The sequence below is a fragment of the Microcebus murinus genome, chromosome 11, assembly GCF_040939455.1.
Source record: "Microcebus murinus isolate Inina chromosome 11, M.murinus_Inina_mat1.0, whole genome shotgun sequence".
NCBI classification, from domain to species: Eukaryota; Metazoa; Chordata; class Mammalia; order Primates; family Cheirogaleidae; genus Microcebus; species Microcebus murinus.
The window spans coordinates 57,810,815-57,882,903 of record NC_134114.1 but is presented as its reverse complement, the minus strand read 5'-3'; the positions used below and the strand labels follow the sequence as shown (position 1 = coordinate 57,882,903).

The following is a 72,089-nucleotide window of genomic DNA, read 5'->3' as shown; positions in this document are numbered from 1 at the left end:
GACCCTTGGCCTTTCCTGGTCCACAAATACAGGCTTTATTAAGGGGGGGAAGGTGGGGTCGTGAGATGACTGTGGCATGGTCCTCAACCTCTGGGAGCTCACCCGCAGGGACGAAGGGACTTCTGAGATGTTAGTTCTTAAACCCTTATCCTCAGAGTTCTAGTGGGAGAGGCTGGGAGTGGGGTGGAATGGTTATGAGGATAACTCCTTAAAAATACACTCATTGAGACAATTTTCCATTAAAATCTTCCTTCAAGCCAGGCGCGGTGGCTCACGCCTGTAATCCTAGCACTCTGGGAGGCTGAGGTGGGCGATTGCTCAAGGTCAGGAGTTTGAAACCAGCCTGAGCAAGAACGAGACCCCATCTCTATTAAATAGAAAGAAATTAATTTGGTCAACTAAAAATATATAGAAAAAATTAGCCAGGCATGGTGGCCCATGCCTGTAGTCCCTCCCAGCTACTCAGGAGGCTGAGGCAGAAGGATTGTTTGAGCCCAGGAGTTTGAGGTTGCTGTGAGCTAGGCTGATGCCATGGCACTCTAGCCTGGGCAACAGAGCGAGACTCTGTATCAAAAAAAAAAAAAAAAATCTTCCTTCCAGAAATTTTTCTTAGACAGTAGATGTCTGCTTCTGTTTACTCTAGTGGATATTAGTGATCAATTAATTGATGACTATTTAGAAAAATACCCCAAATGTGGCAACAGATGTTCACACTTAGTTGGACATCTTTTCTTTTGTGAACACGTGCTCTCAACAGTGAATTCCTATAGTGTTTTGTGGTGTATAAATTTAATGTGACTTGGCAACTTAAACTTGATGACGGCGACACCTGTGTGTTGGATCACAGCTCGGGTAATGGATTGACACAAATCCTTTCTCCAGAGTCCTCTGGTCCCAAGCTGTGGTTTCCCTGAGGCTGCTCCTCCAGGGCAGGACGGGCCCTAGACTCAGCCACTGTCTGCTGCAGCGCTCAGCTCATGGGCTATTTGTGGAATTTCTAGGGTGAATGACGTGGCCTGGTCTACAGACAGGCATCTCTTACTTTTAAGAACAAATCGAAACAGGAACTGAGTAATCCAGGTCCAAATCGTAGTGGCTTGAGAAACTAAACTTAGAGTGAGTTGGGGTCCAGCCTTGTTGGTGTGAATTGGAAGGTAAAACCAAGGGCATTTGTTTTATTTTGATTTTAGTTTTTCCCATTTATATTAATATCACTTAACCACCCAACTTCTCTTAGCCAATGTTCTGCTGAACCAATTAAAGCTGCTTATTAGTTTCTTTTTGTTTTTTTTTTGAGGCAGAGTCTCACTCTGTTGCCCCGGCTACAGTGAGTGCAGTGGCGTCAGCCTAGCTCACAGCAACCTCAAACTCCTGGGCTCTAGTGATCCTTCTGCCTCAGCCTCCTGAGTAGCTGGGACTACAGGCACGGACCACCATGTCTGGATAAATTTTCTATATATTTTTAGTTGGCCAATTAATTTCTTTCTATTTTTAGTAGAGACGGGGTCTCGCTCTTACTCAGGCTAGTTTTGAACTCCTGACCTTGAGTGATCCACCTGCCTTGGCCTCCCAGTGCTAGGATTACAGGCGTGAGCCACCGCACCAGGCCTGCTTATTAGGTTTTTTTTTTTAGCCCTTTTTGACTTTTAAGCTATTCTCATTCTTGTAGAAGCTACACGTGCAGAGTTTTATTTTAGGGTGGTGTGTGTGCCTTGCAGGCTCCTCATCTCTGCATGTGGGCTGGGCTGCAGGCTGCCGGCCTCTGCCAGTGGTGATTAGGGGGTGAGTGGGCAATGTCATCAGAAACACGTTTTGGTGTTGGGAGCACAGGGCGCCGGTCCTGGCTCTCCTGTGGCCACTTCCATCCCCCGAGCACAGGCCCCTGTGGGGCTGCCCTCACGTCCTCCCTTCCTCTACTTTTCTTTCCTCTGCTCCCCTCTCTTGGGGCTGAGCGGAGCCCAGCTCCCTGCTCTCATTCTGTACCCAGTCCTCGCACCCAGTGACCTCTGATGCCAGCTCTCTTCGGGGCTGCTTCCTCAGCCCCATCTCCCCATTCAGGAATCCCAGGGCTTGTCAGGCTTCAGAAGATGAAGCCTTATCTTTGGTGGCTGTTGCTGCCACTAACCATTGCTCTATGGTTACTGGATGTTCCTGGGAGATCTGGTCCTCCACCACATGGGGGCGCTATTCTAGATGGCTACAGTGGTGCTCCTCACACCACTGCAGACTCGGCTCTCGGGAGCCCTGGCCTCTGCTCTCAGGATGTGGGCTAAGTGTCCAGTCCACGGTCACTCACAGGTGCCCCATCAGAGGCTCCTACCACTTTCTCATGCCATGTGGGAGTGGGGCAGATATGGCCACTCCAGACCCTGCCACCCTCTGCTCTCCCAGCCTTGGGGTGTCCCTTTCTCTGGCCACCCACCTCTGCCTCTTGAACAACTCCAGTTTAATTCCTGGATGAGTCTGGTTTTTCCAAACAGTATCCTGGGTGGCTGTTTAATTTTTTCAGGTAGGGTCTAGAAACCCAAATATGAGCCTACACTTCAGACCGTCAATATCAGAAGTCGGTCAGAATATGTTGGGGTAGTGACTCACCTTGAGACAGTGATTTGTTTCCCTCTCATATTTCCCTTTGCCCTAGTCCAGTCCTCCCATTCAGGCAGAGGGAGCCTGTTATCTCGGTGAGGCTGTGTCCAAAACTAAGCCCATGGACATTTGGAGTTTGGTGGTGGGGGTGGTGGTGGGGGTAATGGTGGTGTCTTAGTCCATTTTGTGTTGTTATAGCAGAATACCACAGACTGGGTAATTTATAAAGAAAAATTTATTTTGCACAGTTCTAGAGGCTGGGAAGTTCAAGATCAAGGTGCTGGCATCTGGTGAGGGCCTTTGTGCTGTGTCATCCCCTGGTGATGGCAAAAGGGCAAGAGGGCACAAGAGAGCCAGAGATGGAACTCACAGCCTCGAGCCCTTTTATAGTTGACATTAATCCATTCATGAGGGCTGCAGCCTCATGAATTAAACACCTCTCAGTAGGCCTCACTTTTCAACAGTGCTGCATTGGGGATGAAGTTCCCAACACGTAAACTTTGGGGGACACTTTCAAATCATGGCAGGGAGTAAGTAAAGGAATATTGGGAACAGACAGAATTTCTTGAGCAAAAGCAGGAGGGAGAATGAGGCTTCCCTCCTTATGCTAGAGCAAGATTCTCCTACCCTGAGAGAGGGGAGGGAGGGCTGTAGGGGCTCCTGGCAGCTCCACAGGTGAGGGCCAATAAAGAAATGGCTCATAGTCGTGAACAGATTTGGGGGCCCCACTTGCCCCAGAGCATGGGGCTGGGTGCTGACTATGGTCACGTCAGGAGGAATCTGTGGATAGATGTGCCTGTCCCCGACACTTTGGTACTGAAAAAGACATCCTAGAGTCTTGATTCTGGAGGAAGGCTGGGTGCTCCGGGAAAGACTCAGGTTATGTTTCTCTTGAGTCTGGCACAGTAAGTTCTCAAAAACAAGTTGAAATTTGGGCAATAAAGTTTTTCTTAAAAATCTGAGTTCAAGGCCTATTGCATGTCCACTACATAGCTGAGGAGGTAGACCACGTGAGGAAAATATTTTTCATTCTTGTATGATAAGTCAAGGAAATGTACTAAAGTTACTTTTTGGTCAAGTTATCCACCCAAAGGAGGAGAGCTTCTGTTCTGTAGGCTTCCTGCACCTCCAGCGCTGCAGAGGAGTAGAGATGTGTAGTATCCTTATAATTTTTAACATAGTGGGGAGAGGAGAGAGTGGTGCTTCTTGCCACATTCCCAGACCAGGGACCCAAGTCGGGGCTAGTGTATTCCTCAGGCCGTGTGTCTTGGCAAATGAGGGGTTGGAGAGCTGACAGCAGAATTGTTCGGGTCACTCGGTGATGCTGCGGCCAGCTGCGTGGCGACGCCCTGGAGGCAGGGTGACACTGCACCAACGTCCTTTACCCTCTGTGCAGTGACAGTTACCAACGTAGAAATGGGCTGTGCTCTAGAATAATTGTCAGCCACTATTGCCAGCCATTATTTAGAATTGAGAATACATTTCTCTAGATCTCCCTCACCCCCAAATAAAAAAATCCCATCACATTGACTCTCATGGTGGTGCTGTTTTTGGTTGGTTTTGGTTTTTGCTTATGAGGGTAGCTTTTGTACACAGAAAACACAATTTATGGTGACTCTGGTTTTTAAAATTAATATTTAATTAAAGTTACAAACTGTAAAACCTTAAGTTCAAAAGTTTGACTTAAAAATCTTATTACTTTACTATACTCTATAAATATGCAAATCTACTTATTACCCTAGCAAAATTTATAATCACTTTTAAGCTTTTGATTGTTTTGTGCCATTCACAAACTTAATTAAATTTCTTTAAACATTTAAAACTCCATTTATAAATATGTCAATTTATAACAGTACATAATATAATACTATAATAATTGCTAACATAAACTTAATATGTTTTTATTTATTTTTCAGCATATTATGGGGGTACAAATGTTAAGGTTACATATATTGCCCTTGCCCCCTACCCCAATATGTTTTAATATATTTAAATTTCATTTATATGTTTAATGTTTTTCTGTCATTTGATAAAATCTACCTACATGCTTAAATAACTTATAAAAAATTTATAAATATGATAGGTCATATATTATCTTAATTATCTCAATATTATTTACATATTCAAAATTTTCTCTATTTTTCAATTTAAAATCATAAGTCTAAAATCAAATATTCAATTACAGATAATCCCCAACTTACATGGTTCAACTTATAATATTTTAACTTTATGGTGGGTTTATGAGAACCTTACCCATCATAAATTGAGGAACATTTGGACTTAAGATGGTTAACATAATTTTTTGACTTTATGATGGGTTTATCAGGGTTCTAAATGCACTTTCAGCTTATGATATTTCTGACTTAGGATTGGTCTATCAAGAAATAAGTTGAGCATCTGCATACATTTTAAATTGGAATCACAAGGTCAGTTTGTTGGATTCTCTAATATACCAAATTCTCTTAGATATTTCAAGTGGTTTACCACATATTCAAAGATAATTACCAAATATCACACACAAAAATTAGGATGATAGGTCTACTTTATTCAGGCATCTCTATGCTTAATTCTACGTTTTCTTGGGAATAAAAGACCCCTACCCACTAAGGAAACTATACTGTCTCAAGAACTTTGGGGTGAACTTCTCAGTTGGCTGAGGTGATTTATTGCCAGTTTAAGTGAGGGTAGAAGATCCTGTGGACACTGAAACGGTTTTTTCTCATGACTCTGAAGAAAAGGTTGAGCCCTTTTTTGTCCCAGTGTTACCAGGGACCCTGAGTATGTGCCCCGAGCAGGGGCACTGTGCCCACGTCTCTTTCCCCAGATTTGTGTTATAAATTATCTAGTTCTTAAGTTGCCTGATCTCTTTTTTGCTGCTCAAATATATTCTCAGTTATCTTTCTAGTCTAGGCCATAAAAAAATGCCTGCAGATATTTAAATAGTAGGTGATTGACTTCTGTGTCTTCCTCATTCTCTTCGACTCTGTAGCCTGTCTCCAAAACTATGTGCACTCTTTTAGTTATTTGAAAGTATACCTTAACTTATTGTTGATAATAGGCACTTTGTTGTGCTATCAAATATTGTTCATTTTATCTAACTATATTTTTGTACTCATTAAACAACCCCACTTTATTCCCCCCTTCCTACTACCCTTTCCCAGTCTCTGGTAACCATCATTGTACTCTGACTCCAGGAGATCAATTATTTTAATATTTAGCTCCCACATATGAGTAAGAACATGTAAGATTTGTCTTTCTGTGCTTGGTTATTTCACTTAACATAATGTTCTCTAGTTCCATCCATGTTGTTGCAAATGGCAGGATTTCATTCATTTTTATGGCTGTATAATATTCCATTGTGTACATGTACCACAGTTTCGTTATCCATTCATCTGTTGATGGACACTTAGGTTGATTCCAAATCTTGGCTATTTTGTATAGTGCTGCAATGAACATTGGAGTGCACATATCTTTTTGATATACTGATTTCATTTCTTTTGGATATATAAATAGCAGTGGTATTGCTGGGTCATATGTTCCATTTTTAGGTTTTTGAGGAACCTCCATACTGTCTTCCACAGTGGTTGCACTAATTTACATTCCCACCAACAGTGTAGGAGGACTCCCCTTTCTCCAAAGCCTTACCAGCATTGTTATTGTCTATCTTTTTGATAAAAGCCATTTTAACTGGGGTGAGATGATATCTCATTGTAGTTGATTTGTATTTCTCTGATGATTAATGATGTTGAGCATTTTTCACATTCCTATTGGCCATTTGTATGATTTTTTTTGAGAAATGTATATTCAGATCTATTGCTCATTTTAAAACCAGATTATTTGATTATTTGATTATTAGTTGTTTCCTTATATAGTCTAGGTATTAATCCCTTGTCAGATGCGTAGTTTACAAATATTTTCTCCCATTTTTTAGGTTGTCTCTTTCCTTTGTTGATCGTTTCCTTCACTGTGCAGAAGCTTTTTAACTTGATGTGATCCCATTTGTCCAATTTTGCTTTGGTTGCCTGTCCTTTGGGGGTATTACTTAAGAAGTCCTTGCCCAGACCAATGTCTTGAGCATATCCCAATGTTTTCTTTTAGCAGTTTCAATAATTTCAGGTCTTAGATTTAAGTCTTTAATCTATTTTGATTTAATTTTTGTATATAATGAGAGATAAGTGTCTAGTTTCATTCTTCTGCATATGGATATCCAATTTTCCCAGCACCATTTATTAAAGAGACTGTTCTTTCTCCACTGTATGTTCTTGGCAACTTTGTCAAATATAAGTTCATTTTAGGTGTGTAGATTTATTTTTGGATTCTCTATTCTGCTCTGTAGTATAATTTGAAGTCAGGTAATAATTCCTCCAGTTTTGTTCTTTTTGCCTAGGATGGCTTTGGCTATTCTGGGTCTTTTGTGATTCCATATAAATTTTAGAATTATTTTTTCTATTTCTATGAAGAATTCCATTGGTATTTTGATGGGAAATTGCATGGAATCTGTAGATTGCTTTGGGTAGTACAGAAATTTTAACAATATTGATTCTTCCAATCCATTAGCATGGAATGGCTTTCCATTTTTCTTTCACTTCAGTTTCTTTCATTAATATCTTACGGTTTCCATTGTAGAGATCTTTCATTTCTTTAGTTAAGTTTATTCCTAGGTATTTAATTTTATTTATAGTTACTGTAAATAGGACTGCTTTCTTGGTTTCTTTTTCAGATTGTTTGCTGTTGGCATGTAGAAATGCTACTGATTTTTATATGTTGAATTTGTATGCAACAAATTTTTGTATGTCGAATATGTATGTCGATTTTTGTAGTCGAATTGTACTGCAACTTTACTGAATTTATTTATCAATTCTAATAGTTTTTTTTTGTGTGTGTGTATGTGGTCTTTAGGTTTCTCTAGATATAACATCAGATCATCTGCAAACAAGGATAATATGACTTCTTCCTTTCTAATTTGGATGCCCTTTCTTTCTTTCTCTTGTTTGATTGCTTTAGCCAGAACTTCCAGTACTATGTTGAGTAACAGTGGTGAAAGTGGGCATCCTTGTCTTGTTCCAGATCTTAGAGGAAAGGCATTCAGTTTTTCTCAATTCAGTATGATACTAGCCGTGGGTCTATCACATATGGCTTTTATTGTGTTGAGGCATGTTCCTTCTATAGCCATTTTTTTAGGGTTTTTATCATGAAGGAATGTTAAATTTTATCAAATGCTTTTTTTGGCATCAATTAAAATGATCATATGCTTTTTGTCCTTCATTCTGTTAATATGCTATGTCACACTGATTTATTTGCATATGTTGAACCATCCTTGCATCCCTAGGATGAATCCCACTTGATCATGATGAATAATCTTCTTAATGTGTTGTTGAATTTGGTTTGCTAGTATTTTTTGAGGATTTTTGTATTTATGTTCATCAGAGATATTGGCCTATAGTTTTCTTTTGTTGTTGTGTCTTTATCTGGTTTTGGTGCCAGGGTGATACAGGCTTTATAGAATCAGTTTGGGAATATCCCCTCCTAGATTTTTTTGGGAGTAATTTAAGTATGATTGGTATTAGTTGTTCTTTGAATGCTTGGTAGAATTCACAGTGAAGCCATCTGGTCCTGGCCTTTTTCTTTGATGGGAGACTTTTCATTACTGCTTCTATCTCATTACTTGCTATTGGTTTATTCAGGTTTTGGATTTCTTCCTGGTTCAATCTTGATTTGTTGCATCTGTCTAGGAATTTATCCATTTCTTCTTGGTTTTGCAATTTATTGGCATATGGTTGCTCATAATAGTCTTTAATGATCCTATGAATTTCTGCAGTATCAGTTGTAATGTCTCCTTTTTCATCCCTGATTTTATTTATTTGGGTCTTCTCTCTTTTTTTTTAAATCTGGCTAAAAGTTTATCAATTTTGTTTATATTTTCAAAACCAAATTTTCATTTCATTGATTTTTTATTTTTTTGGTTTCAATTTCATTTATTTCTGCTCTAATCTTTATTATTTCTTCTATTTTTGGGTTTGGTTTGCTTTGTTTTTTTTAATTCTTTGAGATGTATCATTAGGTTTTTTATTTGAAGGTTTTCTACTGTTTTGGTGTAGGCATTTGTTGCTATCAACTTCCCTCTGTTTTTGCTATATCCTATAGGTTTTTATATGTTGTGTTTTCATTTTTATTTGTTTTGAGAAATTTTTAAATTTCCTTCCTAACCTCTTCATTGATCCACTTGTCATTCAGGAACATATTGTTTAATTTCCGTGTGTTTGTATAGTTTCCAATATTCCTCATGTTATTGATTTCTAGTTTTATTCTATTCTGGTCAGAGAAAATACTTGATATGATTTCACTTTTTTGAAGTTTTTAAGACTTGTTTTGTGGCCTTACATATAGTCTATCCTTGAGAATGATCCATGAACTAAGGATAAGAACATGTATTCTGCAGCTGTTAGATGAAACATTCTGCAAATATCTGTTAGGTCCATTTGGTCTATAGTGAGGTTAAGCCCAATGTTTCATTGTTGATTTTCTGTCTGGATGATTAGTCTAATGCTGAAAGTGGTTGAGGTCTCCAACTATTATGGTATTGGGGTTTATCTCTCTCTTTAGCTCTGATAATATTTGCTTTATATATCTGGGTGCTCCAGTGTTGGGTGCATATATATTTAGAATTGTTATATCTTCTTGCTGAATTGATCCCTTTATAATTATATAATGACTTTGTCTCTTTTTACAGTTTTTGTCTTGAAATATATTTTATCTGATAGAAGTATAGCTACTCCTGTTCTGTTTTTGGTTTCCATTTGCATGGAATATCTTTTCCATCCCTTTATGTTCAGTCTACCTGTGTCTTTATAGGTGAAGTGTGTTTCTTGCAGACAACATATAGTTGGCTCTTGCTTTTTGAAAATCCATTCAGCTACTTTTTGTCTTTTGATTGAAGAGCTTAGTCTATTCACATACAGTGTTATTATTGATTAGGTAAGGACCTACTACTGCCATGTTATTTGATTTCTGGTTGTTTTGTGGTCCTTTCTTCCTTCTTATTTTTCTTTGTTAAAAATGATTTCCTCTGGTAGTGTGTTTTAATTTCTTTTCATATGTTTTGTGTCTGTTGTAGGTTTTAACATTTTTTAAAATTTTATCTTTTGTTGTAGGTTTTTTGATTCGAGGTTACCATGAGGCTTGCAAAAAACATTTTATAACCAATTTTAAACATATGACCACTCTGCTTACAAAGAAAGAAAGAAAGAAATAAGCAAAGAGAAATCTAACAGAAATTCTACCTTTTAACTCCATCTACTCCCACCCCCTACTTTTTAGCATTTTGCTGTTTCCATCCATATCTTTTTATACTATCTCTCAAAAAGTTATTTTTGATAAATGTGTCTTTTAGTATTCCTACTCAATATATAAGTGGTTTATATACTACAATTACAGAAATAAGAGTATTCTGCATTTGTGTTCTTACTGTTACCAGTGAGTTATATGTCTTCAGAAGATTTCTCCTTGTTCATTAACATCCTTTTCTTTCAGATTAAAGAATTCCTTTTCACACTTGTAGGGCAGGTCTGATGTTGATCAAATCCCTCAGCTTTTTTTTGTCTGGGAAGGTGTTTATTTCTCCTTCATGTTTGAAGGATATCTTTGTAGGATATATATTCTAGGGTTAAAGTTTTTTTCCCTCCAGCATCTTGAATATGTCATGCCACTCTCTCCTGGCCTGTAAGGTTTCCACTGAGAAATCTGCCAGACATATCAGAGCTCCTTTATATGTTATTTTTAAATTTTTTCTTACTTAGGACCTTTCTTTATCCATGACCTTTGGGAGATTATTAAATGCCTTGAGGTAGTCTTGTTTGGGTTAAATCTGCTTGGTGTTCTATGACCTTCCTATATCTGAATGTTGACATCTTTCTCTGGGTTTGGAAAGTTCTCTGTTGTTGTTTCTTTGAATAAACTTTCTATCTATACCAATCTCTCTCTCTACCTCCCCCTTTTTTTTTTTTTTTTTTTTGAGACAAAGTCTCACTCTGTTGCCCAGGCTAGAGTGCTGTGGCGTCAGCCTAGCTCACAGCAACCTCAAATTCCTGGGCTCAAGTAATCCTTCTGCCTCAGCCTCCCAAGTAGCTGGGACTACAGGCATTCGCCACCATGCCTGGCTAATTTTTTCTGTATATTTTTAGTTGGCCAATTAATTTCTTTCTATTTTTAGTAGAGACAGGGTCTCACTGTTGTTCAGGCTGGTTTCAAACTCCTGACCTTGAATGATCCACCTGCCTCGGCCTCCCAGAGTGCTAGGATTATAGGAGTGAGCCACCGCGTTCGGCCTCTACCTCCTCTTTATAGCCAATAACTCGTAGGTTTGCTCTTTTAAGGCTATTTTCTAGATATTGTAGACAAGAGATTTATTCTTTTTTTTCTCTTCTGACTGTGCATTTTCAAATAGTCTATGTTCAAGCTCACTAACCCTTTCTTCTACTTGGTTAGTTCTGGTGTTGAGAGACTCTGATGCATTTCTCAGTTTGTCAGTTGAATTCTTAAGCTCTGAAATTTTTGCTTGATTTTTTAAAAAATTTCAATCTTTGTTAAATTTCTCTAATAGGCTTCTGAATTCCTTCTCTGTGTTGTCTTGAAGTTCACTGAGCTTCTTCAGGACACCTATTTTGAATTCTTTGTTTGAAAGGTCACCTACCTCCATCACTCCAGGGTTGGTCACTGGTAACTAACTTTGTTTGGTGAAGTCATGTCTTCCTGGATGTTCTTGATGTTTGTGGATCTTCATTGATGTCTAGGCATTGACGAGTTAGTTAGATTAAAATAACTAACTTGGATTAGGTGCTTCCTTGTGTTGATAGTTGGTGAATTTGGCATTTATGCGGAGGCACTATTGCTGGAGGTTTCTATCTCTTAAGTACTTTTGTTAAAAAAGAGATAAGGTCTTGCCATGGTGCCCAGGATGGACACAAACTCCTGGGCTCATGTGATCCTCCTGCTTCAGCCTCCCAAGTAGCTGGCATGATAGGCATGTGCTACTCTTCCCAGTTCCTCAGTGAGAAGTCGGGGTGAATGGGTATTAGAAAGGATTCATACTAGCTGGTGAGTGAGTGACAGCTGTTCAGACTCCTAAAGGTGTAAGATTCAAATGAGGCTCCTGCTAACCTAGCAGAACTCTAATAGGAATTTGAATCACTGAGCTAAGGTTGAGTATAAAAAACATTTCATTAACAGAAGCCCACAGAGCTACTTGTGGGGAGTGTACCACAACTGCCAGCCCATTCCCTGATCTGTTACTGGCCAGCTTCTCTTGGGTGCTTCCTGATTTTCACTGTTTCCACTTTACTTCTTAACACAAGTTGTTTTCTGAATGCCTTAAGATTTCTACATCAGCCTCAAAAGTATAGAGGAGGGACAACTAGGACTAGGACAAGGCAGTGCAGGACTTGTGTGCTGATACATGTTCAACAACCAGCTCTCTGGAGCCCTGATTTGCAGTGTTTGATAGTTTCTGTGCACACATTCCCACCATGGCCAATTTTTTTTTATTTTAGCGTATTATGGGGGTACAAGTGTTAAGGTTACTTATATTGCTCATGTCCCCCTCCCCCCTCAAGTAAGAGCTTCAAGCATGTCCATCCCCCAAACGTTGTACTTCTTACTCACTGTGGTTGTATATACTTATCCCCGCCTTCCCCCTCTTACCCTCCTGACACCTGATAAATGTTACTCCTTTTTTTTTTTTTTTTTGAGACAGAGTCTCGCTTTGTTGCCCAGGCTAGAGTGAGTGCCATGGTGTCAGCCTAGCTCACAGCAACCTCAAACTCCTGGGCTCAAGCGATCCTCCTGCCTCAGCCTCCCGAGTAGCTGGGACTACAGGCATGCGCCACCATGCCCGGCTAATTTTTTCTATATATATTAGTTGGCCAATTAATTTGTTTCTATTTATAGTAGAGACGGGGTCTCGCTCTTGCTCAGGTTGGTTTCGAATTCCTGACCTTGAGCAATCCGCCCGCCTCGGCCTCCCAGAGTGCTAGGATTACAGGCGTGAGCCACCGTGCCCGGCCAATGTTACTCCTATATGTCCACTTAGGTGTTGATCTGTTAATACCAATTTGCTGGTGAGTACATGTGATGCTGGCTTTTCCATTCTTGAGATACTTCACTTAGCAGAATGGGTTCCAGCTCTATCCAGGAATATACAAGAGGTGCTATATCACCATTGTTTCTTAAAGCTGAGTACTACTCCATGGTATACATATACCACATTTTATTAATCCACTCATGAATTGATGGGCACTTGGGTTGTTTCCACAGCTTTGCAATTGTGAATTGTGCTGCTATAAACAATCGAGTGCAGGTGTCTTTTTCATAAAGTGACTTTTGATCTTTTGGGTAGATGCCCAGTAGTGGAATTGCTGTATCAAATGGTAGATCTACTTGTATCGCTTTGAGGTATCTCCATATTGCTTTCCACAGAGGTTGAACTAGTTTGTAGTCCCACCAGCAGTGTAGGAGTGTTCCTCTCTCTCCGCATCCACGCATGGCCAATTTTAAACTATCAACAGTTTAACTGGCTCACAAAACTCCTAAAACTTGAGTCATTGGCTCTTAAGAGCTGACTGTAGCGCACGGCTGGATCTACCTTCTTCTTCATTTCCTGATTGTTCCGCTTAAATAACAAGTCTTGTCTTCCCAACAATGTCATAAGCTCCCTAAGGGATGGAATTATGTTCTAGATCTCCTGTGGGCCCATGGTTTCTAGCATGGTTATAGACACAAAAGTATTGATTTAATCAAGAGAGCCTGCTTTCTGTGGACATACTGCTTCCTGGGAGCAACAGCAACTGTGCAGCCAATAGCAGGAAGCTGTACTGGGGGTGGGAGTGGGCTGCAACCTCTTTCCACCAGCCCAGAGGGCAGTGCATGGGACAATATAGGAGCCACCAGCACTTTTGACTCAGTGGAAGTCAGACCAGGATACTATAAGAATTAAGCTCAGACTGACAGATCTGATCCACCAACAGATCCACCATACAGATCAGATCCACCAGATCTGATCCACCAACATACTTTGTACAGCCTAGATTAGTGTCCTTTGTACAAAGGATCTGGTGTATACTTTAGCAATTAGAATGAAAATGCCTCAAAAGGAGGATCTGCAGCCTTCCTCACAGACTGCCTAGTAAAGTGCCAAGGACTCTGGATGAAAGGAATAGGAACAGCTATAAAGGTACAACCTAACTGTACCACAGAGTGGGTGGAAGACTGGGCCAGAGAGCTGTTGGAGGACCTCAGGAAATAACCTTTCAGTGAGATATAAAAGGAAAGGAGACAGAGATGATAACCTCCAACCAAATGAATTTATTTCTCTCCCTTGGGTTTTTTGGAATTGGGAGAGATTTGTAGATGTGGATGTTTCAACCATAGTTGAAAAAAGGCAGCAACATGGCCCAGAGATGGTTGGGTGGTAGCTCCAATAGCGAGTTTCCCGTGGGAGATGGGATAGTCAGAAGCAGTGACAATTGGTGGGACAGGCCTGAGTTCTGTCACCCACTAGCAATGTTGACGTAGGAGATCAGATGTTCTGGATGCCAAGGCAACACAGCTGCAGGCTGTACATGTGAGGAAGACTTCCAAAAATCCTCCACATCTCATTGTGGCCACACGTGTGTCATTGTATTTTTTAACTGTTATTAAGTCACGGTAAAACTAGGGTAAGAGTGTTCATCCTTTACAAATGATTGAAGATATTTTTCGGAATTCCAGAATAATATATAACTACCCAGCAATATTCTTTGAAACCAAATTCCTAAGGAATTTATAAAAATTGCCTGCATCTTTGACTTCCAGCTGAAAGGCTAGTGCACACATTAGGCAAGTTTCTGCCCTGTGTAGACAGCTACTGCCATAGTTACAGCATCTGTTGTGAGCAGCTTTTTGAGTTGTAGGAAGGCTTATATGATCCATAGACGTCCTATTGTCCTTATACTTAAGGGGCATTCATTGTTCATTTATTCATTCAGCAAACACTTACTAGATATCTGCTATATTCCAGGTACCGTGGGGATACTGACTGCAGTATGACATGATCCTTTGTTTTCAATAAGCTTACAATCCTCTAGGGGGAGCCAAATACATAAATAAGCCTAAGAATTAATGTTGCAGGTGCCAGAATAAAAGCCTGTGCTAGGTTGGGGTGAGTGTCAGAAAGAATTGGACACATCTGCCTCTGGGTTGGTCAGACAAATTCTTCCTAGGGAAAGTGCCCCCTGAGCCTGTGCTTCTGAGACCAGCTAGCCAGAATAAGGAGGCCGCTAAGGTGAGCTCCCAACGGCCAGGCTTTGTGTATGAAGCTAATTGGGCTGACCTGAAGGCCTCTGGCCTGGGCCTTCTGATTCATGCACATGTTCCATGACTACCCCCAGTATGAGACCAAAAAAAAAAAAAATCCCACTGCAAGTTCAATGCATGTCCCTCAGAGAACAGCATGCATCATCAAAGCCTGAGCCACACATAAGCAATGTCTGAGTAACACGGATTTTAAAAATGATCTCTTCTCCTTTATTGCCACAGTCATATAAAAAGTTCTGATATATTTGGGCTGGTATAATAAAGCCACAGTGCATATAAAGAAAATTATAGGAAGTTAAAAAATATATGCTTTTAGTGTTTGGAAAAGCAGTTACGGATTGCTTCCTTGGTTTAATTATCCAAGCGATCGAAATTCTGGGTTTGAAACTCTTGGAAGTCCTCTGGGATGGTGTCTGCAACAAGAACAGGCACAGGGAAGGTTAGCGAAGCTCCCTCCACCCTGGAATCCAGGTCCACCTCGTGCTGCGCAGGTGTCCTGTAGGGGGCGCTGCCAGCCTGCCCAAGAGGCCCCACAAGGTCCCCGCAGCCATTTTCTACTTCAGGCAGCTTTGCAAATTGTTGGCTTAAAGCCCAGGAGTGCTCATTCACAGGCCTAAAGAAAATTAGCAGGCAGAGTGGGTTCTGAGTCTATGATTATATTTGCGCCATATGAAAATAAAGGCTGCCTGTAAATTAAGCCTGACTGAATTCTTCACTGAACCCCAAACCCTAAACCATGCAGTTAAATTCTATGAGTCTCAATTTCCACATATATAAAACAGGGAAAACGAGATCTACTTTTTACTTCTGTTACACAGGGACTATCAGGTTTTAACGAATACGTGGTATGAGCTTTGGGCTTCTGGAGGGAAACTGTGCTATAAATGTAAGGTGGTATTATTTGATTCACTGTAGTAACAGGAGTGCACGTTACCATTGCAGCGGTACTTGAGGTTGGACCAGATGATGTTTTCTTGAGAGAAGCAGAAAACGCCAAGTCGGCCTCCACGCATTGTGGTGTCTATGGTGACCCCAGAGTCGGCCACCAACTCAGAGCCTTCATAAAACCGCACCCTGCAGACAATACAACCCACCATGAAGTGCCCACTGGGAGACCCCAGGCTCCCACTTCACAGACACCTACTTTTCTAAAATTACATGTGTAGGAAGGTTATATTTTCTATAATTTTGTTTTGGGACGAGGGAACATTTTAAGGGGCACTGGACTTCACAGGGCGGAGAACATGATCACCCCACTGTGTGGCAGAGTACATTTGACATAGTGTCACAGATATGAATTGGCTTCACAGCTTCCTTTTTCCCACCAGGCTGCTTGCCTGCCCCAAGGAAGAGAATGTACTTGGTACTCCTGCCTAAACGTGCTACATAAGCTGGCACAGGTGTTGATCTGCAAGTCTGGGAAAGAAGTGCACTGTCTAAATTTTAAAGATGTAGCCCTAAGCCATCCTAACTCCTGATATGCTTTTTAAAAAGTCCAACGACGAAACGAGGCAGATACATTGGCTTCCACGAGGCTGAGCTCCTGCCGTGCAGCACGCGTCAGCAGCGTGCAAGGCTCTGCGGGGACTAAGAGCACGACACAGCTGCTGCCCTCGTGGAGTTTGTGATCCAGTAGGGAAGACAGACCATAAGGGACTTAGTGCATAATTCACACTGAATGTGCTAACAAGTGACTGGGCGGGGTGTGGATAAGACACTCTTACCTCACACTGGTCGATGTGTCCATTCTTGGGGTCCTCTGCAGAGCATGGCAGGAAGCTACCGCTCTTCAAGTGCACCAATCCCCCCAAAGTTGGGTCCTCCCATTCCCACTTTGGCCCTATAGGCCAGAGGGGTGTTTTCTCTCCCACCTCTTTTCTGGGGCCATAATCCAGGCACGGAGATCCTGGCGTGTCCTTGGGACTACCCTAGTTCAGGACTGCTCAGGGGAGTGACGGCTCTGGCATGCAGAACAGAGTGTGCTTTGCTTCGAGTGCGAGGTGCCTACCTGATGTAGCCCACCTGGGGCCTGTGCTGCAGGAACCAGCGGTAGGACACCTTGTCCTTCCAGCCCACGTTCCTGGAGTCCTTCCACAGCAGCCTGACCTGGTCGCTGGTGTCTCCCGTGTGCCACAGGGAGTTCCGGAGATGCTCCCCTGGACCTGTCTTAGACTTCACAGCCTGGACAGTGACATGAGCAAGGTTTTAGGACGGGATGCAGAGACCACCCTCCCTGCTTCCTAGATCTGAGCTGATCAGTGGTGCTCGATTCATGGTTACAGACTGGCTGCCTTGGATTCGGACATAAGAAGTATAAACACACATCATTTTTACTGAGGTGACCCCCAGCCTTTCTTTTATGGGCCAAGATTCTACTACCTAGTCCACATTTTTCTTTCTGTAAATCCACTGCTCCTCACATTTGCCCAGTGAGGGTTCCCATGAAATGTCTGGGCAGCCTATCAGCACTCCGGTACAAAGTTGGCCCCAATGACAAAACATGCTATTAGCCAGTTGCCAACACGGCGTGCCTAAAGATGCACTCCAAACCTTCCCCACCTCTGTGGCCCCACTCTGGCTGAAATTCCCACCAGGAGAGGTGAGAATGTAGCTGGAACGTAGGAAGGAAAACCCTTCCCTTACCTTAGCAAAAATGCATAGATTTCTTAGATTAAGCACCACAGAAGAGAACACAGGATTTCAAAGGAGGTTGAAGAGCCCAGAAGAGAGGGAGATGAGTGGTTTCAAAGCCACCAATACCTTGAGCTGAATGCCAGGTTCTGCCACTGCTCGGAATGGGGTGGCCTGCCAATAGGTTTGCTCTGTCTGCTTCCACATGACCACGTAGAAGCTGGAGCTATCTTGGTAGCCAAAGATAAAGCCTGCATAGTCATCATCTGTCTGGGTATTTACATGGAAGGTCCCTTCAAAGTCAACTCCGTTAAAAGCCGTGTACCCTATAGAGATCAAATAAGATTAGAAAAACAGACAAGCCACAGCAATAACCAGAAGACTCCCACATATGTGGTAACCAAATTCCTAGACATACCCACTGCCAAACCAGGATCACTGTTCATGGTCTGCACAATCTCCATGCCCTGCAGAGAGAGTTGAGGGGGTTCAGAACACTCTTGAAGGGGACAAGTAAACCCAGGGAAGCCCAAAACCTCAGGTCCCATGGGTGAGTGGCCAGTGATGTCTGACTCCCATGTAAATATTTCATTATCTAAGTAGTGGCTCTATCTTGCGAAGAAGGTTAAAAATCTCAAAGTTGAATAGAAATGATTTTGCTAAGACCGTCAATTAAGTTGATTCAACAAACTCTTAACTGGGGAACATATATATTTCCAATGAACATGACTTAGTCTGTGACTCTGGAAAGTCTACTAAGCCTCTCCGTGCCTTCCTTTGTTAGTTACCCGATGAGGATGACAGGCAGCATGTTGGGGAGATTAGGAGTGTGGGCTCTAGGATCAGACTGCCTGGGTCCCAATTCTGGGCATCTTAGCTGCTTATTGCAGTGCTACCGTGAACAATCATTAAAGCTTTATAAGACTATGTCCTCATCCATAAAATGGGCATAATGAAAGTACTGTGTCATAGGGCTACTGAGGAATAAATGTGACATGAACAGTGGCTGGCCCATAGTCAGCACCCTCTAAATGTTACCTACAGCCCTCAGGAGAGACTAAGCTGAGCTGTTGCCAGTGGTGTGACACTCACCTGATTGAGGACCACCCAGTTGGGATCAATCTGGGCGTCCCCTTCAGGATCCAGCACTACGGTCTGGTAGGCCCTGAAGTCGGTCAGGGTGACCTCTGCGTTCTCCGGGCAGACGTCGATCCGATCGATGACATGGTCCTGGTCGAAGTCAGTCTCGCAGATGTCTCCCACCCCATCACCTGAGTGCGGTCAGAAGGGACAAGAGCTCTGCAGTGCCCGTGTCCGCCCCACTCCTCAGCACAGAAAGGCGCGGGCGAGGAACAGAAGGGTCCGGGCTGTGCTTTTCAACCACTGCTAGGAGAGGAGCCCCAGGATCAGTGGCGTCCGAGCTGGACCGGGGCCCCATCCTGGAGTCCTTGTGGTGGGTGACCAGGCCGGCCCACAGTGGACACCCAGAGCATCTTGTAAGATCAGTTTGTCCTCCACTCTGTCTCCAGGAACTTATTACAGACACTTGGATTCACTAACTGGTGGATCTTAAGCCTGACCTTACACACACAGCTATAGCACTTTCTGGACTACGATGTATAGAAAGCAGAGAAACTATCATTGTTACCAGAATATCTTAAGACCGCAACTTCTGGCAGCCCCTGGGCTGAATGTGGCCCACAAGCATGTTTTGTTCAGCTGGCGTGATGGCACTGAAACATTTACATTTGCTCTTCTGGGTATGGGCACGCCCTCTCCACGTCACCACAGTGCCCACTGCGCCCGCCTTCACGTATCTGGCTCGGTGCACACGTTTCCATATCTGCTTGGTCCCTGGCATGTGAGTTTGTGAGCCAGTCTGCACCATCCTCTCTACCCTTGCTCCTTTTCTGGGACTCCCAGTGGAATGAGCAAGCAAGATGGCGCAGCAATGCTCCAAGCCCGAGGGCTTGTGGCTGCTTCCTGCCCCACGTGAGCCTGCCCTCGGGTTGCTCAGGAAGATGCAAAGCAGGGGGAAGATGGTGTCTACTGTCCACACAGGCTCAGCTGCGCAGAGAAGCTGGGGGTGCCCTGGGCCAGTGCCTGGGAGAGGCGTGCCCCCAGCTGATGGGGACCTGGGGGAGTCGTGCAGCCCTGAGCCAAGCCCGCTTACTGTTGCTATCTTCCTGGGCTGGGTTGGGGACCAGCCGGCAGTTGTCTGGTCCGGGGGGCACCACGTCTGGGATGCCATCATTGTCGTCGTCATCGTCACACTCGTCACCAATTCCATCCTTATCGGTGTCCAGCTGGTCGCTGTTAATGACGGTGGGACAGTTGTCGGTGCTGTCCTGGTGCCCATCTCCGTCACTGCAGGAGAAAGGGGTGGTTTGGGTCACAGCTCGCAGGGAACAGACAGCAGTAGTTCTCAAGAAGGGGGGCTGTGTGAGGTCTCTTCCCAGGCTTGGCTTTTTTTTCTTTAACAAACCCACGGGGGTCATTCCCTTAGATAAGGCTATGGATGGGCCTCAGAGACAATTTTCCCACTTCCTCAACCTCTTGAGACAAGTGAGTCATTTCCTACTCCAGAAGATAAAGGTCTATTTCTGCGATTTATGACCAGAGACTGCTGTCGGTCCCTGGGGACTGCCAGGTGATACCCGGCTCAGAGGCTGGGTGAGGTGTTAGGGGACAGTGGAACCGACAGTCTCTGTGTAAATCTTGGCTCAGTCCCTGACCAGTGTGTGACCCCAGGCACGATACATGACCTCTCTCTGGCTCAGTGTCCTCATCTGTAAAATGGGGATAACAGCAGTACCTGCCCGATAGGAAGTGCTTTTGCATACTTTAAACATTTGTAATATGCAAAACCCTGATCATTTTAATCCTGCAGCCTTTGTAACAACCCTAAGTGCTCGACTCTTAGGAGGCCCCACGATGCTTTGTTCTGTGGCTCCTCACAGTCCCTGGCCAGTGGACCCAATGAGGACTCAGACCTGACTGCTGGGGGGAGAATGGCAAAGAGAACAGGGCTGCCCCTTCCTGAGATGGGAGCACTCAGGCAGCGCTCAGTGGGGTTGGAGGACTTCTCCAAACTCACCTTCTCTGTCCACCTGACTTTCCCGGCCGAAGGGCCACCTGGAGATGAGTCATCCCTGTGCCCAGAGACTTCCCTGAGTCTACTGAGACCCTCGTGGCTGCTCTGGATCAGAGCGACACTCCTCCTGCCCTGTTCCACCTGTGACCTGTCCTGGGGCAGGAACTGCCCCTACACTTTCCAGGGGAGTACGGAGGAGGGAAGCTGGGGACCAGCCCGTGCCTTCTGGTGCCTGAAGGGGCCCAGTGACAGCGAGGCCAACCTGGACAAGCTCAAACAGCAGAATTCCCCGGCACACAGCAGGGCTGCTTTATAAACACAAGATTGAGCTAGTTCCATTAGGAGCCATTCTCTGTAGGCCTGAACATTTTTATGCAAAAACAAGCAGTTCCTGTCCTCCTCCCCAGGGTTCAAGTTTGTGGGAATTAAAATGTAGTCCAGTGAGTCATTTGTTTTAGGCAACTATCTCAAGGTTGGTGGGATAAGGCTATCTTAGAAATTACTGTAGATGGCAGTCAGAGTGCAGGACGACCTGCCACAGGGAACATTCTTGATGTGCGTCACTTAGGGCAGTTGTTAGGGTAGCAGTCCCACCTTCCCCTCAGAAAGGGAGAGGGACATTCGATGTCAGACTGTCACTGACATGCCCCTAATTGTGTTGTAACACCAGTAATAGCACAGCCACTATTTTCTGCTTGTCACCTGAGGGCCAGCACTGTTCTGGGAGTTTTACCTACATTATCTTGAATTTTCATCATAACCTGTGTGATGTGTTTAATTAGCTCTGGTTTGCAGATGAATAAGTTGAAACTCCAAGAGAAATACATTCACTCAGCTGGTACAGTTGGCCCTCTTTATCCATAGCTCCATAGCTGAAGATCAAAAATATATATTTGAGGAAAAAGACCAATAAAAAATATAAGTAAAAAAACACAGCATAGGCCGGGCGTGGTGGCTCACGCCTATAATCCTAGCACTCTGGGAGGCCGAGGTGGGTGGATCGCTCAAGGTCAGGAGTTCGAAACCAGCCCGAGCAAGAGTGAGACCCCTGTCTCTACTAAAAATAGAAAAATTAATTGGCAAACAAAATATATAGAAAAAATTAGCTGGGCATGGTAGTACATGCCTGTAGTCTCAGCTACTTGGGAGGCTGAGGCAGGAGATTCGCTTGAGCCCAGGAGTTTGAGGTTGCTGTGAGCTAGGCTGATGCCATAGCACTCTAGCCTGGGCAACAGAGTGAGACTCCATCTCAACAAAAAACAAAACAAAAACACAGCACAACAACTATTTACATAGCATTTACAATGTATTAGGTGTCATAAGTAATTTAGAGATGATTTAAAGTATACAGGAGGATGTGTGTAGGTTATATATGCAAGTACTACACCATTTTATAAAAGGGACTTAAGCATCCATGGATTTTGGTATCCTCAGAGGTCCTGGAACCAATCTCCTGTGGACACCAAGGGATGACGGTATGCACTTTGTAGCAAGGACCTAGAGCATAACAAAGGAGATGGGACTTTATAGGAGCTGTCTTGAGTAGGGTTTGGGTTGGGAACTGGTTTCTGCAGGGCAATCTGTGATCCAGGCATTAGATGAGAAGCTACATCTTTTCCTGCTTTGCTTTTAGAATCCTTTCCCTCTCATCCCTGTCCTGGCTGCGTCTCTAAGCATTCGCTATGCAGATGAAAGGGAATATAGCCTTGGGCTGCAGGTGCCTCTAGGGCCGAGTGGCACATGTCTGTGTTTTGGGTGATGTTCCTACACTATCCCTCAAGTTTGTGATCTCTCAGCAAACTGACAGCCTTCTATTTTGGGATGATGGTGAAATTTTCTTGAGCTGTAAGAATAATAAACGAGCTAATATTGACCGAGTGCTCCATATATAGCAGAAACCATAGTAAGTACTTTTCATGGATTAACTCAACCTTCACCTATGAGCTGTATCTATTGTCATCCCCATTTTGCAGATGAAAAGACTGAGGCAGAGACGGAAGATGTAATTTGCCTAAGGTTAGCCAGCTTGTAAGAGAAGGAGCTGAGATTTAGTATATGTAGCTGTCTTGCTCCACAGCCTGTCTGTGAAGCATAATGCTACGCTGACTCTCCTGTAATAGATTTCACTTGCTGGCGTGCCTCGTCACCCATCCTGACACCATCATCCCCTGCACAGAACTTTCAGGGAGAGTTTCATGGTAACCCTAACCAGAGGCAGGACTATTGGTCTAGCCCAATCCACCCAGAGAGATCCCGAAGCATGGTAGGTCCCAGCAGAAAGCCCTGAAAATTAAAACTCCTTCCGGATGTTCACATCTAACTCCCTGCAGCTGGGAGACGTGCCATACCTGTCCTGATTGGTGTCACAGGAGTCCCCAACCAGATCATTATCCACATCAGACTGCGAAGAGAACAGAACATTTTGTTGTTTATCCCTGGGGCTGCATGCACAGAACGTTCCAGAGAAGGCAGACCTGGCCCATCACCACCGGATTTCAGGAATGATTTCTCTGGAACTAGTGTGGTACAAAACTGCAAAAGGACAACACCATATTGGTGTAGGCACAATGCTGAATTTTCAAAAAAGCCTTCTGAAATATCAGGCTGCATGGATGGGCTGCCCACACACCAGATGAGCCGATTGGACAGGGGCGCTGGGGCAGCGTGGTGGCAGGTGGAGACGTGGCACTCTGGCGCGGCTCGGAGGGGAGCCAGCCGCAGCCATGGGGGTAAAGGCAAATTGATGTTGCGTTGCTTCTGCAGTTTGGAATGGAGCCAGAATGGTAAGTGAGTCACAGAGCGCAACCATGACTCCTCTCTCTCGGGGCTCTGAAAATGAATGACATATCACACTCAATTATCCAGACTGGGCGGGGGAGTGAGAAGGGAAACGTGACGTGTCACTGAACTCAATCTGAAATGTCCATACATGGGCTGTGTGGGGATTTGGGGACTAAACAGACATGGGTCTCCCAATGGTTAATTTCCACCTTCCGTTTGCACTTGTCTGGGGCATGATTAAGCTCACGTTGCTAACCTCGTAGGCACCCTGCAGCCCGGGAGGTTAGTCCCAAAGGTCTCAGATCTCCTGGAGTGTTCACATCTCATCATCTTCATGCCTAAAGTGTTCATTTCTCCACCTCTGCTCTGTTGGGCAAGTGGCAACAGCAAAGAACTGGCCGGCAGGCTCTGCGGTGTTTGTAGACACTGGCGTAAGCGAGCCTTTGCGCAGGGGAGCTCAGCCTGGGGTTTGAAGTCCCTGTAAGCCCACTAACCTGGTTAGGGTTGCTGACGTCAGGACAACTGTCACAGGCATCCCCCACACCATCACCATCCTTGTCCCGTTGGTCACGATTGGGAACTTTGGGGCAGTTGTCCAAAATGTTTTTTATTCCTGTGAGAAAGAAATGGCACCTTGGATAGGGAATGTCACTGACTTCTAGGGGCTGCAGAGCTCAGGCACGTGGGGAGTTACTTCTGCCAGGCCATCGTCACAGAGGCACTACCCTTTTCACCAGTTATCTGGAGGTGACTGCAAAGGATGGATTCTAGGGGACTTAAAAATGAACAGCTCTCTCGATCCACTGAACTCTACCTTATTTATGATGTCAAGGGCCAGGACAGTGACCAGAGGAGGGGTCACGGTGGCTAGGTGGGCTGCCCTTGCACAGGGATGCCCTCGTGGATTGGATGTCCAAGCTAAGACAGAGGCCCCAGGGCTCCAGGCTGGGTTGTGCTGGAGGTGGGCCTAGTGGGCCCCTCTTTTTTCAATTTTGCCCTCAAAGATGTCATGCTGGTAGCAATGATGACAGTGCCTAGGTATGTTGTGGAAATTGGCGAATGCTATGAGTCATGGCTTTCTCTGGTTTATTTCATTGAGCTGGTTTGTCAGCTCACACTGGATCTGGGGGTCGGTTGAGCTCACTGAAGGTGATGTCATATCGTAGGGAGGTGTGCACGTCCTGGAGTAGGGGTGTGTGTGTTTGGGGCAGGGTGGTATTTCCGAAAGGATTTTCCTTCCAGGGCCCACGATGTATGTGTAGCCTGTGCCCCTGCTCCAAGTCCTCTCATCCAGTTCTCCAGCCCCAGGTCCCTTGCATCCGAAAAGGCTGGTGGGGGTGGGGAAGGTGCAGTCTGGGAAGGCAGATGCTCTGCAGAGACACAGCCTGACAAGACACTGCTTGACGGCATCAATGATGTAGAGTCCCTGAAACTTAAAAAGGGCATGGGCTGTGGAGTCTCCTTCCACAGACACGAGTCCACCTCGGGCCCTCCAGACGCAGGCCGCAGAGAACCACCCAGAGCCGGAAGGCCCCGAGTCAGTAATGCTGTTCCCACTCTCAGAGAACCGGGGCAAAAGGACAAATGGATCCCAAATAAAAGACAAAGCGAGAGAAACCCACCGTCTCCATCCATGTCGTCATCACAGGCGTCTCCTTTCCCATCCCCATCTGTGTCTTTCTGGTCGTTATTGATGACATTGAGGCAGTTGTCACAGGCATCCCCAAAGATATCCTTATCAGTGTTTCTTTGGTCCACGTTGTGAGTCAGGACACAGTTATCCTAGAAGAAGAGAAGACAGAACACTCAGACTTTTACTGAATCTACTTCTCCCATCGTTGAGTTGTTAGAACTCTGGTGGCCCAAGTTTGTCAGCTGTATATTTTAAACCCTTGCGAATCTTATAGGATGAAAAGCTGCAGTGCTATGGGAACCCAGGCAAGGAAGCTACACTTAAAGTGATTAATAGAAATCGTTAACTTCCCAGGCTCGCCCATCACCCCTGGTCCGCGGCAGCTCCTAGGCCCTCCCGGCAGAGCAGGTACCTGCTCGTTCAGGATCCCGTCTCCATCAGCGTCCTCGTCACAGGCGTCTCCGATGCCGTCTCCATCTGCATCTTCTTGGCCAGAATTTGGCACATACTTGCAGTTGTCCTGGGGTGGGGTGGGGTGGAGAACACCGCTCAGCGTGACAACCCACCTTCGCCTTAACAAGAACTATTTCTGACCTCAGGACGGAAGGACTGTGGCTGCTTGGCTTTATTGTTGGTGGCTGTTTTGCTTCCTTTGAATTTAAAAATGCAATTTTAAATGAGAGCCACAGGACTTCTCCCCCGGGAGAAGACGGGACTTTGGAAAGCTGCAGAGTACAGACCCCCTCACCTTCTTGCAGTTCCGGGCAGAGCACGGCAGCTCCTCGTCGGGGTAACTGTCGATGTCCACGTCCTTTCCACAGATGTAGCCGTCACCAGCCCAGCCGACGCCACACTGTGGAGGGAGAGCGCCTCAGAGGAAGCTGAGCCGGCAGGGAGGCGGCTGCCGACAGGGCCTCTGCTCCTGCCTGCTCATCCCCAAGGGGACGGCTGACCACACGGCATTGTTGGGTGGGATTTAACAACCATTTATTTGTATTTGAACAGTCTAATGGTTCAAAGTTCAAAAAGTACAAAGGGGGATACATAGAGAAAACTGTCCTTGTCACTCCTGTTTCCAGGGACGGGCAGAGCAGCAGAAGGAGGAAGGGAGAAGGACCCGGAAAATGATGGGGAACCAGAAATGCAGAGGGAGGAAGAGTTGGCCTGTGACAGGAGGTGAGAGGAGAGGGAGAGAGTCTGAGGGGCAGAGTCAGGGCCCAGGGAAAACAGACTTTGGGGGAGCACATGTTAAATTTCCTGGCCTCTCTAATCAAAATAAGGTGCCTTCAGACCAGTGCTGGCCTGAGCCTGTTCTCAGTCAGCTGCGCCCCCCTGCAAGCAGGGATTTAGGAGGCAGGATCCTGGAGAGGGTCCCTCCGGAGCCCCCCTTGTTCCCGCTTCCGAAGCTCCTTCAGAGGGCCTGGAAGGTTCTGCCATGGGGTATGGTCCTTGCCTCATTCCAATGAGGAAAAAATTTCCTCTAGGAACAAATACATTTTTAATGAGCCATTTTCTGGCAGATTAAATTATTTTAGTAGTCACACCAAGTTTATTAATCCTTTACCATCTGTCGTTGTGCCTTACTGCAAATTCAAAAACATATTAAGAGCCCCATCACCCACATCCCAGGGGAGTCGTCAGTTTGTGCACAGAAAATGAGGATTTAAACAGAGATATACACTTGCTTCTTAATGACTGTGTTTTGGTAATAAACATGCCCCATCAACAAGAATTAGGGAAACTGTTGGGGTTTTTCCCTAAGCCAGCATATTCCTTCACCCTGACCTTGTTATAGAATATCTGTGTTGCCAGGAAGGACTGATTTATGTTTATTTATATTTTTTAACTTATTTTTGACTCTTATTTTTCCTATTTGAAAAGTGATATGCTTATGGTAGAAAATTTTGCACACACAAAGATAAAGAGAGTCTAAGTCTGAGATATAAAGAAGAGGAAAATGGTCTCCCAGAATCCATCCTGCTGCCCAGGGGCATTGCTGGGGACCCGTGAACCCCAGATCCTGAAGGGCTGCCTGCGGAGGGCCTGGCGCGCGGAAGCGAGGAGGTGTGGGCAGCCGGGGTCTGCCGATCAGCAGCGCCTAGAATCCCCGGGGACTCTGCATCCTAGGACTTGGGAATGGAGGACGGGAACGAGTCTTCTCCACGACAGGCCCACTACAAGCTCCGCGTGAGCTGCGTCAGGCCACGACTGCTCTGCTCTCTGCCCAGCCTGGCCCACCCCAGCCCGGCTGCAGGGCTGGAGAATGCGCGGGGAGTGTGGCCATTCACTGAGCTGTCCTCGATTCAGTGGGGAGGTGGACACGGAGAATGGCACCGTCCACCCCCTTCCACTTCCCTGTGGGAGACGGTAGGTCTCTCTCTGAGGACTGATGACAGCCCTGCCTCTCCACTGCAACCCACCCCAGGAGTGTCAGGCCAGATGGACCCTGGGAGTCCCAGGGTGAGGACAGTGAGAAAGGACAGCAGGTATGCTTGTAAATTACACAAACAGGTAGATGGAGCAGGAGAAAGAGGAGAGGAGGAGGCTCCTTCCTTTCCCGGTGGCTGGCTTCTTAGGCCTTTCCACAGAAACTGCTTGGGAGCTGGGGCCCCACGGGGGACTCCAGCATCCAGGTGCCCACGTGGGTGGTGCCACCTATGGCCATGGGGAGAGAAAGGGCAGCTGATGGGTAGATGGACTTCAGACTGCTCCGCCACACCCCACCAACTCAGCTGACGCTGTTACCGACACATTCTGTGCTCATTTTGATTTCAGTGCTGTCACTTCGGGAGTGCCTTTACCTTGAAGCAAGTAGAAACCGGAGAGGGCTGGTGTTTAAAACAGGTGTGGAAAAATGATGAAGCAAGTCGAGAAACAACTTACCACGCACGTCACGTCCCCCTGCCTCTCTTCAATGCACTGGGCGTTCACGCTGCAAGGATTCAGTTCTGGATTTCGGCAGTTTCTCTCGGTTTTGCATCCCCTTGTCTGATCGCCCGTGTACCCTGGTTTACAAGGCCCACAGCGGTAAGATCCCTGCAGGAACAAAGACAAGACGAGGAGCCAGGGGCTCAAAACTGCGAGCCAAGGCTCTGTTGTTGTGCGTGTTTTCACGTGTACTAGTGAGAACCATGCCTGCCTCTCTGCTTACGCGCACGTCTTGCAAGATCGTGTGAATGTTGGTGAAAACACCATCCGCTTAGACAGTGGGGGGATAAAGTGAAGGCAGAAGGCGGCTGGATGGTGAAACAATGACGCTGGCTCACCAGCGTCCCAATGACATCCCGGCAGGTGGAGTGAGAGGTTCTCTCTGGGGGCAGGGAGATGATTCAATTAAAAATTTGAGCCAGGCGCGGTGGCTCACGCCTGTAATCCTAGCACTCTGGGAGGCCGAGGCGGGCGGATTGCTCGAGGTCAGGAGTTCGAAACCAGCCTGAGCAAGAGCAAGACCCTGTCTCTACTATAAATAGAAAGAAATTAATTGGCCAACTAATACATACATATATAAAATTAGCCGGGCATGGTGGTGCATGCCTGTAGTCCCAGCTACTCGGGAGGCTGAGGCAGAAGGATTGCTTGAGCCCAGGAGTTTGAGGTTGCTGTGAGCTAGGCTGATGCCACGGCACTCACTCTAGCCTGGGCAACAAGCAAGACTCTGTCTCAAAAAAAAAAAAAAAATTATTTTTTTCTGTCCCTTTGGTTCTTTTACAATTGAATGACAAAGGAACGGGCAACACTGACAAACGTTGGTGGCTTGCATTGAGAATTCTTGATGCGGCAGGCTGCTAGGGAGAAACCTGGCAAACGATGTCAGCCCCACTGCAGTGACACTTCTGGGACTAGCCAGGACCTCTTTTTTTTTTTTAAATAGCTTAAAAATATATGTGTGTGTGTATATATATTAATATTCATAATGTTTATTTTTCTCAATTTATTCAGCTTTACTGAGGTATAACTGACAAAATTGTATATATTTAAAGTATACAATGTGATGATGTGATATATTAATACATATACATTGTGAAATGATTATCATAGTTAATTAACATATCCATCACTTCACATAGTTACCTTTTTTTATCCTTTTTAGGTGAGAATACAAGATCCACACTCTTAGCAAAGTTCATGTGTATAATACAGTATTATTAACTATAGTCACCATGCTGTACCTAGAGCCTCAGAACTTATTCATCTTCTATAGCTTGAGATAAAATTTATATATCATAAAAGATACCCACTTAAAGGCATACAGTTTAATGATTTTAGTCACTCATGCCCTCTCAAGTCCAGAGGATGCTTTCTGGTGATCTTTCTTGATCATTCAGCATCACTGGACATGTTGTCAGCTTGTTCCTTTTCTCGGCTTGTGCTCTTTTTCCTTTGCCTACTGTTTCATTTTTGGGGTTCCCTGGAGTTCTATCCACCGTCTACTTTCCTTCTCTCTGGGTGCCTTTGTACCAACGTCTCTCAAATCTATTTCTGCAGACCAACTTTGTCCTGGTAGAAAGCTAAGAAGTGGCCAGGCCAGGCATGGTGGCTCATGTCTATAATCCCAGCACTTTGGGGAGGCTAAGGTGGGAGAAGCACTTAAGGCCAGGAGTTCGAGACCAGCCTGGCAATAGCACGACCCTGATTCTACAAAAAAGAAAAATTAGCTGGGTGTGGTGGTGTATACTTGGAGTCCCAGTTACTTGGGAGGCTAAGGCAGGAGGATTGCTGGGGCCCAGGAGTTTGAGGATGCGGTGAGCTATGATGACGCCACTACACTCCAGCCTGGACAACAGAGCGAGACTGTATCTCAAAACAAAAAAAACCCACCACCAACAAAAAAACTAAATCTCTGTCTCTTCCTAAGCAGTACAGCACTGTGGAGAAGAACTCAGGCTCTGTAACCAGATTGGGAGTCTTACAAGATGTGTGACATTAGCCTAATTACATTATATTAATATTTCTGTGCCTCAGTTTCTTCAATTGTAAAACAGGGATAGTAGTGCCTGTTCATAGGCTATTGTAAGGATTGAAATAAATGACTTGATATTTGTAAAGTACTCACAAAGAAATGAGGAACCTAGGGATTAAATAACTTTCCCAGAGACATGTGGTAACTTGGAAATAGTCATACAGGGAATCAGTAGTCTTTTTGTTGATTAAAAATTAAGCAAGTTAACTCTGTTACATCTTGGACAGAGTTGACAGGAACTTTTAGAAATAAAACCCATATTTGAATGTTTACGTTATAGACAACCCTGAGTGCTAAGTATTTAATTTAATACAAATGACTTTTGAGAAGTTTTATGAAAATAAAGATTACCATTTGGGGATCTTGTAGTCACTGGTAAAATATTAATTGAACTATTAATATGAATTACTAAGCTTTTCATATTTTAAAATACAAGGGGGAGTATTTTATTCAACAAATAGTTCAACAATTCAACAAATAGTTATCTAAGAGCCCAATATTATAACTTTATTACAAGATAAAGAACTTTACTTATAAAATTACTCTTAAACACTTTTTGCACAAAATTTTACCCTTATTCTGCCAATCAAATATATTATGCCCATATGTTCTATGTGTGTTTGGGAGCTATGATCTATAAACATATACTTGTTTTAATAACTGGTTCTGCTTTGATAATAGCTGTGAGAAATACTTACCAAAGTGTTGATACAGATAGAATTGAGAACGCATGCTCCATTTTGACACTCATCAATATCAGTGCAGATCTAGCACAGAAAAGTTTAAAGAAAGTTTAGAGTGGCATGCTGATTAAATAGGAATGCAAATAAATTTCCTTAAATAAAATGCAAAATAAATTTGTTTCGATATCTTTGTGTGAAGTAAAGATACAATTTCAGGTAGAATGGTAATCTGAGGGTTATTTTTGCCATCTTCCTACATCTGTACCCATTTGTACTTAATCTAATTGAAAATGATAATTGCCTTCATGGTACTTGAAGTTGTTTAGCAAAGATGACTTGCACAATTCATCTGTTCCACACCTTTTTAGTTAGGAACATTTTTATCCTGATTGAGACTCGATGTACTTCTTCTATCTGAGGATTCCTCTCTTTCTCAATTCTGAAAAATTCTAAGCTTCCTTCTCTACTCCTTTATACTCTTTCTTTGGCACAATTAGATGAATATTGAATTTTCTCATTAGTATCTCCTTTTGACTCTTAGCTTCTTGTTTATATTTTCTATGTTTTTTATCTCTCTGTGATGCATCCTGGATGATTTCTTAGATTCACCTTTCAGCCTATGAATTCCCTGCCAGCTGTGTCTAATGTGTTTTGCTCATCTGTTGAGTTTTTAAGTTCACTGATTACATTTTTCATTGATAAAAGTTTTATTTAATTATTTCTCAAACTTATGTTTTTTTTCAATTGGCCTATTCTGTAATTATGGTACTTAGTTCTCCTTTTATCTCTTTAGCCTTTTAACCACTTCGGTACCGCGCTCACCGGCCGTGAAACCTTGCCCACAGCCGGCACTCACAGTCCACACGGTAGTCTGTGCTGTGCATTGACGACGAATCCGTGTTGCTCTTGTGTGATGAAGAAAGCTTGAAAGCACTGAAAGCTTGTTTTACTTTACAGGCAGCTTTACTTATAATGTAAATCAGAATAGGTAACATACATATATGTTCTCATTACATTATTTTTAAATGTTCACAATTTTATTTTGATAAATGAAAAATTAGAAGTCATATCATGGCTGTAGGCTAAAGTCGCTGTACGCGTTCATCTGTGGCTATCAACTATAGTTGACGCTGGTACCGAAGTGGTTAAACTTATTTTACATTTATCATATTTCCTTATGGTAGTTTCTTCATATGAACTGCCATTTGTGTTTATGGGCATATCATTAGTAGCCCTGACTTTGCCTGTGAGCCCTCCACTGGCCCTGACTTCTGGAGTGTCTTTACATGGTGGCATGCCTTTGACTTTCACCAGAGCTCTGGGGATTTTACTGCTCTGGGGATGATGATTATTTTAATTTTTTGGCTTGTGTTTCTGCATTATGTGTGTAACAGATCTGGAACTTGTAACTATAAGTCGTTTAAGCTTAAAGCTTTTGTTTGTTGTGGGTCGTGTTCATTTTTGTCAACCACATCCCAAAGCTAAAATCAAACTTCTTTGTTGTTAGCTCATTGAGTTTTCCACCTCCTTGTAACGAACAGGGTAGTTCTTGAGGCCCCTGGGTTGACGGCAGGTGTTTATCAAGTTCTGAGACTGCATGTGCTGCCCCCATGTATGTGACAGAACCCCAGGTCCCCACGCCTAGGTGCAGACCCCACTGCCGCCTCCCATGAGCTGCTGTGGCATTGGCCCCACTCACAGTTCTGGGTGTGAGTTCCTTCTTTACTTCTGGAAACTGCACCATTTCCTTTTATTTCTTTTGGCCTTGGGATGCATTAACATTTGTTGTTAAATTTTAGCAAGGTACTCCCTTCTACTTCAGTTTGATCTACTCTGTTGCTGGAAGTCCACAGGGAAGTGTTTCTTACTACCTTACAGCAAGCACCTGATATTTCGTTTTGTCTATTTTCCTTGGTTTAGTCTCAGAGATTTAGAAAGACTTTGGGCCATCACTCTAATGGCTTCTTGTCATTCCTTTGTCTAGCTTGCCTTTTTCTAGTCTAAAAAATCATGCCCTCTAGAATCCTTTGATAGGCAGCTAGGAAATAATGAACCTCTGCCCTTCTTCAAAGCTAATATAATAATTTCTCTAAGGTAGTAAAATATATTTATAGACCAGCCATTTGCAAGGGCTGAAAACATCAAAAAGAATTTCATAGTCAGTCAGTTAAATAATGACCAGGATATAGAACACTTGGAAATAAATGGAGACTGTCATAAAGTACTCAAGTGCTTTATGGCAATTTATAGCTTATATAAGAAAAAGGGGAGGTTGCCTCAGGGGATCATTTCTACTCTTGAAATCCCCTCATCTCTAAAACAGTTTCTGATTGGCAACAATGACTTTATGAAAGTGACCTAATTTTTCAAAGCTTTTATTTGTTTCCCTGATTCTCAAGTTATTCTGCAGGACAAAATTTTCAATGGCCATCAACAAAATAAGCCTGAAATTATGCCACATAGCCAGTATTGACCCATCGACTGGTTTTCTGGTGATACTCTATTATCCCAATGAAATAGCTTCCTCTCTTCTAGACATTATGAATATGTACACTCAGAAATGAGTTGGAAACTTCCCAATCTGCTCATTGTGCACCCTGACATTCCACATGGCACTGGCTGCTCAAGGAGGTGACAGGTTACACTGAAGAGGTGGAAACCAACCAAAATTGCTCTGTTCAGAGGAAAACCAAAGAGAAACCATAACTTCAGCCCACCTGTTTGTTTGTCTTGGCAAAATTGATCCCGACACCCTGCACCATGGGCCCTGTGAAGCCCACCGGGCAGGCATCACACCTGAAGCCAGGAGACAAGTTCACGCAGCGCACGCCTGGGTAGCAGGGATGGTATTTGCACTGGAGACCAAACAAACAAACAAATAAGTTCACAGAAAAAACTCTCTCAAACTTTTCTTCATCTGTTTGCACATTTGTTTAGTCATGTAACTGTTTTTTGGTGGAAAACAATGCTAAAAGGAAATAAAAGTTTCAAACTTCTTAGTGACCCATTGAATGTCTGCCCCATGCAACCTAGGCTCCCTTTCAGCAGGCTTTGCTGCTTTACAGAACAATGGCATATCCGGGTGGAAAGGGGCCCTGATGTTAGCCAGCCTACCTCCCAGTGTAAGCAGCTCCCTGGTGTTCTAACCTGGAATTCACAAATCTCTGTGAAAGGACCGTGTCCCTGGACCGCTTGTCAGCTGGCTGTTAGATGACCCCACTGGTATTAACAAACCAACTACTTAAACGAAGGACCTAGAGCAGGGAAAGCCAGGGCAGTTGCTTCTTCAGGAAGGTATGATCCATCAGGGTCTGTGCCTGCCTTCCACCCTATCAAGTCCATGGCTATTCCAAGGCTTTTGGAGTCTCAGGGATTGGTTCTGCTCCTTTTTTTTGTTTTTGGGTTTTTTTTTTAACCACTTCGACTAATGTAAAAAACATGACCACTTCCTGCCCTTTCAAATGGAGGAAAATTCTAGTTCACAGATAAAAACCAGATGCACTTCTGTGAAACGTGTACAGATGTTTCTCCAATTGAGGGATTTCTAGAGACCATTTTAATTGCTTACTACCGGGGAAGGTAGTTAGCCAAGTGCTGCTGTGAACCTGTGGGAGTCCGTGGGTGTCAGCGTGCGCCTAAGTTGCCCGTGTGAGCCCCTCCTTCCACTTCTCCTTGCAGCCCTCCTCTGGCTGGGTGAGAGGGAAAAGGCACATATTGGTGGCAACCTTGCCACCTGCTATGGACAGCCCACGTTTGCTGGATCCTGCTGGCTTCATCCTGGGCACTTTTAATTGCTCACAGGTTACATACAGGGCCATCCCAGCAGGTCTTGCTGGCATGAGAGTCCCCTCTGCTCCTCTATCTAGGAAGCCTGAAGAAACCCATTGTTGACCTCCAAAATACATCCTTATAAAAGCCCTCCCCTCCTACATCTGCAAAATCATGGGAAAAGCAAAACTGGAACACAGACTGCTTAAGAGACATGATCAATGCAGTTGTTGGCAGAAGGTTCGGCACTGTAGCCACACGGACTGGTAGAAGAGTTGGAAACACGGGAAGAATGGCAAACATGGCCACAACCGTGTGCCATGCCTCCTTCGGAGGCTCACGGTGTCTCATGGACTCCAAGGATTCATAAGGAAGTAGTTTCTAGGGAGCCTGGAGGACACCCAAGTCATCCTCTGTTCATCAGCGTGGCTGCTTCTGCCAGGTGCTGTAGGGTGTGGAGGAGGCTCAGCGGAGCCCTCCTCTGTGTGGGGGAACTTTTACCTCATCCACGTCGGAACAGGTGATCCCGTTTCCCACGTAGCCGTCGGGGCAGGGCCCGCACTGGAAGCCGTCTCTGGTGTCCGTGCATTGGACGCCTCGGAAACACGGGTTGGAGTCGCACCGGCGTGGCGGGCGTGTTGGGGGTGCCGGGGGTGCTAGGGACACCAGTGTGGTGCTTGGCGTTGGAGAGTGAAACGTGAGAGGACCTAGAGAAAAACAGGAATCCACAGGCTTATTCCCCACCGGGAAGACACATAGGATGCAAAATGAGCTTTGGTTTTCCACTGAACTTTTCTTCCTGAACCTTCAGAAACGCAGTCAGCGCAGGCAAGACCTTCACCAGTCTGCATCACCTGGCTCAGAAAGAGCCAGGCACTAGAAAAGCACTTACCACAGGCTTGGCATTCCGCTATGGTGTTTCGCAAAAATGTTGTTTCCTTGACCTTTAAAGATGAGAAAGGGAGAAAAGCATTGAAAAGGAGTGCCTGACACCATCCAGGAATGAAAGCAGCCACGTCACACTTCTTACAGCATTGCTAACATACTACTACTTAGACATGGGACCACGCTGTGTTTGTCACAAGCTTGGTCCCCATTTCCAGAGCATGTCTAGTAGAGTCCTGGGGTCAGGGATTGTGTGGGCCCCCCGAGGTCTGGCTCAGAGCCCACCTCCCTGCCTGGGCAGGACTGCATCCCCACGAGCTTGTACTGAGAGCTGCTCTGATCAGAGTGGGGCTTTTCTGCTGTCTGTCCTGTTGATTACCTGCTGTCTCAGAAGGTCCTTCACCTCTCCCAGAAGTTGGTTTAATTGTGTCATCTGACCCAAGAACTGCCGGTTAAAGTCTCCTGTGGGAACACCAAAAGGCAAGGAGCATTCAGCCAGTGACAGCCATTTATAAGTGGCTCAAAACCAAATGCTTCCTCGGAGAATCATGATGACAAGATGATTTAAAAAATTAGGGTGTCTGAATTTAATTTCTCTAATTCACCAAAAATAAAAAAATAATGCTGCCACTGGCTAGTTAGTTCAGATTCATGTGAGTCAGAACAATAAAAGTGCAATGAAAATATTCCTTGTCCTAGACTTTGATTCTGCTGGGACCCAGTGCATCCAGGGGACCTGGAGTTTGTCTGTGTTGATGGAGCGTGCACACTGCCCAGGAGCTCACCACACCTGTGCCCGTGGTGGGCAGCGGCTCGCTCTGCTGCAGGAAGCAGTCTTGCAGGCTGGCCACCTGGAACAGCGAGCCTCTCACCACCAGCTTCAGCTCTTCCAAGAAGTCCTGGAAGAAATCACAGTCACACCATAGATTGCTGACACTGTTCACAAGCCAATGTACTTACATATTCATGCAATTTTCATAACACAGCAGCCCTGTATACTCGGACTCTGACATCTTACATAATTTTGTAGATTCACATTTTTCCTAAAGCCTGCCAGCCCTAGCTTTCTGAAGTGAATATGGAAGCAGCCAGTAGCTTAGGAAAATGCTGGTATCCAACTCGGCCTGAAAGTTCATCAAGGTGGCCAAGAAGAGGAAAAGCTATTTTCCTACATGGTAAAACAGTTATTTTGTAACAGTAGCCTCTTAAGAATTGTCTGAAATTTGTTCATGGATTTTAGACTATAATAAATAAGATACCAATCCCAGTTTTATTTTTTTTTTGAGACAGGGTCTCACTCTGTTGCCCAGGTTGCAAGCAGTGACATAATCACAGCTCACTGCAACCTCAAATAGATGGGTTCAAGTGATCCTCTCACCTTGTAGTTAGGACTACAGGAACACACTATCATGCCTGGCTATTTTTTCCAATTTTTTAGAAAAAGGGTCTCATTAGGTTGCCCATGCTGGTCTTAAACTTCTGGCCTCAAGCCATCCTCCTGCCTTAACCTCCAAGTAGCTGAGATTACAGGTGTGAACCACCATGCCCAGTGTCTGATCCCAATTTTAAACAGTATTATTTTTGGATGCGTTAGTTAGCTCCATGTTTTAGCAAAGCCTCTGATTTCCATGGGCTATGAGAACAAATAAATAGTATCTTCTATGATCATTAGGTAGTTGGTATCATATTTTTATATTACTAGTTGATGTCAATCATTCATTGTTAGTCAAAAAGTCAATTTCCTCACCCTTTTATCTTGTAACTTTTACTCATACTCATTTTTATTATATTTATATATGATGGAAAAAGTTTATGTTAACTGCCAATGTGAAGTCAACATTGTTATTTTAGAACTCAGCATGCTAAAGATTTTCAGAGGAATTCTACTTTTTAATTTTGCTAAGGTTCATGCAGCATGCGCTATGTAAGAGATACTGTGTTGGACATCAGAGGCTCCACAGAGGCCAAGACCACAACTGGTTTTTCTCACCGCAGTATCCCTAATGCCTAGTGTGTGCCTATTTGTTGACTAATTGAATGAGTAGGTGACCATGAAACCAAGCCACTGTGATCCCTACTAATAGTCTAAGGAGGTAAAACTTCTGAGAAAATTCCAATGAGTATAGTTTCTGATTACCTTGTCAGGCTGAGTCCTATATTTTAGAGATTGACTTATTTGGTGGTGGATACTAATTTCTGAAATGACCAGTGACACAATTTTTGACTGTTACTCTGATTACTTGGGCTACTTTGGGGATTCAGAAATAAAGTTTAGCATATCTTTCTATTCATTGATTTTTTTCTATATGTAAGTCTATGTTAAAAATCTCTCTTTCTATGACTCTGCAAAACCAAAAAAAAGAAAAATCCAACAAACAAAAAACCTTTTGATTTTAGTTTTCTTGGCATTTCTGCTTTAAAATGCTTCCTGTTGTGTAAGCACAAAATTCCAAGGTTAGAGTCATAGTTTTTATATTACTATCTAAAACCTCACAGCATTCCTACTTGTAATGGAAATTATTGCTTACACCCTGTCTCTTTGTACAAAGGGCTCAGAGAAGCTTGTAACTAACGCCTATATAATGAAATAATAAAATAGAAATGGAAAATGAAGATTGAGAGATAGAAGACAAAAATATTATGGGCCATGACAGATGAACATAGTTACTGAGTTTGACACTGACTTCTATATCACATAAAATTCAGGAACTGTAACTAGTTATGCGTTACTGGAAAGGACAGAGAATATTAGTTCTTTATAGGAAACAAAACATTTCTTAACACAAAATCCTAAAAGACATGTATGTGGCAATTTCTACAGCAGGTGCAATGATATAATAAAAAATCACCATTAACATGGTGTAAAACAGAAGACAAAGGTGATGGGATTTTTTTTTTTTTTTTTAGACCACATGGAACTAAGCTAGCAATAAATTCCTTTTCATTAGTGGATGTTCTGACAAGACCTGTGAAAAATGCCATTCCCAGTGCTTGGCAGTTTCCAATCATTCTGTTTAAAATTTTCATTGAAATAAATATTAATAACATTATAGAAAATTGAAAATAGGTAATGTTATCATCCTAAGGTAGTTATTTTTGCTAATCCTTTCCAACTTTACAATTATATCTGAAGTCTCCACTAATTATTGAAAACAGAAACTCTCAATTTTGGCTTCACATGAGAATCAGTAATTTAAAAAGATGCTGATGCCTAGCACCACCAGACAGATTCTGATTCCGTTTGTCCTGAGGGTGGCCCTGTAGCAGTTATTCTCCAAGCTCCCCACACAATTCTAATACACAGCCAGCATTAGACCCAGGCATATTTTTCTCAGCACACTCCTTTGCACTCCCAGGGCCTTGGTAGCCCACCCTTTGCACTTCAAAGAATGGTCTGTGGGCTCCTACCTGTGGCCTCCTCTGGAAAGTCCTCAATTCAATGTACTCAGGACTCTGGGAGAGGCCAGAAAAGGCTCTGGGGAGATTGTGAACGGAATCCACTTGGGTGCAGTCCAGGTAGAGCTCTACAGAGCCAGCTCCTCGCTGCACATTGGTGAGTCTCAGGAGGACCCTGTGCCGCTTCCCATCGGCCAGCTGCAGGTTGTTGAAAACCACCAAATGGATCTTCCCGTCATTCTTCATGTAGCGGAGGATGGCTGGAAGCAAGCATAGATCGGTGAATGGCGTGACGAGGGGGAGGGGGATGGTCCTGGGCTGCGCGGCTTCCTGGCCACAAGACGGGGTCTCTGGAAAGAATGTGAGCAAGTCATAACCACAACTACCGATTGGTTCACCACCTTCTGTGTGCCAGGCACTGTCTCAGGCACCGGGAATCTACTCTCCTCCTGAGGACATTTTGTACTGATGGAGAAACAGACAATATGTAGTAAATTTGAAAATAAACAACTTCAGATAGGGGTAAGTACAATGAGCAAGCAGAATCTCATCAGAAAGCAAACTAACATCTAAGTAAGCTCCTGAGAGCATGAATTTATTAATTCACCAAATATTTACTAAGCAAACAATGGTGCTGGGGAGTGTCCTTAGGTACTTTAAATACTTAATTTCTACTCATTGCAACCCGATAAAATTGGAATAACTGTAAATGAGGAAAGTGAAGTTCAGGTAAGTGAAAGTACTTGCTCAGGGACATAGGAAATGACAGGACAAGACACTGAACCATAGTGTGGCGGATTCCATGACTAAAGGAATGCTAGGTATGCACACGTCTTTGTAAACACATACCAAATCAAGTGTGATCTGTCACATTGTCTCTCAGCAACCCATCCCTAAATGTAACAATGCTAAGTTAGGAAATAAAAGGTATCCATGGCTGCAAAAGAAGGACTAGGAAGGAGATTCACTATCTTATTTGCTGTTTGCTTTTTTGTTCCTATGTGGGTAGCTATCCATTCACATATCACATTCACTATTAGGTGAATAGTGAGCATATTCACATTAAGCTCACTAAATGAAAAATCACCCTGATTTTTGGCCTTGTTTTTTTTTTACTCCATTATTGTCCTGAACATAAGAGACCCTGAGCTAAAACCTGTTCCTGGAAGCTGACCCTGTGTGAGCCGAGACCCCTGGCAGAGGTTTGCTAGGAAGACCAAAGTGATTTACTTCCAAAGTCTCAGTGAGTCTACCCACCCTGCATCCAGGACCATCTACAGGCATCCCTCTCAAACCTAAATTCATCACCAGAAACAATCTTAGGAATAAGGTTGGAGGCTGACTGCAAATGCTGCTGGCTAAGTGAGGCAGTAAACACATCACCGCAGCTCCAAAGCTCTGAGTCAAAGTCTTCAGGTGCCCCAGGGTGGGAAAGCCTTAAATTACTGGAACTCTCTGGGAGGGCAATTTAGTCATGTGTATCAGAACCTTAAAGATGTACAGAATCTTTGGCCTATCAATGCCACTTCTACGAACTAAAACTGAGGAAATTAAAGAAAAAGCAGCACCAAGATGTTGGAAGAAGAATGTTCATTTTGGAAATATCACAATAAACATTTGACACAACAGATATGTCTAAAGGAGAAGGCTGGCTAGTTTGTGTATAATCATAAAATGGAACACTGAAATAGTTGCATATTAAAAACACAAAAAGACATTCCCAGTATTTTGTTAAGTGAAAAAAAAAAAAGGTCATAAGGCCATATATTAATAATTTCATTTGGCAAAAAAATGTGTATGTATACTATATGTACACATATATACACATACATATATAGAAAATTAGAAGAAACTATGTCAACATTAACATGCTGGGTGCTTGGATGATGTATATTTTTTCTCTTCTTGCTCATCTTCACTGTCTAATTTTTCCATAGGAAACACCATTACTTATATATATATATAAAGTAAAAAAAGAAATGTATTACACACATGTACCCAGACTGTGTTCCTGTCAATCTGTATGATTTGTGGCAAGTAACTTGGACCATTTTTCCTTAGGTACCTCTTCTGTAGAGTGTAAATGCCAACTTGGTGCTGCCCATGGGTTAGCTAGCCATGAATACCTGTTTATGTTGCAGTATTGCCAAAGAAAAGATCACTACCGTGAAACTTTAAGGATACTCCACAACTTTAAGCCTTTCTCCACATTAGACTTTCTAGGTTCATTTTCCCACCCCTTCTGAACTCTGACTAGATTTGATTTTCCACTTGATTATGGTCTGGAAGAGCCAGTTGGCGTCAGGTTCTGTGATGCAGAGAGACAGTGGGAGGAGTCAGACGGGAAACCTTCTCTTACGTCTGTGTGGTCACACCACTTGCTTCCGGAGAGAAGAGAACTGGCAAAGACTTGGCAAGACAGACCAGCTAGAAGGACTCTCTATAATTCCAGAACAATACTAAGTTTCCTGAAGTACTAAATAAATATAAATCAATAGTAAGACTTAAATAAATGTGGTATGAAGAGAAAGAAAATAATAGAATGGAAGAAAATAGACATGAATAGAAATTCTAAGGTATTTCTAATCTGGGACACATGGAATTTTTACCCTTTTACTTAATGTTAATTTTGAGAATTCACATGTACCCTATAAATATGTAAAATATTATGCATCATTAACATAGAAAAATGAAAAAATAAAACCAAATTTGAATGAAAAATTTTAAAAATTGTTGAGCATTTACAATAAGCAACTGCATGGCTGGGAACTGGTGACATATATAGTAACCAAAAGAGGGAGAAATTGAGCTCAAATATATGAACTTAATTTTTAAAAAACTTCTATTACTTTACTATTTAGAACAGTTTTATAAATACCTGGAGTTTTTACAGGCCAAGAAAAATACTACTTGGACCACCAAACTTGAATTAGGTCACACATACATTTACTCAATATCATCTTATTTTACTTATGGCCACCATTTCTGTTTCCTGTATTAACTATTTAAGAGGATACACATAGTGTCATAAAACAAGTACTTGTGACTTTTCCTCCCTAAATTAGTATTTCTGTGAAATCCAAAGGAAACATATTTTCATGAGCATATTGCCTGTTTCTAATAGGCCTTTGCATGGCAGGTGGGTCATGGTTTATTTTCATAACTGAATAGCTGAGTTCAATTTTATAAATAGTACCTAGTGGAGTACTTTATATACAGCAGGTGTGCATTAAGTGTTGTGACTATGAACTTTCAATGAATAAATAATTGCATTTAAAGCTTTTCCTATAGAAAACACAAAAGTCTAGCAGGGGTCCTCAAACTTTTTAAACAGGGGGCCAGTTCACTGTCCCTCAGACCATTGGAGGGCTGTTGAAGAGTGCGGGGCACATTCCACACATGTGCACTGTGGGCCCCGGGCCAGTCGGCTGCTAAGCAGGACAGGCAGCGGCAGCAAAAACAACCAGCGGGCCGGATGAATGTCCTCAGCGGGCCGCATGTGGCCCACGGGCTGTAGTTTGAGGACCGCCGTTAGAGAGTCGTAATTCAACATCTAATTCCAGGTAACAAAACCTACTATAGTGTTCATACTCTCATTTAAGGGGATTCTGTGCTTCTGCCTTGCTTTATGTTGCACTGCAACACCCAAATGACCATCCCTCATGCTCCTGGATCTTGTGACAATAGCAAGAGGAAAAAAAGGCAAAGAAGAATCATGGCAACTTTCATCTTCACGATGTCTGTTAGCAGAAAAATTATCAAGTGCCTTGACATCTGCCATTTTTCATACTCGATCCAGTAATTCTCATTTTTCTTATGGTTTCCAGTTTTCATTTTTCTTTTTTATTGCAAATGCTTTACCTCAATGCCTCCAACACTTTTATCTGCAGAGCAGTCAGACTACCCCAGGGGTACATGGGCCCCGTTCAGGAAACTCAGCATTTTCACATCAGTCATACCGAGTCCGGAACAGCGAAAAGCTCCAGCCCCAGGAGCCTGCAGCCTGCTGGGTGGGAACTTTTCCTGACCTTCTCCAGAGGCGGCACCATGGGAGAAGGGAGAGAACAGACATGATTCCCTTCCTCTCTCCAGTCTCCCTTTCCCAGTGCTCACCTCACCCTATCTTTGCCCGACACACACTCATAGCAAAGCCAGCCAGCCAGAGAGGAAAATACTATGGCGGGAATAGGACAGTCATTTTGCTCCGCCTGGAAGAAGTGAGAAGCCAGTCCCCTGAACCTGGAACTACCATACCTCCCAGCTCCACCACACCTCTGCCCAGTCACCACCCCCAGGAGCACCATACTCAGAAAAACAGTCCCTGGGTACAACCCTGTTTCTTCAGCTGCGGCACATTTGGTTCCCGTGCTCGGTGTTCACTCGCCACCAGCTGCACAAGTTTGCTTGGGGATTGCAGCCTGTTGTCTTGCAGGGCTAGAGCTGAGAACGCAGCACACGCCGGATGGAACTGAGGCTGGCGGTCAGCAGGTGGTCATCTTTCAAATGGCAGCTCAGCTCGGCTCTGCATCCTGGGCTTCTCTGTTGGATTCCTGACTCACCTTCCTACTTAAGGTCTCTTTCTGCACAGATTTTTTGAACTGACAGATTGAGCATCTTATAGGACTGTTCTGATCAAGTTATTGCCTTCTCAAAGTAAGCAAGCAAATAAAATCCTTCAATAACTCCCTTGTGGATTCTAAATACTATCTAAGCTCCTTATCCCAGGACTTGCCCTAATCTTCCCACTACCTTCATTACCCCCATGCTGCCAAGTCTATTTCTTACTAATTTTCCCATAAACCATAGCATCCAAGGGCACCAATACATCTGTTTATGGAATGAAAAAAAATAGAGTATTTGTGTTCACTCTGATTTTCATAACCACCATTATATCTTTTTTAAACTGTGGAGATACTTTCACAGTTGGTTTATTTATATTAATCTGTTCCCTCTAACTTAGCATCTTTGTGTACTTGACACTTTTGGTTCTGATTTTATGGCACTGTCCAAAAGCCACACATCCATGCCTGGGTACCAGCCTGACACAGGGGCCTCATAGCCCAGCCTGATTAAATATGATCTCAGTGACCGGCAGGAGGTGGAAAAGCAGACTCAAGCAATGAAGATTTGAAGTATTGCTAACTTGGGAAAGAATTTTCAAAAGGTGCTTTTTGAAAAGTGAACCTGGTAGTCAAAAATATTATGATATGCTGAATGTCAAAATAATGAAGGATAGGGCCAGTTTTAAGGAACTGGAAATGGTAATTTTTTGTGTGCTTGGGCAAAGGAGTCCAGAGTGGCCTGGCCTGCAGGCAGCAAATTCACAAAGGTAGCCCAGGGCTCTCTGCTTTGCTTGGCAAATGGCTTTGCTCTTTGGCACTTTTAAATATATGATGAAAGCCATCAATGTCAACCTTTCCTCTTCTTTTAAAATAATTGTACATTTAAAACTTGTCTTCTTGCCATTAATGGCTTTTGTGATGGATATTCTTGTTTGCCTTTGCTTACTTATCTTTATGCCCTACACACTAGGTCTTTGTAACTTAGTGCTTTGGAAATATACATAAAAGGTAAATCATCAGATTGCTTTTCCTGAAAGTATTCTAGGTGACTCGTACCTATGATAAATGCAGTCTGTTTCAAATTTTCTTATGGCCCTGTTTGAACAAATGTAAAGAGTACATACACGCATACACGGAACAAAGAAACTATCTAGTGAAAGAAAACATGGAAATTATATTAAACATCTGAAGAGGACTTTTATGTTTTGAGAAAATGAGATTCATCGTAGTATGCAACTATCTGCTAAATGACAAAGCTGCGAGTGTGCACAGAATCCCAAGGTCATGTTATAGGAGAGAGCTGCAAAGCAGTTTCTTAGGCGCCCATGGAACCTCTCTAGCCTTAGTGAAATCACTGAATATTGGCATTATAAGTCATCCAGCTTAATATCTCACTTCACAAATCCCTTCAATAAAAATGAAGCCTCAACCAGCACATTTCCAGTAACAAGGAACTCATTACTTTGCAGAGAAACCCATTTCACTTTTGGATGGCTCTTCAAGATTTTCCTAATACAGAACCAGTATCTGTTTCCTCTGATTTCCACCAATGGGTCCCAATTTTACTCTTCAGAGCTATATGAGTTTTAGTCTGCTCCTCATTCCAAATGAGTCTTCAAATGTTTTAAGGCAACTTACATATCTCTCATGTTTTCGTCTGGTTTCTTTGTATCTTCAGCTCCTTTAATTTTTTGACTTAAATGTGGTAAAAAAAAAAAAAAAAAAAAAAAGGGTCCAGATGGGTGCTGGTTGGGTGACTCTTCTTAAGGTAATCTCTGACTTGACAGTGTCCCTGTGAAATGTTTTCAGGACTAGACACCGTATCACAGATGTGGCCTGGACAATTAGGAGTACACTGGGATTATTAATTTCCTTAAGCAGGCCACATGTAATATTAATTAAACCTAAAATTTAAGGAGCTTTTAAAAAACAGTTGTATCACAGTATCTGTTCATTCATTCATTTAGCAAACCTTTTTCAAGCATCCACTGTGTGTCAGGCACTACGCTCAACAATGATTGGTTCTTAATGTTGTTGACTAGAACTCTTAGGATAGATCTCCCACATCCTGTACTTATGCAATTGGCTTTTCACTCCTTGATGATGAACCTAAATTTATTCTTGTTAAATTTCATCTGATTGCTTGTGGACCACTGTGTCATCTGGTGAGACCTTGTAAATATTGATGATGGCATCTAACAAGTTCAACTCATTTCCAGCTTTGTGCCAGTTGAAAACACAATAAAATACTCTGTCTTCACTGAAGTCACCGATATGTTGAACAGTTCAATGTCCAAGACAAAGCCTTGTCAAAAACCAGTAGATACTCTGCTATAAGGCAACTTACCACTCCCTAGCAGTACTACTACCTAGCTCATTCTTTTTCACATTATTCAGAAAGGTGTAATGAGTGACTTTGGAGGATTTCTGGAAGATGGCTGACTAGAGACATTGGTCACCAGATCGTCTCAGAAAGGAAAGTTTTAGATGAACAAAAACAGCTCAGGTGTAATTCTGAGCAAAAAGTTCCAGAACCTACCAGAGATTCCATGGGAAGAGGTTGCAGAGCAGAATAAGAAGGAACAAGATATCAGCAGAGTTTAATCCCCAAGAAACTTAGGGTCCCATGGAAAGGGTAGGTGGGGTTTTGTTTCTCCTTCCCTCACACCTCTGGTAGTCAGCAGGCTCCCGAACTCCTGGTGAGCTTTTCTGCTCTTATAAGACCAAAAGCTGCAGCCACCAGTGAACTTGGAGCTGCTTGAAAACAAAGCACCAGGCTGCCAGCCCTCTCAGGGTCACTTCCTATCACCACAGACATGAGCTGAGACAGCGTGTGCCATACTGCTTCTCCACCCATTGTGTGCCTTCGTCCTAGCCAGGGAGTGTCAGCCCTTCAGTTTTCATGTCAGTTGTTCCCACACAAACATTTTCCAACTCCAGCCCAGACCTGTGGTGGCCACAGGGGCTGGAGGGGGTCCCCAGGGGATCTGTGTGGTCCCAGAGGTTAGATATTCCAGGAGGGCTGCCTTCCAGGGAGAGGGACAAAGATGACCAGAGTGCTAGCTCTTCTGCATTAAGACTCTTTTCCTCCCCCTCCCCTTCCCTGCCCACTGCTGCCAAGAGGCATGGATGCCCCAAGGCATGATTTAGCCTGAGCTCTCAGAAGCAGATACTTCCCCTCTATTGGCATATCCACTACATCAAGGCTCCCACAGAGAATGGGGCTCACACCTTTCCTCTTAAAGATCTGCAGCAGACCAAGGAGTGCTCAGACTGTGAGCTCCCTGCCCGCTGGCCCACGCCAGTGCTGCTCGCCTGGCTGCTGCAGTAGAGGAGGGTATACCCCAAAGCAGAGGGACATTAAACACCTGCTTGAACACTCCATGAGAAATTCAGGACCAGCATGCTTCTTGAACTTAGGGGACCCAGAGACAAACCCACAGACCAGATCCCATACTCCCAGAACTCAATCATGTTCTTTGAGGGCATGGAGGGGAGATTTGTGAACTAAATTTTGGGAAGTGAGGGAGCTCACATGGACAGAACTGAAAAGAGAGTGCAGTGTGGGTATGAGCTGCAGTGGACTCATCGGGCACCCCCTCTCCCTGCAGGAAAGCCACACTTTCAGTCCAGGGCTGGATCCTGGACAGGGAAGCTCCCAGCCTATAGTGCCACTGCTGGTAAGCCCAGCTAGTCTGAGTTTCAGCTTGTGGCCAGACACTGGAAGGAGACTTTGGGATAGGAGAGGAGGGGGAAAGAGTGAAACCCACTCCTGACAGCCAAATTGTGAATCCCAGATGGGTCCACCTCCACAAGCAGACTTTCTGTCTTGGCAGGACATTTTAGTCCCTCCCTGGGGGATTTCCCCAGCAGCCTGGGAGCTGACCCTCAACCACTGCTGAGACAGCACTAGTGTCCACCTTTGTGGAGCTGGAAAGCAGGTTGGTCCAACCCAGCCTCACTCTTCTACCCACTTACGCTATGGTGGAGAATAAGGAGTCCCGTGGTAGCTCCAGAGACCCATCTATTGCCTGGGGCATTTGAGTGCTTCTCCTGATGGACTACAGCTGGTCACAGGTTACAGGTCCCAAAAACCAACAATGCAGCTGGCTTTTTCCTGCAGGTGCTACCTTCTAGCAGGAAGGACAATGTGTACAGCCCATTACAACATGTACTGAGTCAATCATACAGGCTGTAGCTGATTCTTACAAGCACCACCTACTGTTTCAGAGATTAAATTGAGTTGTCACATATAATTCATGCCATTAAGAAGACCACAGGGCTGGGGAAAGAGAAAGGATTTCAAAGACCTCCATCTTCCCTCATCAACAAGAGACAGGGAATCTGCCCACACACATAGTATACCACCACTACAGCCTATAACTAGCAACTGAGAAAACTACCACACTAAGAATATCTATAACTTAAGTATCCATCCAGCACCTAGATGCCCGTCAAGGTACCCACAAGCAAAGCTGAAGGTCCTTACCCAACATATGCTACAAACACACCATTAATACTGAGGGAGAAAAGCCCTATCTAAATAAAAGAAAATACCAAAATAAGAAACAGCTGCTCCAGATGACAAAGAATCAGAGCAAGAATTCTGGAAGTATGAAAATCAGAGCAAAAAGACACCTCCAAATGAGCACACCAACTCTTTAGCAATGGACCCCAACCAGAATGAAAACATTGAAATGCCAGATAAAGAAATTCAAATATGGATTGTAAAGAAGCTCAATGAAATCCAAGAGAATATGGAAAACCAACTCAGAGAAACTAGAAAAACAATTCAGGAAATGAATGAAAAATTTACTAAAGAGATAGAAATATTTTTAAAAAACAAAATAGAACATCTAGAAATGAAAAATGTATTTAAGGAAATGCAAAACACAGTGGGAAGCTTTAAGAATGGACTAGACTAAGCATAAGAAAGAATTTCAGAGCTTGAAGACAACTTTTTCAAATTAACCCAGTTAGTAAAAAAATAAAGAACAATGAATCAATAACAATGGACAAAGTCTACAAGAAATATAAGATTATGTAAAATGGCCAAATATAAAATTATAGGCATCCCTGAGGGTGAAGAAGAAAAAGCACAAGGGTTGGAAACCTATTTAGGGGAATAATTGAGGAAAACTTCCCTGGTCTTACTGGAGATTTAGACATCCAAATACAAGAAGCTCAGTGAACATCTGGGAGATTTATTGAAGAGAGGGAATCACCAAGACATACAGCTATCAGACTGGCTAAAGTTAACATGAAGGAGGAACACCTATGAGCTGGGAGCTGAAAACATCAAGTAACTTACAAAGGAAAACCCATCAGGCTAATTGCAGACTTCTCAACAGAGACAAGCCAGAAGGGATTGAGGCCCCATCTTCAGTTTTGTTAAACAGAACAACTGCCAGCCTAGAATTTTATATCCTGTGAAACTTTTCAAAAATGAAGGAGAAATAATTTTCCAGATAAGCAAACACTGAGGGAATCTGTCATGATCAGACCTGCCCTGTAAGAAATACTCAGAATGGAATTATACGCATATCAACACAATAGATACTCATCAGTGTAAAATCACCCAATAGCTAAAGTCCACAACTCATAAAACAAAAGCACAAGAGGGAAAACAAAGCAATAAGGTACTACCCAACATGATGAACAGAAGAGCATCCCACATATCGATCTATCACTCAATGTTAATGATCTGAATGTCCCACTCAAAAGACACCGGCTGGCTGAATGGATGAAAACACACAAACCAAGTATCTGCTGCCTCCAGGAAACACATCTAACCCACAAGGACACACACAGACTCAAGGTAAAGGGATGGAAAAACATATTCCACACAAATGGAAACTAAAAGAGAGCAGGTGCACCCATTATCATATCAGACAAAATTGACTTTAAATCAACAAGGGTAAAGAAAGACAAAGACGGTCATTATAAAATGGCATGGGTAGCAATTCAACAAGAAGACAAAACAATCAAATATATATGCACCTAACACAGGAGCTCCCAATTCATAAGGCAAATTCTATCAGATCTAAGCAAAGAGATAAATAGCATTGTAATTGCTGGGGACTTCAACATCGCACTGACAGCTAGACAGATCATCTAAGCAGAAAATAAAGAAAAACTGGACTTAATTGGAACTCTAGAACAAATGGAACTGATAGACATTCTACCCCCAAACTACTGAATATACATTCTTCTCAACAGTGCATGGGACATTCTCAAAGACTGATCATATCTTAGGCCATAAAACATGTCTCAACAAACTCGAAAAATCAAAACCATACCATGTATCTTCTCAGACTACAGTGGAATAAAACTGGAAATCAATTCCAAGAGAAATACTCAAATCTACAAAAAGTCATGAAAATTAAATAACTCATTGCTGAATGAATATTGGGTCAATAATGAAGCTAAGATGGAAATCAAAAGATTCTTTGAACAAAAGACATAGGGGACACAAGCTATCAAAATCTATGTGATTAAGCAAAGCAGTCCTAAAGAGAAAATTCATAGCCTTAAATGCCTACATCAAAAAGAAAAAACATCACAAATGAACAACCTAATGTCACATCTCAAGGAACTGGAAAAGGAAGAGCAAATCAAACCCAAAGCCAGCAGAAGAAAAGAAATAACAAAGGTCAGAGTAGAACTAAACAAAATGGAAAATAAAAAAAAAAATACAAAGCATCAATGAAATAAAAAGTTGGTTCTTTGGAAAGATAAACAAAATAGATAGACCTCTTGCTAGGTTAACCAGGGATAGAAGAGAAAGAACTCAAATAAGCTCAATCAGAAATGAAAAAGGAGATATTACAACTGATACCACAGAAATACAAAATATCATCCACGAATACTATGAAAATCTCTATACACATAAACTAGAAAATGTAGAGGAAATGGAAAAATTCCTGGAAACACACAACCTCCCAAGACTCTATCAGGAAGAAACAGAACTCCTGAACAGACCAATAATGAGCAGTAAGATGGACACAGTAATAAAAATCTCCCAACAACAACAACAAAAGCCCCAGACCAAATGGATTCACAGTCAAATTCTACTAGACCCACAAAGAAGAGCTAGTAATTATTCGATAACAATGAAGAGGGAATCCTCCCTAACTCATTTTATGAAGCCAGTATCACCTTGATACTAAAGCCAGGAAAGGACACAACAAAAAATAAAATTACAGAACAATAGCCCTTATGAATATACATGCAAAAATCCTCAACAAAACACTAGCAACCAAATTCAACAGCACATCAAGAAAATAATCCACTATAACAAAGTAAGTTTCATCCCAGGGATGCAGGCATGGTTCAAGATATGTAAATCAATAAATGTGATTCACCACATAAACAAAAGCTAAAACAAAATGATATGATCATCTCAATAGATTGAGAAAAAGCATTTGACAAAATCCAGCACCCTCTCATGATAAAAAAACCCTCAATAAACTAGGCATAGAAGGAATATATCTCAAAATTAATAAAGCCACATATGACAAACCCACAGCCAACATCATACTGACTGGGGAAAAGTTGAAAGCATTCCCATTAAGAACTGGAACAAGATAAGGGTGCCCAATGTCACCACTTCTATTCAACATAGTGCTGGAAGTCCTAGCCAGAGCAATCAGGCAAGAGAAAAAAATAAAGGATATCTAAATCTGGAAAGAGGAAGTCTAACTATTGGTTTTTGCTGATATGCTCTTGTACCTAGAAAATCCCAAAGACTCCACCAAAAGACTCCCAGAATTGAAAAATAAATTAAGCAAAGTCTCAGGTTATAAAATCAATGTACACAAATCAGTAGTATTTCTACATACTAATAATAGTCAAGCTTAGAGTTAAATCAAAGACTAAATACCATTCATAGATACAAAGAAAATAAAATACTTAGGAATATACTTAACCAAGGAGGTAAAAGATCTCTAACAAGGAGAACTATGAAACACTGATGAAAGAAATCACAGATGACACAAGCAAACAGAAAAATGTATCATGCTCATGGATTAGCAGAATCAACATTGTTAAAATGTCCATACTGCCCAAAGTGATTTACAGATTCAACATAATCCTCATCATATCAATGTCATATTTTAGAGATCTTGAAAAAAATAATGATATGCTTCATTTGGAACCAAAAAAGAGCCTGGATAGCTGAAGTAATCTTAAGCAGAAAGAACATTGGCAGGTGTCACATTACCAGACTTCAAACTATACTATTCAAGGCTATAGTAATCAAAACAGTGTTGTATTGGTATAAAAACAGAGATGTAGATCAATGGAACAGAACAGAGAACCCAAATATAAAACTGACAACCAACTGATCTTTGACAAAGCAGAACAATATACACTGGGGAAAAGAAGCCCTATTCAATAAATGGTGCTGGGAAAATTGGATAGCCACATGCAAAAGAATGAAACAGGACCCCTATCTCTCACCACTTACAAAAATTAATTCAAGAAGGATGAAAGACTTGAATGTAAGGCATGAAACCATAAAAATTCTAGAAGAAAATGTAGGAAAAACTCTTCTAGATATCAGCCTAGGCAAAGAACTTATGACTAAGACCTCAGAGGCAATTATAGCAATAACAAAAATAAATAAATGATAATTAAATTAAAAATCTTCTGCACAGCAAAGGAAATAATCAACAGAGAAAATAGACAACCTACAGAATGGGAGAAAATATTTGCAAACTATACATCTAATAAAGGGCTAATATCCAGAATCTACAAAGAACTCAAATCAGCAACAAAAACCCAAACAATCCCATTAAAAAGTGGGCAAAAGACATGAACAAAAACTTTTCAAAAGAAGATAAATGGCCAACAAACGTATGAAAAAATGCTTAACATCACTAATCAGCAGGGAAATACAAATTAAAACCACAATAAGATATCACCTTACCCCTGTCAGAATGGCTGTTATTAAAAAGTATAAAAACAATGATGCTGGCACAGATGCAAAGAGAAAGGAATCCTTATACACTTTTGGTGGGACTACAAATTAGTATAACCTCTATGGAAAACGGTATGGAGATTCCTTAAAGAATTAAAAGTAGACCTATCATTCAAGTCAGCAATCCCACTATTGGGTATCTACTCAAAGGAAAAGAAGTCATTTTATAAAAAAGACACTTGCACTCAAATGTTTATTGCAGTACCATTCACAATTGCAAAGATGTGGAATCAACCCAACATCAATTCATGAGTGGATTAACAAAATGTGGAGGACTATATACCATGGAGTACTACTCAGCCATAAGAATAAATGAATGTCTTTTGCAGCAATTTGAATGGAACTAGAGACCATTATCCTAAGTGAAATATCTCAAGAATGGAAAAAACAAATACCACATGTACTCTGTAATAATTTGAAACTAATTGATGGGTATGTGTGGGCACAGAGAGAAGTCAGTCATTGGGAATCAAGGAGGAGGGACGGGGAGAGGAAGGAAGGGGTAAAAACCTACCTAACAGGTATAATAAACAATAGGGTGATAGGCACATTTATAGCCCTGACTTAAGCATTATAGAAGCTATCCATGTAACAAAAAAAATCATTTGTGCCCCCTTAATATTTTGCAATTTATAAAATGAGTGACTTCATAAAATTCTTTTCTGAAGTCAAGATACGTTAGGCTCACAGCATCTTTTTTGATACATTAGCTTGGAAACTTTACTAGAAAAAAAGTTTGGCATGATTTATTCTTAGTAAACCCTTTTTGTCTTCAAAAAAATCCCAGATTTCTTTTCCAGGCAATCCCCAAATACACAAATAATCATATAACCCTCTAGAGGTCTGTCCTAAATTTCACTAGCCTGTGGTTTTTATAGTCCACCTATCCCTTCTTTATAAAAATGGAAACATTTGCCTGTCCCCAGTCCTTTAGGACCTTTTTGTTCTCTGTGATTTCTAAATGTTAACAACAGAGGCTCCACTAACACTTTTTTTCACTTAACACCCTAATATATAATTCACCTGGAGGTGGGTAATTAAACTCACTAAAGAGACTGGGTCTTAGTCTCAAAAAGACTCAGCTATCTCCTCATCTAGCTTAGGTTTTGTTTTCTTTTAACTATTCTTGACAATTTGAAGAATATTTCTCTTGATGAGTAAATGGAAACAAAAGAGCTGATTATTTATGACTGATCTCAGTCATCTGTTAATCTTGCATTACCTATTCTAGGCAGTGGGTTCATTCCTTCCTAATTCTGAACATAGCTGAAAACCTCCTTTTTATTATCTTATGTATAAATTACTAATTTTGACTCAATTAGGTTTCAGGTTTTCTATCCTAATTATTACAGTTTTGTGTCAAATTTTAAAATTCTTTTCATCTTATGCATATGATCACCTTAAAATTAAGCTCATTCAAGGGTATCTCATAGGAATATTGTGAAAGTTAAAAGGGAAAATGAGCATTGATCTTTTAACACAGTCTTCATACATTGTAAAGGCTCCATAAATATTATTATTAATGTTTGAGGCCCATCATTTTTCCTCACTCACTATTGCATCCACAATCTTAATTTTTAAGCTCTTGTGTCTCTGAAGCTATATTTCTGTTTAGCTTGCAAGCTTCAGAACCACCACTCTGAACTATTTGATATCTTCTATCCTTAGGCCAAAAGCAGTTTGACTGACTCTCTCTGGTCATTACAGCAAATTCTTGGGGTTCATTTCCACAGCACCAAGTTATTCTTCTATAACAATCAAATTAATACTAAAAGAAGTGATTATTCTTGTTTTCTTTTTCTGAAAGCTAAAACTGTCAACAAAGTGAGCCAAGAGTTAACCAAACCATCATTTTTGGAAGACAAGCTGCCTAAATAGTAGACATCTTTTTACCTATCTTATACTATTTAAGAACCTGAAATTTTTACTGAGCCTCATAGTATAAAGAAAATTATTACACCTTATATAATTCAGCGACTGCACTCAACCTGTGAGGTAGCTTTTATTATCCCCACTTCATAGACAAAAAACTAGGGCTAAGAGAGATTCAGAGATGTATTCTTGGTGACACCACTGGTAAGATTTTGGGTTGTGACTCAAACTTGGGATGCTAACTGGAAAAGCTGTCATTATGCCAGATTCTAAAAGAGCATCAATCATATCTTCTATCCAGCCAAGTGGTTTCTGTAGACTGCTTATTTCTATCAATATTATACCACCTATATTACTAATTATCTGACAGATCATTTCTATCAGAAGTACCACCTGTTTTCTCTTATATCCTCATCCAAAAGGTCTTCAACAATTCATTCATCCTTTTTTTAAAAAAAAGAAAAAAACACCACCTTTTTTTTGAGAACCTGTGTCATATATAGTGGAATCACAGAATTTTCACAATGGTGTATGTCTTCTTTAATGAACAAGTCTACCTTTCTCAGCCTCCATTTATTTTTTTCAATCTGTTCATGAGCCACTTCTATGTATATGGCACAATGCTAGGAGGTGCTGCAGTAAATACAAAAATAAGGGCTGTTCAGTCCCTGCACTCAGAAAGCTCACAACCAACTGGGGAGAAAACCTAGAAATAATTCAAGTTATAAGTTGAACTAAGATTAGTGTCTTCTTAAGAGGTACAAAGACACATAAGGAAAAATATCAAAAGTCATTCCAGATGGGTCTTGAATGTGTAGGATTTTGGTGTCTTCAGATGGTGTAGAACATCTACCACGGGGAGGAGAGGGCAGGAGCAAAGGATGGAGGAGGAGAGGCAGCATGAATGCACCTAGGGAATGGCACCAGCCCACCTGGCTGAAGCACAGTGTTCTTGGAGGCTAGAACAAGGGGTAAACTGGAAAGGCTGGTTGGGGTCATGCAGTCGTAGCCCTGAATGCCCAGCTGAGGCATGTGCTGCACCTTATTCAGTTTGGAATAGGAGCCACTGGAGGTCTCTGAGGTTAAGTGTAACTTTATCTAAACTGTGTTTTGTGAACAGTAATGGGGTGGCCTTGGGTAGGATGACTTGGAGAGGGTGACACTAGAAGCAGAGAGCTCAGTGGCAAACTCATTCTTTGCAGTCTGCATTAGCTACACTTCAGTTTGTTCCAGGAGCTCCTCTGGAGCTTAGACAACCAAATCCTGCTTTTTGATACTCTTGTGTAGTCACCTTCCTCTCTCTCCCAAACCATGGACTTTAATGGAGAGAAGGATGTGTTTTATTTCCTACTCAGGTGTTTTAAGTCAGAAGGGATACATTTGGATTTCTTCTGTTTCACTGTTTCCTATGCAATTCAACAGAAAAAATCAGCTGACCCCTGGTAAGTTGAATGATGATTGCAGCTTATTATCCAGGAAGATAATTCTCCCCACCTCCATAAATTATGTCAGGCCAGCATGCCTACACTATTGAATACCTCAATGGGGAGTCACACCACATGCCATGTCTTTTTCTTGGATCTGATGGACCCAATGACTTTTTTTTGTTTGTTTGTTTTGAGACATTTTCACTCTGTTGCCCAGCCTAGAGTGCAATAGTGCCATCATAGCTTACTGCAACCCCAAACTCCTGGGCTCAAGCAACTCCCTTGCCTCGGCTTCCCAAAGTAGCTGGGACTACAGGTACGCACCACCATGCCCAGCTAATTTTTCTATTTGTTGTAGAGATGGGGTATCGGCTCAGGCTGGTCTCCAACTCCTGGGCTCAAGTGATCCTCCTGCCTCAGCCTCCCTAAGTTGCTGGGATTATAGGCATGAGCCACTGTGCCTGGTGATTCCTCCCCACCACTCCCAATATTTTCTAAGAACTATGTATCTTCCTTAACAGGATGATGGAGGGTGGAGAGGTGTTCATCTTTCAACTCTTCCTCTCAACTCTTTCATCTTCTCCCCTAAAAATTTCAATCAGCTGGTATTTACAGCTGGGTCACATTACTGGCGATTCTTCAGAGGAAATACACTAACAACCCTCTTACCCTCCACTTACCTGCCCATATATCTAGTGTTACTTCTGCCCATCTAGAGTGAACTGAAAGAATCAGTGCAGGGGAAGTTGCTTCCTTGTGTTTCCCAGCAACACAGACTCTCCACAATGGGGTCACACATACTGGCCCATTTAGAAATAGAGCGTGAGATGCAGTGAGGGGGAAAAGCTAGGAGCAGAGTTTTTCACTCTATAGAGGACTTTCTAGCATTAAGCTGGATGAGCTAAAAGAAAAATCTTTCCAATGCCTCTGAAATAGACACTTTAGTGAGAAGCTGCTGCTCTATAGATGGACAGTGATTTTTACAGAACACAAACAAAGTAGCTGGGTTGTCAGAAGATGAGCAGTTCCTTCAACAGATATTAGGCAAAATGGGGTTGTTTGATACAAGGCAGAGAGGAGGCAAAATCACCTCTGATCAGGGCTAAAGATGGGGCACAGGGGGCAGGAAGGGTTGAACCATCTGCTGCCCATGTCCCCAGACTCGCTGCATTATCTGAAACCTCCCCACAGCCCCTGAGAGGCTGAGAGGCACAGAGAGAGAAAGCAGACTTGGAAGGGGGTGGGAGGAGGGAAGGAAGATGTTGGAATTTGACATAAAAGAAAGGTTCAAGTTCCATTCCTTTTTCCTTTTAACTCTGTAGTCTTATGAAAGCTAAGAATTAGGCACTTCTTTCAGCGTGTAATGACTGCAGATTTAAGCATTCAATCACAAGTAGAATTTAAGAGAGAGTCTGAAACACTAGGAAGTGTCTACTTTATAAAGCAAACTGAAATAAATATAAAACCTAGCCAGAAGGACCAGTCCTCCTATTTTATTAAATGCATGAGGCAGCACGAACACGCATCTGTCACATTCCTCAGTAAACAGGAACAGGTGTTGTCCCCACAGCACGGATGGAGGGGAAGGCAATGAAAAATAGTGACCATTTTCTTTGGGAGTCATTACTCAGTGCTAGTAACTCACTATGACAGCAAAACATATGACCACAGAGGGATCAGACAGGTCTGTGTAAATTGGCACAAACAGGTAGAAAAGAGAGCTGTTCGTTCTGTTCTACCGGTCAAGGTCTATTCTCTCAGGTGATCAAGGCCAGTCAGGTGTTTGCAGAGGTAGGAGTTAGGTCTGCTAAGCCCTGGACTTCCAAGGGAACAAAAGAAAGGTGGGGGAAGATGTTAGGAGCTAAAATTTCTCGTCCCCCCACCACCCGTACATACGTCCGAATCTCCACGGTGATGACATTTGGAGGTGGGGCCTTTGGGAGATAATTAAATTTAGATTAGGTCCTAAGAGCGGGGCCCTCATTATGGGAATAGTGCCTTTATACGAAGAGACGCAAGCAAGCTTGCCCCCTCTCCACCATGTGGAGACACAATGAAAAGATCATCTGCTAGCCAGGAAGTGGGCCCTCACCAGGAACTGAATTTGCTGGATATGGTTTATTTGTCCCCTCCCAAACTCATGTTGAAATGTGGTGGTCCCTGTGTGGTTGTGTTGGGACATGGGGCCTAGTGGGAGGGTCGATCTCTTATGAATGGCTGGGTGCTGTTCTCTCTGTAGTGAGCTCTTACTCTCAGAAGACCAAACTGGTTCTTGAGGGAATAGATTAGTTCCTGAGTGGGCAGTTGGAAAGCCAGGACACCCTTCAGGTTTTCCCTGCTTCCCACCTGTCCACTTCCCCTTTGACCTTCTCTGCCATGTCGTGGCACAGCATGAACATCCTCACCAGAAGCCAGGGTCATGTCCTTGAACTTCTCTGCCTATAGAACCTCGAGCTAAATAAACCTCTTTTCTTTATAAATGATCCAGTCTCAGGTATTCTTTTATAGAAATACAAAATGGACTAAGACACCCAGCACACCTTATTCTTAGACTTACCAGCTTCCAAAACTGCGAGAAATAAATGTCTATTTTGTTACAGCAGCCTGAGCTAAGACAATGACCTAATTGTCCTGGCTCCTGTCCCTTCCAGAACTGGCCTCAGAACAATGTGAGAATGGGACTATGTCAAAAGGCATCCTGGCTACAAACAATTCTTCCTTTTTTCTCCCAACATTGCCTCCTCTCCTCCCGCCCCTCCACCTCCCCATTTAGCTAAATGTACAGTAAGAAGAATTTGGGATTGAAAACTGAAATGAACACTGGGTGAGAATAAAATTATACAAAAGGAACCATCTTGAGGAAAGTAGCCCCCAAATCCTGGAATAAGAAAAGAGGATTTTTAAGAAGATGATTTCTACAGATTTTCTTACCTTTGTTTAAGCGTCCCATCACAGTAAATTCAAAATATTTGCTGTTGTCAGTTGAAGAGTAAAGGCCGAAGATGGTGGCTGAGCTTTTCGTCTGCAGCTTGAAGGTGGCGATCACAAAGAGATCATTCAGGGTGGGGTCCGTTAGGAACGGCTGCAGAACACCTGGGTTCAGCCTCTGACCAGAGGACAGGAGAAGGTCAAACACTGCGGAGAAGTGGAAGAGGGGGAGTCGGTGAAAGATTCAACTTTGGGGAAAACATGTTTGCTTCAGGGGTGGGACAATTTGACAATAAGTTTTGAAATAACAACTAATCTTGTAACCCCTTTGCCACATTGCCAAACTCACCAGTTCTTCCCTGTCCCTTTTATAGTGACTGGACATGTGAACCAGAAGAAATATAGCACAGTATTCATCAGTGAGTGTGGCCCTCGAGAGAAGACTCAATTTGTAAACACAGAATTGGATTTGGCTGAACAAGTGGCTCTGAAAATGCCCACTAGGAAAAACACTAACGGCTTAAAGTACAAGGGGGACTGGTGAAGCATCCAAGCCGTTGTTTCTCTCACATCCCCAAGAAGTGAATTTCTGTCACTGGGTCCCTTATGTACCTCCGGGACCAAAGCCAATTGTATTTTCCTGGTCAGTGACAAATGACAGGAATGCAGCAGAAATCACGGATGTGGTAGCAGATGTGCTGTCGGCAAAATGATTTGCTACCTTGTGAGACCCAAGTGTTCCCTTTGCGCCTTTATAATTCTCCAATATTTCTGTTACAAACATCCCGATGTGGAAACAAAACAAAACAAAATGATGTAGTTTCTATTTCTTGACTGTATCTTGACTGATTGAGTTGGTCTATAAAAATTAGAATTTATATTCGTATTTGTATAAGTTGCTTTTGATTAAGCAAACAGCATTTTCTCTCAGAAACCAATATTTAGAAAAGCTATGAGAGAGTATGTCCAGAGCCATTTAAAAGGCAAAGGACAAATTTGGACAATACTCCCTAGAAGTTATTTAGTATTTCTATTACTTTATGCAAATATTATTTGAACGATTCCATATCCTGTAGGAATTTCAGCACCTAGAGCTGTCTCTTGGATACAATAATCTGGTTATCAAAAGAGTAATATTAATAATTTATAAAAGCTCTTACAAATCAATAAAATAATAAGCATCCTAATAGAAAAATGGACAACAAACATGAAAAAGCAATTTACAGAAAAAGAATTACAAATGACCATTAAGTATATAAATAAATGTTCAGGTTTTTACCTAATGATGAAGGTATTGCTAACTTAAACAAGATATTATTTTCACCATCAAATTGGAAAACTATAGAAAACAATAATACCCAGCTGCTTGTGAGGGTTCAGGGAAATGGGCACTCTTACATACTACTAGGTAAGATTTAAACTAGTATAAACATCTTGAAGACAGCTTAAATAATAGTGTCAAAGGCCCTAAAACATGTATCCTCTTTGATCTAGCAATTCTATTTATAGTAATTTATCCTAAGGAAATAATGGTTAATGTAAATGATTTAGGTACAAGGATATTCACCACCAGTGGTAATTCTAGAATTTCTGTTTAGGAAAGAATTAGGTGAAAATCTAATTGGAAGAGAGGTAAACCTTAAAGCTCTGTTAGCATTTCACTTTGATATGACAACATAATCTGTCCTTCGCAAAGAAAGAAGGACTCTGCAGAGGTTAAGGGGATGGTTGAAGCCAACCCAAGCCATCCCGTGGCATTGCACTTGTTCAATAAATTATTATTTATAGTATCAAACACTGGAAACAAGGGTTCTATAGTATAGCCTTGGCTAAATACATTTGATCCTTCCAAAGAGCAGAATATTACCTATTTTTAAAATGTAGCTGAATATTTACAAGTGTGGGAAGATATTTATGCTATATCAAGCAAAAAAAGATTATAAAACTATATGTATAACATAATCCCATTTGAAATATATATTTGCACAGAAAAATATTTAAAATGAAAGACAATACAACATGTTAACATTAACAGAAGCTATCTCTGGGTTGTATAAGTTTTTAATTTCCTCTTTTATTCATATTTTATTTTTTCTTATCCAATTTCTATTTTTTCTATACTGAACAGGTATTGCTTCTTTAAGAAATGAACAAAATTGCTAAAACAGGCAAAAATCTACTCAAGAATGTCTACTCTTTTTCAAAGACAGTTTGTCTTCAAACGAGATCTATAATTTTTTTTTTCACATGTCCCTGAGGACCTTACATAATAATGAATTTAATACTAGAAGTGTTAGGAGACAGAACACCTATTCTGTTTCCTCTAGCACCCATATCCCCAAACCATGAAGACTGTCCCCTACTGCAGTTCAGACGGGAAATTGGATTTTTTAACTTCCAGAGAATTGGAAACTTTTCATTTCCAGCAATGAGGGCAAATGGAAAATGGCAATAAGTTTAAAAGTTCCTTTCAGGACATCTTCAGAAAAGAGACGTGTGCTTAAGGTATGGGAACTGCTTTCAAAACTAAACTCTTAGCACTCTTGATTCTTGCTTTGACTATGAACAGGACCATAATTTAACTCAAACTAAACTTGCTATATTTCAATCTATGGTTCGTCTGATCCATTTGCTTTTTTCCTCAAGAGGCTCAGATTAGTTAGTAATGAGTACAGAGAGTGTTTTGAAAAGGAAATGAGACACTACCATTTTCTATTAATGTTATTATGTTTTCATAAAAGTGCAAGGATCTAAGCACAACTCTCTAGTTTTAGAGGTGAAATTACTGCTACAAATGAGCCCAGCTACCTTGGTATGTGAATTGAATACATACTTATTTAAGACTAGCAATGCAGCTCAGAGGAAGAAGAGATAGCAAATTATCCTTTGAGCTGATAATTGCAGACTAGATAACTGAATAAAAGGATCAGAAACTTGACTTAATCAGATCATCTCCAGCAACTAAGTTAACCAGATAATTTAGGTTGTATAGCTTGAGTTCAAGTCTCCATAAAACGGCCAGTTCTAAGAGGAAGCAGAATCCATACCTCAGGGACACCATGAAGTGGTGTGTTCAAATGTCAAGAGTTTATATAGTACAACATACTACACCCATAAATTCAAACTGGCCAAATAACATCTGCAAACAAGAAAACTTTTGAATTGTGTTAAAAAGCTTCCTTTTTTACCTTCCAAGCAGCACAGGGCTCGATACAGATTACAGCATTTCAAATATTTCAAACTGAAAATTAGCAGTTACAGCGCCCTCTGAAACCACAATTCTGGCTGCCTGGTCCAGAATCAGAATGAGTTATCTGGCGAAATGCAGTTTCATGGGTGACTTGATTACGGTGGGAGGAGGGGATTCGAGAACACCCTCACAGGCATTCTTTGATCTGGTATCGTGAGGAATAACAACTTTTACTTCAAGTTGTGTGTCTTTTCCAGTTTTATTTCTTTAGTCAGTAATAAATCGACCAAATCACCGAGTTCAAGCCGATGAAGGTCACCACTGACCAGTCAGGGCCAGTTAGAGCCCTCAGGGTTTTTTCTTGCTTAAATCATTTCTTCCTTTTGGTCTTTACCAAAAAAAAAAAAAATTCTATTTAACCTTAAATGCTTTCTGCCCCATGGCTATTTTCACCCCATGCCACACTGGGGTTTGAGGTTTATCCAGGTATCTTTCCACATTATTTATTGAATTTTTATGGAAAAAGACCGATTTCTCAGCCCTTCCTATTTAGCTCAGGAATCCAGGGATCAAGCCAACTCCTGAAAAAGGCTTTGCTTTTGGGGGGCCCAAGCAAAGTCAGAGCAGAAAAGGGCGGTGGCAGGGCAAATAAGGAAATGCTGCGCCTTTCTCGGGGGTGTCGCCCTGGGTCTGGGGGAGTCGCCCCTGCCTGTGGAAGGACGTGGGGGCAAGGCCGAGCGGAGGCCCAGGGCGCAGGGGCCAGCACCGGTCATCCTACAGAACCTGATCTCACCCTACACCAGACACCACATGTTAGATAGAGGTCTAGGGTCGTGTGGCAAGTTCTGAAGTAAACCCTACGTCTTTGCACAGACAGATAACAAATTTGTACCCCCTAAACTTTCGTTAGAAGAATTGGTCTCTTCATTGGATAAGCCAATTTCAGAAAATTCTAGACTCTAGTCTCCGTTTCCAATCACAATATGCTTTGATTCGGCCCCAGAGCAACAGAGAGGCGCTGGGCAAGGTCCCAGGAGCGCAGGGCTGAGCGGCACGAGCCAAGCTGGACTCGGTGCCCGTCCCCCGCGCCCGGCCCGGGCCCACTTACCCTGCGGGGTGGCCTGGGCGCCGGCCCCCAGCCACGGCTGCAGGGCCAGGTGCAGCAGGAGGAAGGCGGCTCCGCGCGGGGCCAGCATGTTGCCTCTTCCTACTCCCTGCGGGGCTCGCGGGTGACGGCGGCGTTGGCCCTGCCTCGGCGTCCCCGGGCGGTGCGCTGTGCCTCGTGGGGGCTCTCCGCCGCGGCGCAGGTGGCGGGTGCGCGGCGCGCGGGCTGCCGTCGGGGGGGCGCTGGCGTCCCGGCTGCGCGCAGAGCAGGGGCAGCTGGCGGCTGGGCTGGGCGGCCGCGGCCCGGCGCTTTATGGTCCGCCCGGCCGGGGGCGGGGGTTGCGGGGGAGGACGGAGGCCGGGCGGCCCCCTTGGCGGGGATCCCCTGTCACCGGGAAGAGCGGGGGCCGCGGAGAGAAAGGCGCGGGTGTGGAGACGGGAAGGAGCCTGGACCGACGGACTAGGGCCCGCGGTGGGCGCAGACACGGCCCGGTGCGCGCGAGGGTTGAGGAGGGTGGGAAGCGCGAGGATGGGCAGTAGAGGCCGGGGGGAAGGAGGGCTGTTCAGAGGCACGCAGGAGGACAGGGAGGGATGGGGAGCAGGGGGCGAGAGGGAGGAAGAAAGCGACGCTGACCCGTTAGCTTTGGGAACCTTCAGCCCCCTACCCCTCATACTCTTTCTGTTTTCCAAAAAGAAGAACATCATTTGGCTTTTAACGCCCAGCTTGGGTTCCCTTCCGAAAGCATCCCGAAGGCTCTCCAGGAAAGTTCTGCCTCCTAAAGTGGTCCAGAGAGCAATTAGTTTCTTTTATTTCTTCAAGCTTTTCTTGAATACTTGAGATGTTGAATATATTTTTTTTTCCTGTCGAGTTTTAATACATGAACAGTGAACGTTGGAAAGTTTTTGTTTTTAATGGAAATAAAACACATCTCAAGGAATCCACCCAAACAGCCATTTGTAGGTTGGTGGATCTGTGCTTTACGGGGAATTTATTTGCAGTCCTGTTTCCAAACACCCTGCTTGCCCACCTCTATTCTGCTCCTCCAAAAGATTCTGTGAGGTAGTTTAGAGGCATATATGGGGGTAGGACTTGCAAGAGATGGCAGGAACTGAAGTAAGTAGTCTTCCTCCTGAAGATGATATAGACTAACTAGAGGAAGAAATATTTGATAAATAACAGTGGCAAAACTTCCCCTCTGTAACAATCTCACCTCATGGAGAAATCCAGCAACGTATTGCTGTCCCTATCTCTTATGCCCTAAAAAATTCCATTTCAAAGTTTAAGAAGCTATCTGCCACAAACTGAGAGATTAATGCACCATCTTATTCCAAAACTGTCCTTAGAATAACCTGTCAGCAATTATGATTCCATTTAGAGCTAATGACCTACAGATTTGTGAGCTATCTTCGGAGCTCTCTTCTATTAATATTTGAGGTCTAACACAGCTTCCTTTAATTATGCTGAAGTGTAATTACACAATTACACCAAAGTCACTGTATGGAATGGGGCACCATATGTCCACATATGAGAGAGCACTGAAGAAACACAAAGGGTGCATGCACATGTTTCTACCAACGTGACTGTAAACCAATGAGATGGACTAGACTTGGGAATCTTCAAGTCCCCCAAACTGTGCTCCCGGGAGTGGCCTGGGTTGGAGTGGGATCCAGGCTCCCAGCCTGTGCTTCAAGCAGAACAGCCTTGCTTTTCTATGTTTTGTACGATGGACTTTAGACTAAGATTTCATGTGAAGAGAGAATTTGGATGCTCTCAATTTTGAAAGTCATTATTCAGTGGCTCCCAGCTGATTGGGTACATCAGAATCTCCTGGGGAGCTTAAAAAAAAAAAAACACACAAATTAGGTGCCTACAAGGAACAAATGAAACCAATGATCAAAAGGAGCAATTAGCATACTATATTGCACCACAGCCTATTCTGACACGTAAAATAGGACTACTCCCTAAATGAGTCACTGAGCAAGCCTAGTAGATGCCTGTGAGAGTTCTTGTGCAGTGTGCCAGACATCGCCTGCTTCCTCTCACATCCAGTGTTAACCCTTCCTCTGCATCCTTGTTTGGATAAAATGGAAGACTAGAGAGTGTTAAGAAGGTAGAAGGTGGAAACTAGAGTATTTCCCTCTCTCTGACCTGAACAGATGCATCTTCTTTGTGACTCCTGCCAGTCAGGTCCACCATGGTTCCAGCTTTTGCCCTGTCACCATTTGTTCCTGCAGCCATGGAATTGGAGGTTGCTAAAATGTGGATTGCCTCACTGTTCCCTCTTTGGCATCTCAGTTCTTCTATCACTCATGTAACCACTTCCCTGTAATAACCTTCTTCTATTTAAAATAAAAGTGGTTTATGTTTTCCTGATATGTATAAACAGGACTAAACTGTAAGTTATTTGATGGCAGATACTACTATGCCACTCATCTTTGTTTAGTTATCTTTGCTAAAAATCTCTAATTTCTAGCAAATTCTTAGCAAAACAGCTTGCATATATAGGCACCCAATACATTCTGGTAGAACTGGATGACTACTAAGTATAATGAAGAAACAAAAGAATCAGATACTTTCTGTTAGCTTAACAGAACTTACAACCTAGTTTTGCTTACAGAGAACCTGTATTTTTATGAAGCCATTTATTGGGGAGTCTCAGTAAACTTTCTCCTCATGTCCTCAGAATCAAGAGGAAATTTGATTACAGTTAAATTAGCAGTGAAATCTATGGTAAAGGAGATGAAAGAGTTAGTTTCATTTCTGTGCCCCCTCATGTTAAAATATCTGTTGTACTTACACTGGATTTTATTTATTTTAATAATGTATTAATTTGTTAAATTTTTCCTAATATCTGACTGTCAACTCCTTAGGACTATCTCATTTATTTTATTTTATTTTTTAGCACCAATTCCAAGTAGAGTGCCTAGAACTTAATAGTGAATAGATCATTGAATTCACTTTCCTTCACTTAATACTGTAAACTAGGCTAAGAGTTCTGATATGTTAGTAATCCATTCCTAGGTGCAGTAGGCTGCAAAAATGGCCCTGATTCTTTTCTGTATACACATCTTTTGCCTTCCCATGGCCTGGCCATGTAACTTGGTTGGCCAATAGGATTTTAGCAAAAGTGCCATAGCAGAGGCTTAAAAAGTGTGTGATTGTGCTTGCTTACTCCTGGCCCTCTGCCTTTGCCATTCCGGCATGCCTGTGCCAGCCTATTGAAGGATGGGAGGCATGTGGCAGAGCACGGTCACCTAGGCAAAGCCAACCAAGATGAGCTGACAGCTGACTCAGGTAAATGAGTTCTGGCAAGATCAGCAGGGCTGTCTAGCTGACTCCAGAGGAGTGAGCAATAAACATTTATTTTTTGTATACCATTGAGGTTTGGGGACTGTTTCTTATGTAACACTATTGTAGCAATAGATAACTGATATATTAGGTTTCCTTTCTTTTCTGATTGTAATGAGTTCTCAAGCCATTTTCAGCTCAGCTTGGGAGCCCATCCTTCTCTCCCCCAAATTCCTCATTATGTGAGCAATAAACCTTTTAAACCCTTTTGCTGCATGTGTGACATCATCATTAATCTTGACATTCAAGCCCAATTTTGAGAGTGGGGGCATGTATCTTGCTCCTGCAGGGTGACTGCAGGACTGTTCTTCAGAAGTGGGAGAAGTCACTCAGAGTATGCACTGCTATTTGGCACAACTAAGTAGAAGTTTTTTTTTTGTTGTTTTTTTTTTTTTGAGACAGAGTCTCGCTTTCTTGCCTAGGCTAGAGTGAGTGCCGTGGCGTCAGCCTAGCTCACAGCAACCTCAAACTCCTGGGCTCAAGCGATCCTCCTGCCTCAGCCTCCCGAGTAGCTGGGACTACAGGCACAAGCCACCATGCCCGGCTGATTTTTATATATATATATTAGTTGGCCAATTCATTTCTTTCTATTTTTATGGTAGAGACGGGGTCTCGCTCAGGCTGGTTTTGAACTCCTGACCTTGAGCAATCCGCCCGCCTTGGCCTCCCAGAGTGCTAGGATTACAGGCGTGAGCCACCGCGCCCGGCCAAAGTAGAAGTTTTATACATATTTGTTAATTGATACATGTGTACAATTACCATTAGTTATGTCAGGTTTTCACTTGAATTCTTGAAGGAAATAGAAATGGAATATAATTATTAGCATTAAAATATGGATTATATTCTACTGGGTGATGAAATTTACACCATAGAACTGGGAAATGTATACTTTGCACCCCTATTTAGTTTACTGTTAATAACAAAAGAAGATGCTTAAATGACAGGAAATAGCTCTTCTGAACATGATGTAGCACAAGTAAGGGCCCTGTAAATGAACCAGAGGGCTTTTGATTAGCATGCAATCAAAGTAGAATTCTTTTCTTTTTTAGAATTTAGAAGATATTTTGCTTTAGCAATCAGGCACTGAAGATTAGTGAAACAAGAAAAGAGTGTAAAACCGCTCATTTTCAGTCTCACTAAGGGTGTCAGTAGACTCTACAAAAAACCCCGTTATTAATTTCTTTAATATACTTCACTAAATAATGTGTAAAACTCCTTAGAAAAATAGCCATAAATGCAATTGTGAAGACATTTATTACAATCAATAACTATTAATATTATAACTATGTATACTGAACTTGAAGTGTTCAGTAGAGAGAGTTTTGACAACTAGAATCTCTTAAAGTAATTACTCACCTTCATTAAGCAATACATAAGTCAGTCCACATGGTGGTTCCTATAATGTTTAAGGATAATAATGATTATTGTGCCAGGAAAATCCCAAACTTAATGCCAGATGTCAAAATATATTTGCTAAGAAAATATGATGCAGAGTATAATGAAATAATATGACATAAAACAAACTGCCAAATACACTAAAATTATATCAATTTGGGTGTAAGGAGTTTAGAATTTGGAATAATTTGATTTGATTTGGGTTGAAGTTCATCTATGGGGGAAAAATGGTTTGTAGGCAAATGAATAGTTATTACTTGAATTCCTAGGGGCATGTTTAACCTAACTAAAAGAACCAATACATGAAGGATTATAGTAGTTAACTTTCAACAGGAAAATTGGTGCTGCTAACTACAAATGACCTCCAACTAGTTCATAAAGGAGCTGGACTAGATAACTATTGTTCTTTCCAAATCTAAATTCTAAAATTATGTAATTTTGCTATCCAGTCATTGACAAAAGTATTGTGTTAGAAAGAATATTTGCCTATTAGGCATGAAATCTCAATTAGAGTTTCTTCTCATTAATATAATCAGTTATCCAACAGATAATTATTATGTGTTCCATTTATTAATCCACTCAACAAATATTTATTGGCAGTCTTTTAGAATGTGTCCAGCACTGTGTTAGGTGATGGGTGTGTGAAGATGGATGAAGCACAGTTCCTGCCCTCCAGCTCATCATCTACTCAGACAAATGGATGATATAAGCAATATGATAAGGACTTTAATGGAGATGTGTCCTAAGAAATAAGAAAGTACCGGGGAGAAAGCAACTTGTAGCTAGAGTGAGTTAGAAAAGTCTTCCTAGAAGAGCTGGCTTTTCGTTTGGGTCATGAAGGAGGAGGAGCTATTCTCTAGGTGACAAAGTAAGTGAAGAGCACTGCAAGTAGAGGGAATGCATGTTATATGCAAGACCATGGAAGGAATGTCAAGATGTCTGGGGCTCTGAGGTGGGCAACTTGATAGATTGTGGTGCCATTCACTGAGATAGATACAAGGGTTAGAATTTGGCTTAGCCATGTTGAGTTTAAGGCACCTTCAAGACATCCAAAGGGAGCTGTCCAATAGGCATTAGTTACATGGGTCCGTGACTCAGGAGAGAGATTTATAGGTGTGGGCATCTTAAATTTGTAGGTAGTAACTAAAACTGTAGGTATAGATGAGACTACCTAAGAAGAGTGTGTATAATGAGAAAACAGGAGGGCCCAGAGGAACACTGGGGAATGCTAGCATTAAGAGATCAGTAGAAGGGGAAGCCAGCAATAAAGACTGAAGCATATATAAAAGAAAAATCTGGAAAGTGCAGTGTCAGGGAGACATGGTGAATAGCAAAAGATACTGTGGATAGGTCAGACCAGATAAGGCCTGAAAACTGTGCTTGGGGTTATCAACACAGAAATCACTGGTGACTGTGTTGAAAGCAGTTTGATGGAGCAGTGTGAGGGACAGAAAAGCAGAGCATTGTCATTTGAGGAGTGAGGACAACAGGATAGGAAGGAGAGATAGTAAGCATAGATAACTGTTAAGAAACTTGCCTGTGAAGCAGAAAGTGGCTATAGGGAAGTAACTGTGTGGGAGATATAGGAATGTATTTTGATTTAAGTGGAATAGAGCACAGCAGGGAGGGAGTAGTTATTTTGTGACTTTTCTTAATCACTTTGTGACTTTTCTTTAGTTACACTAAAAGTGTAACTAGTGGTGGTCTAGGAAATTTGATATTTCATATTTTTTTATAATGGTTTTTCATTTTATGTGTCATAACACTGCTCTAACAATGTAAGCTTCATAAGAATGAAGTCTGTTAGATAGATGGTAACAGAATTCCCATCCATCCTGGGCATTTATTGTCTCCTGTAACATGAAGTCACAGGGAGAGAGTTGCAGGGGTACTTCGGTGAATTAACAACGTTATGCCTCTGGATCAACTCTTGGACTTTCCTCATGGTTGCAAGATGGCTGCTGTAGCTCCAAACATTATATCTATATATGATATCATCCAAAAGCAGGACACAAGGAGAGGGTGGGGTTTCTGCTCTTGTAGTTCTCTCCCTTTCTTTTTTTTCCAGTGAGGAAAACCTTTTTCCTTTTTCCTTTCTATTGAGGAGCACCCCAATAGACTTCTTTTTAGGTCTTATTGTCCAGGAGTGAGTCACAGACATACCTATGTCTTGTCTGCTAGGAAGGAAGGGAATGCGATGATCTGGTGTTTTCAGCTTCTATTATGAGAGGTAGACTCTACAGGAATAAAGAGGGAGAAGAGAATGGATTGCTGACCATGCCAACGTGGTGAGCTATAGGCTCTGTGTCTTCCACTTTATTAGTGTCCACTGCAGTGCTGCTTGTTTACAGGTGAGTCTTTGGCAAATGGTCTTTATGCTCTTGTGAGGTTTGTGGTGTGATAAAACAAATATGTGGGGCTAGAGAGAAGTGATGTACCAGCAAATCAGAATGGGAGTATAGGGGAAAAGTGGACGGGCCAGAAAAAAGAGAAAATGACTTCAATTTCAATGAGTTTAATGTGAAGAATACTTTTTTTTTTAATTTCAAAATATTAAGGGAGTACAGATGTTTTTGATACATGGCTTGAGTCAGAGCTATAAATGTTCCCATCACCTGAATAGTGTTCATTGTACCCGTTAGGTGGGTTTTTGCCCTTCCCCTCTTCCTCACTCCCTTCCCTCTGTGCACTTGTGTGCCCATTGGTTAGTTCCAATTTACTAGAGAGTACATGTGGTGTTTGTTTTTCCATTCTTGAGATACTTAGCTTAGGATAATGGGCTTCAGTTCCTTCCAAATTGCTGCAAAAGGCAATAATTCATTCTTTTTTATGGCTGAGTAGGTACCTCCATTGTATACATGTACCAGATTTTCTTACTCCACTCATGAATTGATGATGGGCACTTGGGTTGATTCCACATCTTTGCTATGATGAATTGTGCTGCAATAAACATTTGAGTGCAGGTGGTCTCTTTTATAAAGTGACTTCTTTTCCTTTTGGTAGATACCTGGTAGTGGGATTACTGGATCAATGGTAGATCTACTTTCAGTTCTTTTAGAAATCTCCATACTGTTTTCCATAGATGTTGTACTGATTTGCAGTCCTACCAACAATGTACAAGTGTTCCTTTCTCTCTGCATCTGCTCTAGCAGCTATTGTTTTTGGACTTTTTAATAAAAGCCATTCTAACAGGAATAAAGTGATATCTCATTGTGGTTTTAATTTGCATTTCCCTGATGATTAGTGATGTTGAGTATTTTTTCATGTTTGTTGGCCATTTGTCTATCTTCTTTTGAAAAGATTCTGTTCATGACTTTTGCCCACTTTTTAATGGGGTTGTTAATTTTTTCTTGCTGATTTGTTTGAGTTCTTTGTAGATTCTACATATTAGCCCTTTATCCCATGTATAGATTGTGAATATTTTCTCTCATTCAGTAGGTTGTCTATTTGCTCTATTGATTATTTGCTCAGCTGTGCAGAAGCTTTTTAATTTGATCAAATCCCATTTATTTATTTTTGTAGTTGCTGTGTTATTGAGGTGTTAGTCATAAATGTGAAGAATACTTTTAATATATAAAAGGCTCTAAACCAGGGATTGCCTAACTATGGCCCATGGGCCAAATAGTTAGGGATTGCCATAGTTAGGGATTGAATAACTATGGCCCATGGGCCAAATTGGCCCACTGCCTATTTTTGTAAAATCAGTGAGGTAAGAGTTGTTTTTATAGTTTCAAATGATTGGAAAAAAGAAAAAAAAGAGTATTATCTCTGATGTGTGAAAATTATGTGAAATTCAAGTTTCAAGGTTAATAAATAAAGTTTTATTGGAACACAGCAATGCTATGGCTGTTTTTCTGGCACAATGGCAACATTGAGTAGTTGTAACTATCTATGTGGCTTGCAAAGTTCTCAAATATCTATTCTCTGATACTCTGACCCCTGGTCTTGACCATGCTTTCCCTGGCAATCTTTGTCTATTAATGTTAGACTTAATTATTAAGCAGAAGAAAAAACAGGAAGGAAGAAGAAGCAAATATTAGCAGACTTCTTCTCTTGCTGATAGTCTGTTTCTTACTTTCCTGTCTTCTACTTAGACCTAGGAGCTGAGGGGCACAGGGCATTAAAGTTACCATCTTACTTCCTAGTACCATACACTGATCAATATGAAATCTGCTTCCTTCCTCTTCCTAAGTATAATATTTTCCCAGTGGTATTAAAATGGACCAGCTTCATATCAGTCTCAGGAAGAGTGGGAGGGAATTGGTCACTGACTTGAAAAAAATCCTCTAATGGAAGTGTGATTCCTTTTAGGGATCTAGGGAAATGCAAACTGCAGTCATGGTTTATTATTCCATCTGAGCATTAAATTTCATTGCTATATAGCATGTGTTTCATCACACGTGTCAGTTAAAAATGAATATCTAACTCATATAATCCTCAGAAAGGGATTTCCTTTATGGAGTTCTGCCATACCCCTTCATAAGAATAGTTCTGAATATGAATATAATTACTAGTAATGT

At 42.3% G+C, this 72,089-nt stretch overlaps 1 protein-coding gene across 1 annotated transcript; it reads right to left on the bottom strand.

The window, feature by feature from the left end:
- Positions 1–15,118: 15,118 nt before the first annotated feature.
- On the bottom strand, positions 15,119–63,124 carry THBS4 (thrombospondin 4). Its single transcript, XM_012766787.2, has 22 exons — positions 62,830–63,124; positions 58,535–58,738; positions 38,775–39,022; positions 36,157–36,265; positions 35,746–35,828; positions 35,374–35,425; positions 34,983–35,188; positions 33,431–33,568; positions 30,729–30,797; positions 27,954–28,106; positions 25,819–25,923; positions 25,483–25,590; positions 25,060–25,219; positions 23,932–24,050; positions 23,005–23,057; positions 19,736–19,929; positions 18,655–18,833; positions 17,981–18,029; positions 17,692–17,888; positions 16,940–17,112; positions 15,866–16,005; positions 15,119–15,344 (listed from the first exon to the last, which is right to left on the bottom strand). The coding sequence occupies exons 1-22, from the start codon at positions 62,915–62,917 to the stop codon at positions 15,283–15,285; spliced, it is 2,889 nt and encodes a 962-aa protein (XP_012622241.1). The 5' UTR covers positions 62,918–63,124; the 3' UTR covers positions 15,119–15,282.
- Positions 63,125–72,089: the final 8,965 nt, after the last annotated feature.

Excerpts from the sequence above, each read along its gene's own strand:
- THBS4 (XM_012766787.2), bottom strand. The coding sequence starts at position 62,917 with ATGCTGGCCCCGCGCGGAGCCGCCTTCCTCCTGCTGCACCTGGCCCTG. Across the intron at positions 35,426-35,745 it reads AGGACCTTCTGAGACAGCAG|GTCAAGGAAACAACATTTTT; the intron begins GTAATCAACAGG and ends TCATCTTTAAAG. Across the intron at positions 25,924-27,953 it reads AGGGGGACGTGACGTGCGTG|TGTGGCGTCGGCTGGGCTGG; the intron begins GTAAGTTGTTTC and ends CTCCCTCCACAG.